General features: G+C 43.8%; 2 protein-coding genes across 3 annotated transcripts; both read left to right on the top strand.

Moving 5' to 3' along the window:
* Positions 1-3,011: 3,011 nt before the first annotated feature.
* Positions 3,012-11,602, top strand: LOC149322884 (3-beta-hydroxysteroid-Delta(8),Delta(7)-isomerase-like). 2 transcript variants are annotated; one of them, XM_089484236.1, is made up of 5 exons: positions 3,012-3,096; positions 3,972-4,341; positions 6,080-6,116; positions 7,921-8,051; positions 8,952-11,602. In XM_089484236.1, the coding sequence occupies exons 2-5, from the start codon at positions 4,026-4,028 to the stop codon at positions 9,161-9,163; spliced, it is 696 nt and encodes a 231-aa protein (XP_089340362.1). In that variant the 5' UTR covers positions 3,012-3,096; positions 3,972-4,025; the 3' UTR covers positions 9,164-11,602. The 2 variants fall into 2 exon arrangements, with proteins under 2 accessions (XP_089340362.1, XP_089340369.1); XM_089484243.1 differs by lacking the exon at positions 3,012-3,096 and adding an exon at positions 3,148-3,219.
* Positions 11,603-13,234: 1,632 nt separating this feature from the next.
* On the top strand, positions 13,235-32,212 carry LOC149322883 (TBC1 domain family member 25-like). The gene is made up of 6 exons (XM_089484226.1): positions 13,235-13,811; positions 17,887-17,996; positions 20,898-21,052; positions 22,391-22,515; positions 22,890-23,078; positions 23,328-32,212. The coding sequence occupies exons 1-6, from the start codon at positions 13,680-13,682 to the stop codon at positions 24,699-24,701; spliced, it is 2,085 nt and encodes a 694-aa protein (XP_089340352.1). The 5' UTR covers positions 13,235-13,679; the 3' UTR covers positions 24,702-32,212.
* Positions 32,213-56,700: the final 24,488 nt, after the last annotated feature.

Here is a 56,700-nt window from a genome sequence, read left to right as displayed (position 1 = left end):
CAAAATCTGCATGGATCCTCCAAATCTGTATGATTTTACCTTTTTGGACAACATAAAATAATTACCACTTTATTCTTGTTGATGGACTACATTATGAAGTTCACTGAACCCTTCCTTGATTAATGTGGAATTTATTCTCCTTTCCCTTATATATATCAGCTTTATTGTTGGGTGCCTTTAAGTCATTTCTGACATGGCAACCGTAAGGGTGGAAACGATCACAGGGTTTTCTTAGCATGATTTGTTTCGGGAGAGTAGATGCGCCTTTGCCTTCCTCTGTGGCTGAGAGAGTGTGACTTGCCCAAGGTCACCCAGGGGATTTACATGGCCAAGCTGCAAATCGAATTCTGTTCTCCAGAGTCCTAGTCCAAAGCTCACATCACTATGCCATGCTGGTTCTCCTTACATTAGTTACCTGTTGGGAAATGAAAGGGAAAGGAACCTTGATTTTTGTGATCATAAGTGTTTTGTCTCTCTATAATGTATTTGATCCCTGTATTGAGGATTGAAGGGATTAAGAAATTACTAGCTAAACCAGAGCAGGGGTGGGATTTAGCATTACCACCGTGAGCACAAAAGAGAGGTACTTTCTGCTTGGATGCACCAAATATGAGGAAGAGTTTGAAAATATTTTTCCTCTTCTTGTAGCAGATATAATGCAGTTTATAGCTAGTATGAGTAACTAGATGTAACAAAGAACCTGCTTCCTTGGCATGCTTATTCAGGAAGAACACGGGGGGACAAAGAGAATGGCTGGTAGTAGCCTTGCAATATTAACTAATTGTTAATATTAAAGGATTAGAGAGGTGTGATGGTTCTGAAAAGCCTGCAGCGGGGGAAAGGAAATGTTGGTCCTGAGGATGTTTTGGCTTAGAACTCCTATCAGTTAACTCGCAATAATTATGTGGAGAGATCTTGTAGCGTTTTTGAGACTTAGGCCCCATAACAGGCCAAAATAAAGCTGCTTCGGGTCACTTTGGAGGTATGCTGTTTAAATGATGCATGCATCCTAAGAGTCTGGAAGCCATGCCAAAGCCACGATCCAGTTCTAGAGACTGGAGCACAGCTTTGGCGCAGCTTCCGGACTCTTAGGATGCATGCATCATTTAAGTGGTATACCTCCAAAGTGACCCGAAGCAGCTTTATTTTGGCAGTCTGTAAGAGGCCTAACTGAAAGAAATAACTTGGCAGCATGAGCTTTTGTAATCTGCTTGTCTATGAAAACTCATGCTGCCAATTTATTTCTTTCAGTTAGTCTCAAAGACGCTGCAAAATCTCTCCACATTCTGCTTCTACAAACTATGGCTATGTCTTTGAATTCTTGCATTACTAAATGCATTGTGGAGGCTGTAGTCCTACACTGAAGGGCCAACAGTTCCTCAGCCCTGGTTTGGAGGAGCCATGCAATGCAATTTCGTGTTAACACACCTGTTGGGAGCTGAAAGTGTGCACAACACCCCTGTAGTGTAGTCCATGTGTGTTTGACTGCTGCAGCAATAGTGAGGAAAGGCCTTTCCCTGCATGCCATTCTGGAGATACTAATTCGTCTCCCTCTTTTCTCCAGTGGATGGGAAATCATAGAAGTTACAATTGTGAGGAAGAAACCTGTGAAGAAAAGGCAGGTTGCCTCCCATACTTTGAGTTAGCTACTGTCTCTCAGCCTAACCTACCTAACAGGTCAATTGCGAAGATAAAGTGGGGAGGAGGAGAACCACATATGATACTTTCAATTCACTGGAAGACATTGTAATGTAAATGTACATACAGTATTTAATGGTCAGTCATATATTGTATTTTAACTTATGTTGTACACTGCCTGGAGCCTTGGGAAAAGGAAGGTAATAAATAAATTAGCAGAATTATTATTATTAACCAACTGAAAAGAGTAACAGCTTCAAAACTTTCCCCTCTGCTCCATGTTCAGGGTTGTCATCAGGTTTAGGTTTCTTTCTTTGACTCCCCCACAAAGTTCTATTTACCATGGGTGGCAAAAACACCTCCTGCCTAAGAAAACCTAACGACATTCAGGCGACTTGAAGGCAAACACCCATTGCCCTCTAGGATGCATCTGCATTTGCAGAAATTACATAGTTTGACACCACTTTAACTTCCATAGCTGTTATGCTATGGCACCAGAGCCAGTGTGGTGTACTGGTTTGAGTGTTGGACTAGGACACTGGGAACCAAGGTTCGAATCATTTGCTATTGTCTTCTCCTGAGGCCCAAGGCCACCCAATGCTCTCCATGCCTGAGCCAGGATTCAAACCCGTCTCCAGAGAGTCCTAGTCCCAAAACCATGCTGGTCTCAGGCAGTTAAATCGGTATCAAACTGCATTATTTCTATGGTGCAGATGCATCCCTACAAAAGACAACTTTACAGCCATTTTGACTGCACTCAAAATGACAGAAACAAATCAAATTGTTCCTTGCCAGTCCAAATCCAGTACACAGGCTGCATCTGCATTGCAGAAATAATCCAGTTTGAGATCACTTTAACTGCCCTGGCTCAATGCTGTGGAATTCTGGGAATTGTACCTTAATGAGACTTCTCTGTCAGAGAGAGCTCTGGTGCCACAACAAGCTACAGTTCCCAGGATTCCCTAGCACTCAGCCAGGGCAGTTAAAGAGATCTCAAACTGGGTTATTTCTGCAGAGTATTTTGGACCAAAGTGGTGTCAAACTGGATAATTTATGCTCTATGGATGGAGCCATGCACTCAGATACGTTTTTGTCCCTCAGGAGCGCCTTAAGTGGAAAGTAACGTCAGAACACGCTGACACGCGTCAAGCCTCGTTATACAGTACATTGTTCTCAGTGGAACCCGGAAGGAACGCGCGGGGATTACCATATGAACCCACATCGCCTCAGCTCCTCCTCAGCCAATCGTTTTGGCGGATGCTCGGTGACGTCAGAGTTTGAGTGCCTCGTGGGAAGGAGGGTGCAAGAGAAAGCCCTTGGGGTCATCTGATTGGCGCAGAGGCCTGCCTGTCATGCTGCCCTATTGGCTAGGATGGTAGGATTAAGATAAGAGAGGTGAGTTTGGCGGCGAAGAGAAACAGTCGCTGCTGTGGAAGCTTTGGAAGACGGACTGGGCAGGTGAGGTCTGCGCATGCGCCTACCACTAATACAGTGAAAGTGGGTTCTGTGCATGGTGCCATAGTTCCAGATTAAGGGACTGGGAAGGCATTTTGCACATGCTCAGCCCCACTCTTCTTTTGGGTTATCTTTGCATAATTGTTATTGTCTGTAATCAAGGAATGCCTGATTTGTTGCATGTCTGACTTGCTTGATCCTGAGGGGCTTTCTTGGCAAGTGTCTTAAAGGAGTGTTTGCCATGGCCATCCTTTGAGGCTGAGAGAGTGTGATTTATGGCTAAGGCAGGATTCGAACCCTGGTCTCCAGAGTCCTAGGCCCAGAACACAGGGGCTCAATGCTAGGGCATCCTAGGAACTGTAGTTTCATGAGGCATTTAGCCTTCTCTGTCAGAGAGCTCTGGTGTCACAGTAAAACTACAATTCCCAGGATTCCCTAACACTGAATCATAGTCAAAGCGGTCTCAAAGTGGATTATTTTTGCCGTGTGTTTTGGACCCTAGTCCAATGCTCAGATCACTATGCCATCCTGGCTAATGTTTTTAGAGACTTATCTGAGGAGGCAGACCAAGGCTGCATCCACACTGCAGAAATAATCTAGTTTGACAGCGCTATAAGTGCCACAGTTCAGTGTTGTGAGATCCAGGTGGTACCAGAGCTCTCTGACAGCGAAGGTCAGACATCTCACAAAACTACAAATCCCAGGATTCCATGGCACTGAGCCGTGGCAATTAAAACAGTGTCAAGCTGCATTGTTTCATCAGTACATATATGCCACTTTTGAGTCTGTTGGCAGGAGAAAGGTGGGATATAAATGGAACGAATAAATAGAATAATTAAATAACATGGCTCTTTGCTTTCTTTCTTTCTTTTTTCCAGGAGGAATTGCACTTGCCACTCTTGGCCATTTGGCTTGCTTCTTCCTTGGCTGCCATGGGACTGGAAGCCAAGCCCCATGTCGTCTCCCACCCGTACTGGCCTCGAAATTTGGAGCTCCCGCACTACGTCCCAAATGACCGACCCATGTGGCAGATCTTGGCTTTCCTCTTCTCAGTCTCAGGGGCCCTCCTGGTAGTGACTTGGTTGGCAGCCGGCTGGCGTTGCAAGACGGCGGCTTCTTGGGGAACCTGGCGCTCCTTGGCGGTCTGCTGGTTTGCCATCTGTGGCTTTATTCACGGTGTCATTGAAGGATGGTTTAGCCTCTACTACATGGAAATCCCTGGGGACCAATCCTTCCTCTCCCAGCTATGTAAGATGTAGTTGGATGTGTGTGCATGCATGCATGCAGAATCTGTGCCTTCTGCCTTTGGCCCTGGGAAATGGCGATAGACAGTGGTGCAATTGGGAACAGGTGTTTGTGTTGTGGGCACAGGGAGTTTGTTGGGCGTGCCCGTTTGGAATGGGGCCCTTAGACTCATGCAATAGGAGGGAGGGGATGTGTGAATTATTTGTGTCACAATAGAATGCTGTATGATTTGTGTTGCAATAGAATTCTGTCCCTTCAGAGGTGTGAACCTGGTCTTGTTAGATTGCTATCAGGACAGTCCTGGCTGTCACTGGTAAACAACTTGTGTTATAGCTTGGGGAGATTGGCAATTTGGGCTGGTTATTGTAGCCAGAAAAAAGTTACTTTCTCAAGCTTTTCCATGTGTATAGCATTCATAATGCTCATCTGTGTTTACACAGGGTTGCATTAGAGGGCCTTCTTGGTGGCTGCTCCCAGGGTTTGGAATTCCTTTCCAAGAGAGATTAGACTGGCACCCTCCCTGCTATCCTGACAGCAGGCCTTTGATAGCTCATTGCTCAGGTGGAAAGGGGCTTTTCAGAATGTCCTGTACATATGGGTTTGCCATTTTTAAAGCTCTCCCTTTTAAACTAATTTTAATTATATTGTTAGTTTAATTATATATTAAACTCCTTGCCCCATTAAACTTTTGCTTCATAGCTTAGCTTCTATTTACCTTTTTAAAAAAATTGAAGCCTACACTCTGGGCCAAATGATGGTCCAATGGGCAGTGGTTGGCATGGCTAGAATCCAGATAAAACCAGCTTTAGACCCAAGTCTAAACAAGAAACTGATTTATAATTCATATATACTTTATACACATAGCCTGAAAGTCATTTTATACACAATATTTTTAATAATTTTGTACATGAAACAAAGTTTGTGTGCATTAAACCATCAGAAAGCAAAGGTAGTCCCTATCGCAGCCACCCATGTGAACAATTTTGGAGTCTTTTGGATTTTAGAATTCTGGATAAGAGAGACTTAAGCTGTGACAGTATTGTATATAGAACGGTCCAAAGGTTGTTTCAATACTGTGAGTCTGTGCTATGTTCTTTTCCACCTCATGCTCAAGATAGTTCGGTCTTCACCAAATCAGCATGTGACATTGTTCACTAATATCTGACTTGCTGCAGATTTTAGAGAACCTTAATTTTTTTTAAGAAATGAAGGTTTTTAGCCCTTGTGGTTTAAGCTGCATGTACCAAAGTTCATTGTGATAAGAGAGTGGAGTTTTCGCTGGCTTTATGGTATACCTTAGTGGAGAATGGAGCCTTTTCTGGCTTTATGGCATATCTTGTATACCTCTATACTTTGGGTATCATTACTTACACCTGTTCCTCTGACCACGATGTCACTAGCTGCCCTGCAAAGGAGATACTCTTTGTCTGTATGTTTGAAATGTACTGTATTATTTGAAGAAGGTAACAAGTACATTGAGAGCAATAATGACTTCTGCAGAGATGTAATTTGCTTAATTGGTTTTCTTGGTGCTGATCTAGGATTTTTGGAGTTCACAATATGAACAGTTATCGTTAGTTGTTGTTTTCTTTCTTGGAAGTAAAATGTATGTTTAAATTGGTACTGGTTAATATTCATTACTAATGAAGCAAAAAAGTAGATCAATTAACAAACTGCTGTGTATCCCAGTTTACTGCAACCAATGCTTCAACCTTGTTTTTCTTCTCTCATTATATTATAGGGAAAGAATATGCCAAAGGTGACAGCAGATATGTCATGTAAGTTTTGACTTTGAAGTGGTGGAGTGAGGGCTTACTTTTATCTTTGTCTCATGATGGAACAAGTTTTACTGTAGTCCTCAGCAGTCCAGCCCAGTAGTGTGTGTGCAGGCCGTATGGGGTGACACCAGGTCAACTCCCCACTTCCTGCTTATGCTACTCCAGTCTGCGCAGGGGCTTTTGGGGCCTGACCGGCTTCCCTCAGCTCCGTGCCAGCTTCCCTGCGGCCCACCCGGCTGCTTTCAAGGCCACGCTGGTTCTCCCCAGCCCCAGGCCAGCTCCCCTTGGCACCATCCAGCCACTTTCGGGGCCCTGCAAGCTTCTTTGGACCCTGCCCAGCTGTTTTCGGAGCTGTGCTAGCTCTCCCCAGCTCCATGCCGGCTTCCCTTGGCCCCACCTGGCTGCTTTGGGGCCGCACTGGCTCTCTCCAGCCCCGCAATGGGCCACAAGGGGCCCGCTCCGGCCCTCACAGGTACTCCCATGCACCCCCATCCTGGAAACCCTACCGGAAGTCCAGGACCGGAAACCCCACCTCTCCTGAAGCCCTGCCCCACGCACCGGGTTTTACCCAGTGTGGGAAAGCCACTGGTCCAGCCCTGAATATTTTTAAAATGAAAGATGTAGCAGTTTAACAGTAATATAAATACATTACAGAGCCATTCTTAATATCTGTAGTTAATGTTAATTCCTCTCTTGTTTCACTATTTTTCAAAATGATTCAATATGAGCATAGATAAAACACAGACCTTATATTCCCTCCTTTTTTTACTATTTCTCAAGAGAATCTTGATAATTGTTGCACTAGTAACTCTGGGGGATTGGAAACTTTTAAAACATTTGTTATAGCATAAATGTTCGCAGACTCATTTCGAGTTCATGAAATGCACTGAAGTGATATCCTGAGTTGTCAGGTATGTATAAGTGCACAGGTATCAAGGAGGAGTTAGAAAGATAACAGTAAGTCATAAACGGAGCTTGGAAAAGTTGGTTTTGAACTATATCTCCTCAGACCCCAGAAGTGAATAGTTAACAGCTATTTAAATTTACAGCGCTTTATAAATAAAGGTTAATAATAATAATAATTAACATTTCCAAGGTCTGGAAAGCAAAGGTTGTGCCTGTTCCTTGAGATGTCAGATTTGGCTGCGGTGACACATGCCTCGATTATATTCTGTTTGGATTACTGTAACAAACTCTTCTTGGGGCTACCTTTGGAAACTATTCAGAAACTTCAGCAGATCCAAAGTGCTCTGACCAGAATGTTGACCAGGGCAAGTTACAGAGAGCATGTAACTCCCATATTAAAACAGCTTATTTGGCCACCAGTTCATTTCCGGGCACAATTCATAGTACTGATCATGACTTGTGAAGCCCTATGTGTCATAGGTCCAGGCCATCTGAAAGACTGTTTTCTCCCCATATGAACCTGCCAGAGCTCTAAGATCTACAGGGGAAGGCTTTCTCTCAGGCCTGCCACCATCGCAGGCTCACTTGGTGAGAACACAAGAGAGGGCCTTCTCAGTGGCTGCTCCCACCCTCTGAAATGCTAGGCTGGGTCCCACCTATTTTCCTTTCACCAGCTGGTAAATACTTTTCTGTTTAAGCAGGGTTTGCATGTCTTTTAAATTATTTTATACTGTTTTATGTGGTGATTTTAATTGTTTTTTTTTTAATTATTGTGAATATTTTTTAACTGACTCATTCTTTGACAGAGGTGGCCTACAAATGAAATGAAATGAAATAAAAGCATTTCAGATACTTCTGAGTCCTTAAGTGATTTCCATTCCACCTTTTTTCTCCACAGAGCGGACAATTTCACAGTTTGCATGGAAACAATCACAGCCTTTGCTTGGGGCCCTCTCAGCCTCTGGACAGTGCTAGCTTTTCTTTCAGGCCAGTCTCACCGATTTGTGCTGCAGCTGGTGGTGTCATTAGGTATGTACATGAGGCAAATACAAGGGCAAATCTTTACATTCCCCAACTTGTTAGACTCATCTAAATGGCCTCTTAAAACATAGAATTTTAAGCATGTGTTCTGCTCAAGTAGAATATTAAAATGTGGCTATATGTCCCATATATTTCTGGCAGCCATAACCCCAGCCCTTCGTTTCTTTTTAAGTTCTATCCTTAATCTTCCTCCTCTATAAAATTCCCCATTGTCTTACTCCCCTATTTGTTCCTCATCAGAAAACTTGATTTTTAACACCTTCCCTCCCATATTGTCTGCTTGCTCGCCTCCCCTCCTTTCATAGCAGATTTGTGAATTGTTGCATAAGACAGAGAGATAAGAACCATGAGTGGATTGTGCTTCCTGTTCTTCACTGTTGGTTCAAATGCTCAAACTGCTGCACAATGAACTTTGCAAATGAGTGGAAAAAATCTAATCCATAATTTCCCAGGTGGCTCCATTTGTTGTTTGTATGCACTGAAGGCAAAGTGAGGACTTTCCTATTAATTGTAGAGGGCATTACAACTCAGTGGAGGCAATGCTAGCTGGGTGTTTCTGGAGGTTTTAATCCCCCAAATAACTTCTCTAAACTTTGCTTTTTTTCTTGCATGTGTGCTTATTCTTGTATGAATGTAATTCATTAGTGTTTGTGTTACAGATTCCTTACAGAAAGGGATTCTGTGATATCTGTATTTTAGGAGAAATGGAGTTGAGCTACTTTCTTACATGTGCTCACAAAGTCTTTTGAAAACACTTTTTAAAATTATTTTTACACCCTGCCCCTCACCAACACGTACCTCATTGCAGTTCTTTCTTGCTTTAGACTCATAGTCTATCCTTTTTGTTCAACTCTTAAGTGATGATTTTTTTTCCTATTCTTATCACAGGCCAGCTGTATGGAGATATTCTCTATTTCTACACTGAGTATCGGGATGGTTTCAGCCACAGCGAGATGTGGCACCCAATTTATTTCTGGTTTTATTTTGTCTTCATGAATTCACTGTGGATTGTCATTCCCTCTGTTCTCATTTTGGATGCCTGGAAACATCTTAGCGCTTCCCAGAGGATAATGGATGCTGGCAAGTTCAAGAAGCACTGACCACCCTCCACAATGGGGTCAGAACAGACCATTAGTCCATTTGGGCAGTATTGTATTCTTTCAGAGGGTTGGATAGCTGCTTCCTGTTCCATGTCTAGGTTTGTCTCCTTCCTTTCCCTCCTCAGCTTGAGGGTCCTTTGCCAACTTCTAAATAGACCCAGTTGTGGGGAACAGCACCATCCATGGCCATTATTCGCCACTGATGTCTTAAGAGGTAGTCCAAACACAGGGATGGGCAACCATGGCTCTCCAGATAATTGTTGGATTACAGTACCTTTCCAGATTACATTGTGGGTTGATCAGACATGTTTTTGAGCCATATCATGCCATGATGTTATAGAATCTTAGTCCTGCTATTGCCTCAGTCTACTCTCTTCTGTTGCTGATCTCCTGTGGAAGATCATTTGGAAACTGTTTCTTTTTATTAACACAGGCGGGATACATACCGCCATATAGTACGTATAGGATACGTATTAGGGTTAGGAAGGGGCGGTGCTTCCGCACCCCCCTAACCCTAGTACGTATCCTATACGTACAAGATGGCGGCGCCCCTTCCACATGGGCGCCGCCATCTTTACGTATCGGACGCTGAGAGTCCGTACGTGTCGCAGCCTTTATGACGTAGCGAGTGCGCCCCTGGCGCCTCGCTACGTCACAAACGCGACTGAAAAAGAAGCTCCATTTTGGAGCTTCTTTTTCGGTCCGCGCGGGACCCGCGCCGTCTGAAGGCTCCGGCTCCCCCACGGACCTACCGGCGGCGGCGGCAGACCGCCGCAAAGCGGCGGTTTGTACCCCGCCACAGAAATAAGCATTGATGACCTCCTTTCCTGCTTATGCTGTGCTATGATTTCCTGTGCAAAAGTTCACTTGTGCTTTTATGCTGATTTTGGGTGTGCTATGGGTATGTTTTAGGCGCCCTTTGCTTACCAGTGATCAGAGAGAAGACGGGGTGGAAACCAAGGCTCACTGTCTCCTCCACCTTGCCTCCTTTTTCCAGCAGAATAGTCTAGTTCTTAAGTCTTTTTGTCTTTCTCCAACACACACACAGGTTCAGACTTGATTAAATAATTGATGGCAGGTTAATTGCTGCTTTAGATGATGGCTGTCATCTTCCAGTGATAAATCTATCCCAAATCATGAAGTTCTTTCCCTCCACAAGGAAAAAAAAAAGGCTTTTAAATGTAAGACTGCTTTTATTTTATATTTGGGTGTATGTGTGCATGTGAACACACACACACACACACGTCTGTGCGCGTGCGTGCCAATCTAGAAAAAGGGATGGTACTAGGGGGGCAGTTCTAAATGCTGTGTCTGATAAAGTTTAGTACAAATCACAGCTATGGTGCTGGAAAGATTACAAAGGTGTGATAGGGAAGAGTAGACTCCCAACTGCATAGTGCTTTTGAAAACAATGTTATTTTAGTAGGAGAAGAGACTAGTGCAATAAGGACCTTTGTTGCCTCACTAGAAAGGTTGAACAAATACGAAACCTCAAACCTATTCTTAATACCTCAAACCCAGGATCAATAAAACAACATTTTTAGGTCATGGCGGCCCTCCAGATGTTGTTGGACTGAAACTGACATCAGCTCTGTCCCACAGAGCTAACAGAGAAGGCTCATGGAGGTTAACAGTCCAATATCACTTGGACACACACCCATTGACCCCACTCCAAGGGTGCAATCCTGGGAGTAAGCCCCTTTGGACTTCCTAGGTCTTCTGAGTAAAGCATACAGTATGATTGTCTTTGTGAAACAACCCTTGCAGTCCAATCCTGAGCTCAAAAAGTGGTGATTTGTAGGCTGCATATGAGGTCCTGTTTCTTTCCTAGTTCTAGAGCTATGACTTTAAGATGGGTTGGGGTATGTTGTATATAATCTTCATAGCACTATTGTTTAACAGAGACCTGTGCTATGGACTTAACATAGGAAGCATTCCCTATACCTCCTCCTCCCAGATTTAAACTCAAATCAGGAGACAGAACACCACTCCATCATCTCAGTGGATGTGTGCATTACTCTAGCCTTCTGTCAATGGAAGTTCAGTCTTGCAGCCGTTTCTTTCACTCCAAGGAAGAAATCTGTCATCTGCTTGGGGCCAAGACTCTTTGGCAGTTGAACTCAGCATATGCTTTTCAGGAATGGAAATAGCTGAGATGAGCAACAAAAATGGCACAGCAGACCTGGATGGCTCAATTCTACTCACCAGGAACTGTGAGGGCCCCTTAGATAATGGTGTGGTCAAGGTGCTTAGCCACAAAATGTTTTATTGGCAACACAAAATCTGCCATCAAAAATATCGAGCTGAAGTATGTTTCTATATCTCTTCCCATTCTCCAGTAGTGCAGTTCAGTCCCACAAATCATCACTCACAATTTCAAAATAAGTGACTTGAATATTTCTTTATGTGGAAATTAAATCATTTTTTTACAAAAATAAACCATGTCCAACTGCTTATTTGTCTGTTTGTGTGTACATGTTGGGTTGAGAAACATGTTTATGTAGTGGCCCACTTCACCCAGAGTTCCCTGGGATACTGCTCCCACTAATAGTTTAGTGTTTCCACAACTGCTTTGAATGGTTAGTATAACTATTGGAAAAAATGTACAGCGCGCCTGTGGTATCCGCTGAGATTTAAATCCAGGATCCTCCATGGACGCCAGAATCTGTGGATGTTCAATTCCTATTATATACAATGGCATAATAAAATAGGATCCCTTATATATAAAATGGCAAAATCAAGGTTTCCTTATGAGATTTTGTTTTGGGGGAGAAGGGGGGATTTTCAAGCCATGGATGATGGAGACCATGTATGGAGAATCTGGATACTGAGGGCTGACTACCCAAGCTTTTGTTCTGGTTGTATAACATATCTAGCTCTGTGAGGCAGAGAGCCCCAATAATACTTATGTATAATAATAATCCATGGTTAAAAAAGTGTCAGGAAATAGCCCTGCCCACAAAATTGATGTACAAATTTACAAAGGAAGCCCTGGCTGCATTTTGTTGTTTGATGTCAAGTTGGCATTGGCTTATGTGAGTGAGAAACCTTGAAGATTGCCCTGCTGTGAACTTTTCAGACTTGTGGTCATGGCTTCCTTGAGTGATGCTGCTGCCACAATGCAGAATTAATGCAGCTTGACACTGCTTTAACTGCCATAGCTCCCTCCTATGGGATTCTGGGATTTGTAGTTTGTATGGCACCAGAAGGCTTTGAAAACAACAGATCCTAGAGATCCATGGCATTGAGCCATGGCAGTTAAAGTGGTGTCAAACTACATTAATTCTGTAGTGTAGATGCAGCCTGTGTCTGTCCTGGTGGCTTTTAGCATACACTTATTAAAAGCATCCCTTCCTCATTTAAATAAAGGAAACCCTGAAATAGATCCATGGGTCCAACACACACTGCAGAAATAATCCAGATTGTGACTGCTTTAACTATCCTGGCTCAGTGCTAGGGAATCCTGGGAATTGTAGTTTGTTGTGTTTACAGAGCTCTTGACAAAATGTCCCACATAACTACAGTTCCCAGAATTCCCTAGCATTGAGCCAGCAGGCAGTTAGAGCGGTCTCAGACTGGATTGTTTCTGCAGTGTGTTTTGGACCAGGGGCACCATAAACCGGACCAACAACAAAGCTACTACAGTGAATGTGTTTAAAGTGATCATTTTAAGAGGAAATTAGTGAGATAATTCAAGCGTGGCCAAGATGATGATTTCAACACTGTGCAAAGTGTGTCCTGCTGCTGCACTCATCCAGGGCTCCATGGGGGTGAGGAGGCCATCTCCTTCATTAGGGCAGTTAGACTTCCCCCTTCCCATTTCTATGGTGGTTTTGCACTCAATTAGTCATTCTCTTGAAAGCGTCCAGCAAGTAACCAAGTCAAAGGAGCCTACTCCAGTGCGGATGGAAGCTGGGCCCCGCTGGCTGCCAGGCTTTCTCAGCGGAGGGAGAGAGGGCCCTTGCTTCTGGTGGGGCTTGTCACCAGGCATTGTGACGTCAGAGAGTGACGTCAGCGACGCGGCCTCTTCTTTTCCTACTCCAAGGGCGCCTTTGCGCGCGCGGCGTTGTGACGTCACTGCGAGGGCCGCCGCAGTGATTCAAAGCAGGGGCAAAGCGCAATCAATGAAAGTTTCTCTTCCGTTTCCGTATAATAACCCGGATGTGATTGTTCCCCTTCCCCAAACAATAAACTCCTTTCCTGATTGGCGGGGCCTTTCGTCTTCCTTTGATTATCGCCTTTTGTCTCCTCATCCTTTCCCGCTTCAAACCCCGGAAACGTTATTTTTTTAAAATCTCGTTGAACGACGACGGTCGAACAACGGATTCACTTGGGGATGACGTCATAGACAAGCGACGCGCCGGCCGGAGATCACGTGACTCCCCCTGAACTGAGGCCGTGACACCACAGCGAGCGCGCTTGTGTGTGGGCGTGGTCTGGTGACGTAGTGGTGGGCGGGGCCTACAACGGCCTCCCGGCCTGAGGCTCCTGAGAGCGAAGCTGGAGGGGGGCAGGGATGGCGGCGGCCGTGGCCCCCGCGGCAGCAACACCGACCGCAGCGTCTCCAGGAGGGAGCGGGGCTGGCCTTGGGACCGGAGCAGGGAGCCAGGAGGAAGAAGAGCACGAAGTGGTCCGCGTGAGGGTCAAGGTGAGCCCCGGGCCCAAGCGGGGAGGTCAGAGGTCAAGGGGCGGCCATGTTCTCCTGCAGGGTCAAAGGTCAGGGCGGGGTGGGTGGCAAAGAGTTCATAGAACCCTAGGGTTGGAAGAGACCCCCAAAGGAAAGGCCTTCCTTCCAGTCCAACCCCCTTCTGCCATGCAGGAACTCACAATCAAAGCACCCCGACAGATGGCCCTCCAGCCTCTGCTTAAAGACCTCCAAAGGTGATGGGTCCAGGGAAGGAGGGATGGTGCCTCAGGGGCAGCCTCACTCTCAAAAGCCCCCCTCTGGCAATGGGAAATGGGCAGGCATTTGTGAGTGGCTAGGTTTTTGTGGGAGGAGAGTGCTGAGGATCCCACCGACAACCAAAAGGACAAATAATAATAATAACAATAATAATGATTTATTTATAGCCTGCCTGATCACAAGGAATCTGGGCAGGTTACAGCATTAAAATACAGAGAATACAATAAAGTAAAAGAGAGTGACATCAGTCACAGGATTCACAGCCAGAACAGGTCCCAGAGCAGGTCAAGCCAGAGACCTCCCTGCAAGGAGCCAAGATGACCAAACTGAGGCTGCCCTGCTTCAGACACATCATGAGAAGGGAGGACTCCTTGGGAAAGAGAGTAATGCTGGGGAAGGTGGAGGAAGAGAGGGAGGCCACTGCCCAGATGGAGGATGGACTCTATTAAAAAGACCACCAATATGAGTTTGCAGGAGCTGGGAAGAGGAGTAGAGGACAGGGGGCCTGGAGATGTTTCATCCATAGGGTTGCCATGCATCGAGATCAACTCAAGGGCAGTTAACAACAACATCAAGGTTTCTTTTAGCACATTTCCCAGTGGAAGAGGGGCACTTTTGACTTCCGGCGACCCTAAGGCAAACCTGTCACTGGCAAGTTTCTTGGTAGCCTTCCCCTGAGGCTGAGAGAGCGTGACTTGCCCAGGGTCACCCAGTGGGTTTCCATGGCTGAGCTGGGATTACAACCCTTTGCTTCAGCACTCAGACGACAGGCCCTTATTATCTGCTGGGGTTTGGTTCCAGGACTCCCCCTGTGGATACCAAAATCTGTGTGTGGTCAAGTCCCACTAAATATAATGGCATAGTAAAATTGTGCCCTGTATATAAAATGGAAAGATCAAAGTTTGATATTTGGGATTTATACTTTTTTTAAAAAAAAATATTTCAAGTCTTGGATGCTTGAATCTTTGGATTAAAAATATCTGTGGATAAGGAGGGCTGACTGTATTTTAGCCAGAGTTTTTGATTTAGGTCCAAAATACACTACATAAATAATCCAGTTTAAGACCACTTTAACTACCATGGCTGAGCATTAGGGAATCCTGAGAATTGTAGTTTATTGTGCCCCCTGATCTGCCAGAGAAGGCTGAATGTTTCACAAAACTACAGTTCCCAGAATTCCCTAGCATTGAGGCAGGACAACTAAAGCAGTCTCAAACTGGATTATTTCTGCAGTGTGTTTTGGACCGTAGATACACAGAATTACCGTTATGCTTTGCTGCAGTTCTGTGCTCCTGTCTAAATAAGTTTCAGTCAATTAAGGACCATATTCCCAGGTAAATGCAGACAGAATTCCAGCCTCTTTTGAAGAGAGTAATAGCAACAGTGAATTGCAATGAGTATAATCTGTCTCGGCAAGTTCTCTTCAGATTTTCAAGTATGGGTCAACAGTGCTGTCCAGAGTCCAGTCCTATTAGTTGTTGGGCCGGTTGGTGGCAGCGTTGCCCTCAAAATGGGAATGGGGGGGGACTCTCTGGGCTTTTGGCCTTAGTTGAAGACCATGGCAGATTTACCACCCTGAATGAATCTTACCAAGGAAACCTTGTGATAGGGTTGCCAGAAATCAGACATTAACTGAATGCAAGGAAGACAGTCAATGAATGGGTCAGGGTGAGTAGAGGGAAAGTGGTGGGCCACTTGATGTAAACCTCTCTCCATTCTGGTCACATGTTCTCAGCCTCAACAATAACAAACATTAACCTATTGTAGATGGGTTAGGGTGTTTTCCTAGAATTTCAAGGCTCATCATGTCAGTGTATTTTTTACATATGCCATGATTGGAAGACCGCTTCTCTTAGTTTGTAGTTGTTATCTGCCTCCAAGTCGACCTCAACTCATACCAACTCTGTGGATGAGACACCTCCAAAAATCCCTATCCTCCACTTCCTTGCCCAGGTCCTGTAAGCCCTTGCCCATAACCCCTCTGACTGAGTCAATCCATCTGACATATCGTAATAATAATAATAATAATAATAATAATTTGTTTTATTTATATACCGCTATTCCAAAGATCATAGCGGTGAACAGCAAGTAAGCTAATTAGCAAGTAAGCTAATTTGCCCCCAACAGTCTGGGTACTCATTTTAGCTCCCTCCTCGGAAGGATGCAAGCCTGAGTCGAGCTTGGGCCCTTTTGCTGGTCTTGAACTCGCAACCTTGTGGTTTTGAGTGAATGGCTGCAGTACAGGCATTTAACCACTGCGCCACTCCTCCTTTTTGTGAGAGAAATCACAATAGACAATGTTTGTTAGAGAGCCATCTTTGGGTAGTGATTTGAGTGTTGTACTGTGACTCTGGAGAACAGGATTTGAATCCTCACTAGGCCATGGAAACCTACTTGGGCAAATCACACTCCTTCAGCCTCAGATAAAGACAAAGACAAACCCCCTCTGAATAAATCTTGCCAAGAAAATCCCATGATATGTTGGCCATGAAGTGCCATAAGTTGGAAATGATTTGAAGACCCACAACAACAACCATGTTCCTATTTTGTATCAGACCAATTTGATGGCTTTGCTCTACTCAACAGTGTTGGTCCAGCAGTCTGATCTAAAACTGTTAAGAACTACATTAATCTAAATTTGGATGGTGCCTCTTTCCTAATAAAGCATGCTTAGAGCTGCAACAAGCTGGGATCCTTCCTTGAAAGTATTGATCCAAACAGCTAGGCCAAAATAAAGCTGCTTCAGGTCACTTTGGAAGTGTGTTGTTTAAATGACACACACATCTTAAGAGGCCACAAGCTGTGCCAAAGCCACACTTTAGCGCAGCTTCTGGCCTTTTAGGACGCATTCATCATTTAAACAGCATACCTCCAAAGTGATCCTTAGCAGCTTTATTTTGGCCTGTCTTTTCAGGCCCTGCATCCATTGACATTATGGGATTTCCAATCATGTTTAGGAGTTTAGGTAGTACTGTCAGTTTTGGAACTGTTTCATGCCAATGCTTATGATAAGGCGGCAGCTGTTTTATTTGTTCCTCTTCATTATTGACATGTCTCCTTTATGTATTATTGCAATAACCAATAGAGCCATTGATTATTCCACTCTATAGGTTAAATATGAAACTGTGAATTTTCTTTAACTACATGGAACCCATTTCTGAAGGCATGAACTGTAGTCTGTAAAGTGGTGGTTCTCAAATATGGTTCTCCAGATATTTTGGACTTCGGTTTCCACAATTCCTGACCATTGACCTTGTTGTCTGAGAGTTAAAGTCCAAAATGTGGACAGCGAGAGTTTGGGAGCCACTACTATAAAGCAGTAATGTATCTTTGCTATACGCATAGTATTTTAAAGAGGCATTGGGAATGTGCAGCCATCTAGTTGCTGCTAGAGTGCAAATTTCATCAGCACTAATCAACATAGCCAAGTTGTATTGTTAACCACAACAATACAACACAACAATCTGCCATCACAGCAATACAACCCAACTGCCACCACAACAATACAATTCAACTGTCTGGAGAATTGCATATTCCTTATCTTTTATTTTAAGGATTGTTTTCATTAAGGGCAGCGTAATTTCTAGGTGCTGGTATCTGCCATGCTCGAAAAGCAGTTCAGGGTAAGTTGCATGTGTTGGGAGTCTAGCCTTTGCCCTCCATTTTTTTCCAATAGGAAAATGAAGATGCAAGTGTTGGAAAAGGATTCTCTGCCTGTTCAGCATAAGGAGTGTGGTGTATCTATTGTTTGCAGGCTATGGGGACTGCTTGGATGGAGTTGGTTCTCTAATCCTGCTTATTCTCTGTGTAATTTTTGCAGAAATGCGAAGGCTTCTTGCAGCCTGAATTTCGTACTTTTGCTGTGGATCCACAGATCACCTCGCTGGACGTTTTGCAGCACATCCTTATCAGGGCCTTTGACCTCAATGGGTATGTCCTGGAATGATAATGCACTGATGTGGGGAGGATGGAAACTGGCAGAAGTGATTTTTAGCACCCATGCTCTTTTTTTCATCTACAGAAAGTAAGCCTCACCACTGCAGGTCAGTGATGGTGGTGCTGAGAGCCAGGTGCCCTGTTTTAATGTATGGGCAGGGAATGAAAACTCATAGCAGGCAAAGACCTTTTTACCCAGCTTTGCCTTCAGGTTACTAAGTGGGTAAATGGAGATGCTGGACTTTCAGTCTTGCAATGTTTTTATGAATCTGGCATTTTAAAATTGTTGTCATAAATGCATGTTTTATTGTATTTTATTTTAATTTACCATGTTTTACTGAAACACTACCTTGCACCCCAGTTGTGAGAGAAAAGTGGTTGATATCTACTGCCGATACTCGAATATAAATTGACCTCATGTATATACTGAGGGCAGATTTAGGGGCCAGATTTATGGATTTGAATATGATCCGAGGTTAAGTCAAAGGTAACACTTAGAGGCATGTATTAAAGGATGTAAAGGACAAAACAAAGGGAAACAATGCCAACAAACTTATAAAATTCTGGCAGGCTTAACTATTTGTTTTCACCCTAAAGGCAAGACGGATGAGGCGAGAACAGTGGTATATTGTGGCTGTGCAATGTGTGTGGGAGATGGCCAGATATTTAAGAATATTTTTTAATTTATTTTGTTTCTGTCCTGCCTTTCTCCCAGGAAGCGATCCAAGGCAGCTTACAAGATAATGGTGACTACGTTAACAGTGATTATAGCCTTTAATGTGCTAACTTTGCCTGATTTTAACCCAGAAAAGCTGACAAAGATACACAAATACCTTATTGAGATCCTCAAAAGCCCAATTCCTCTCAGTTCTCCTTTCAAGGAAAGTGCCAAAGAGCTGCCAGAGCCAATATTTTCCCTCCCAGGCATTCAAAAAGGCCAGAGGTGGCACCACAATGTAGAGTAGAAGGGATTGGTGCTCTTTTAGGTGCTCCCAGGATGGACTAAGCTTTTGCCTTTTACCACTCTATTCAGTGAAGGAGGTGGTTCCTTTTTTGATAAGAGTTAAAGTACAGTACAGTACTTATGTTGACCTTAGTTTTTTGGGTCAATTTTTGGACTAAAATGTATAGACTTATATACAAAGACATAACCATGGTAGTTTGAAAAATTAGTATGCAAAAGGATCTTGCAGCACTTTTGAGCCTAACTGAAAGACAGAAGTTGGTAGCATGAGCTTTCTTGACTTGAGCGTACTTCCTCAGATGCATTTGATCATTTGATGCATCGGAGGAAGTAGGTTTAAGTCAGGAAAGCTCATGCTACCCACTTCTATGTTTCAGTTAGTCTCAAAGGTGTTGCAAGATCCCTATTCATAATGAGTACATACAGTATATCTATATTATCTATCTTATACACACACATATATGGAAGTATCTTGCGTTCTATTCCTGGTTGTAATATCACAACTTATGTCAGCTATCAGTTGCTCCCATCTTCAAATGAGAGTGTACCATACTGAGAGGGTGTATCACTGTCATTGATAAGGAAGGCCTTCTGGAATTGGAAAGTATAACATGGGTCATTACCTTTTTATCACCTTCCAGTACTTGAGCAGTCTATTTTAACAATTTATAAACAGTTTTTCTTTCCTTGTCCAAGTCATAATTGTAAATGTGGATATCTTATTGTGATAAGAGGGTGACTAAGATGGAACTCGGAATATTATAATAAAGTGCATCACTAGTCTGGTTAGGATTATGCCCAGTTAAGTCATACTTGGAGTTATGTAGCCTCCCACGTCATATAGCTCTTTGTAGGCAGCAGAGGGCTGTTAACCCTGACCACCACTTCTACCTAACAGATCTGCTTTTGGTGTGGGCAGCAACATGCATATTTCATGTACGGTTTTGGATGGCAAAGGCATTGTTTCTTCCAGAGGAATTCACTTGCCACATGTGCTGAAAGAAGCTTGTATTCAACACATGTATTTGCATAATGTGGTTTTTACACCAAAGGAATGACCATGTAGTTTCCATGCCGCAAAAGAGGGCTGTTCTAGAACAGTGCGGTTGGAGTATAAAGGTAGAGGAACAAAGTCCCATCGTAGAGGTTCTGTGTGGACAGCTACTAAGTGTGAGACTTGTTTCTTTTTATTTAAAGAAGTAAAAAAATGTAGCAGTTAGTATCCACTAGTTTGTTTCCTTCCTTTCCTGCTTAGAGCCCTCCATGCTGCCCCAAAACCTGCTCCAAAGCCTTTTGGTCCACAGAGGATTACTGGGGGCAGAGGATCTTCCAGCACTACTTTCTTGGTTCCAGTAACAGAAAGCAAAGAGGACTAGTTACATCCACTAGAAGGGATCTCGAGAAGAGACAAAGTCTTGGGATGTTAAGAAATATTATTTTATTCTTGCAATTAGCCCAATGTGTTTTGGCCTAGTAATAGTTAATACCTTCCTTCAGAAGTTGATAAAAGAAAGAAAGGGGACAATATACATAAACAGGAAAAGTTACAACTAGCTACAATTTACAATATCAATTTTGTATATGTATAGGTCAACAGGAATTTTAAAAATTGAGAAATTTTGTAAAATTACATGCATCTTGGTGCAAGATATATGTACACAAAATTGATATTGCATCTTGTCTCCTGTTACAATTTTTGTTGTTTATGTGTTGTCCCTTTTGTTTCTTTTATATTTTATCAGCCTTTGAAAAAGACCATTAAATACCATTAGGCTGAAACACATTAGGTTAATTGCTAGAAGGAAATCATATTTTTCAATGCCCTGAAACTTACATCCCTTCTCTTTACATCCCTTCCAGTGACAGAAGCAGCTTCATTGGTGGAATGAGCTCACCCATAATGCAAGCATGTCTCTTTTTGCCTACCTCAGGAAGAAGAATTTTGCCATCAGCTATCTGGGCCGAGATAAGCAGGGCCAAGAAGCCTACTTATCATTGCTGTCAGACTGGGACCTGGGCATGGCCTTTGCTGGAGCCTCCAAGCCTTACTTGCAGCTCAAGATAGACATCAAGCCTTCAGAGGACAGTGAGTAATCTATAGTTTGAGCAAGAGAGCCAAGAGTCCTAATTCCAGTTGCACCTCTTGTTCCCCTCTTATATGATTAATAAATTCTCTCTTGGTTCCTTTTGCTGGGGACATAGGCAAGGAATCAATTTCTTTGTCTTCTTCACTGTATTCCTTTTCTTATGAGGAGGCTGGTTGGTGCTGTCAAAATGGGAAAGCATGAGTCACTTGAAGACTCATGGCTATAACATGAATGTTAATTTGACTGAAGATTTGGGGGAAGAGGTCCTAATAATAATAATAATAGGATTTATTTATATATCGCCCAATCACTGGGAATCCGAGCGGTTTACAACAGAGGGGATAATAGACGGTTGCCTGCCTGCAGGCTTTGAAGAGGAATTAAGTGTGTTTTGTCTGTGCATCCTGTCCACTTTTTTTTTAATGGCTGCCCTTTGCTGGTAACATACAGAGCCACAACTCTGATTAAAACTTCATGGATTTCCATTTTTGTGTGTCTGTGCTTTCAAGTCAGCTATTGACTTATGGTGACCCTACAAATTTCATAGTAGTAAGGATTACTACTAGTACTCAGAGGTGGCTTGGCCAGTTCCTTCCACGGAAATATAGGCTACAGCACCTGGCGTTCATTGGGGTCTCCCATCCGAGTACTAACCAGAGCTGACCTTGCTTAGCTTCCAAGATCAGATGGGATGTGGTGACTTTGGAATAGTTAAGGCCTGGATTACTGCAGCACAAATTTAGAATTTGGGTAATGAGTATAGAGAATTAAACCTTCTAGAACAGCTTACAGTACTTTAAAAGTTTGACACCACTTTAACTGCCATGGCTAAGTGCTGTGGAATTCTGGGAAATATAGTTTCATGAGACAGAGTACTCTGGTGCCACAACAAACTACAATTCCAAGAATTCCATAGCACTGAGCCATGGCAATTAAAGTGGTGTCAAATTAGATTATTTCTGCCGTGCCTGTGTCTCTAGGCTATAAACATAAGCATGAAAACTGACAAGATCTCTGGTAGAAAAAACTATGTTTATTTTTTTCCTGTTGTAGAAGAATTATGCAACATCAGAAAATACACTTAAAAGCATAATTTACAGGATTTACAAGATTTAGACATATTACAGAATTTGGGTTCCCTTGGTGCCAAATAAAAATGGGATGAGTGAAGGAGTATTACAAAGGCTTGATTTCCATATTTTTATCCTTTCTATTCCCACTTACTAAGGTGTAGTGGGATTTGACCCAATGAAAACATGGATTGGGGGGGGGGGAGTTTTGAGGGATTTCCAGATGCTGGTTTTAAGAAATTGGCTCACATTACCATGTTCTCTTAGGCCCCCTGCTAGAAGACTGGGACATAATCAGCCCCAAGGATGTAATCAGTACCGACCTTCTGCTGGTGGAGAAGCGGTCCCTGGCAGCAGCTGCCCTGCCTTTTACTCAGTCCATCATATCTCAGGTAGGAGTTCAAGGGATGAATTAATTCTGCTACCTTAGACTTTCTTGATATGCTACCACATAAACAAAAATCTAGTAAATACGGAACCCCTTGGGTAGAAATAGGTAGTGGGACACCAGCAGATCTGGCTATCATTTTTTCCAGATTAACCGTACAGATCCCATTTCTCTTTGGTACATCATTTTAGATTCAAAATGCTCTGCCTCTTAAGCAATTGTAGCTAGTAGCTAGCTATGCTAGCAGACTTCAAGCCATGATGGAACCAGACAGACAAAACATGGAACTTTCTGAGAAGAGGTGCATGGTGTCTTATGTTCTTGCCTTTAATTGGCTCAGCACAGGTTGACCTTGGCCTTCCTGTTGTTTCTTGCCAGGTGGGCAGGACATTGTCAAAGGTCCAGCAAGCTCTCAGCTGGTCCTATGGTGAGGACGTCAAGCCTTTCAAGCCCCCACTGAGCGATTCAGAGTTCCACACATTTCTGAACCATGAAGGGCAGCTGACTAGGCCTGCAGAACTGCGTCTCCGGATCTTCCATGGGGGTGTTGAGCCCTCACTGCGCAAGGTGAGAAGGGGAGCTCTGGAAGCCAGTGTTGTGTGATAGGTGGGGGATTTAGTGGGCAAGAGCAAGCCTTCTCCCCTGTTTCCACTCATCCTTTGCTTCTGCTTTGAGGTCTTTATAGTCTCCTGGTGGACTCCTTCCAGGCAGTGGTCTGAAATCTTTTGATTTAAGCAGTAGGGCTTTTTTCTTTAGCATGTCACGGTGGAGAAACCCCTTGCCAAAGTTGAATCTTTTTTCTTTCTCCTGCTGCAGGTGGTGTGGCGATACCTGCTCAATGTCTATCCTGATGGCTTGACAGGTCAGGAGCGCATGGATTACATGAAGCGGAAGACGCGGGAGTATGAGCAGCTGAAGGGGGAGTGGGAAGCCCGGGCCAGCCCCGAGGACCTGGATTTCATCCGTAGCAATGTACTGAAGGATGTGCTGCGAACGGATCGCACTCATCCCTATTATGCTGGCTCTGACGATAATCCCCACCTGACAGCCTTACATGACCTTCTGACCACCTATGCTGTGACACACCCACAGATCTCCTACTGTCAGGGCATGAGTGACATTGCCTCCCCCATCTTGGCTGTCATGGACAACGAGGCTCATGCCTTTATCTGCTTCTGTGGTATCATGAAGCGCCTGGAGGGCAACTTCCAGGTAGACGGGGAAGTCATGTCTGTCAAGTTCTCCCACCTCAAGCTTCTCCTCCGCCACTCCGACCCTGAGTTTTACTCCTACCTCCTCTCTCGTGGGGCTGATGACCTCTTCTTCTGCTACCGCTGGCTGCTGCTGGAGCTCAAGCGGGAGTTTGCCTTTGAGGATGCCTTACGCATGCTGGAGGTCACCTGGAGCTCCTTTCCTCCTGATCCCCCTGAAAAGGAAGTGGAGTTGTTGGGCCCACCAGCCAGGCCTGGAGACAGCAGCCAGCCAGTTCGAAGGAGGCACATGTTACGTCCTGCCTGCAGCTTTGAGGCAGCTGGGGATCAGCCCTCTCAGGGACCAGTTCCTGAAGAGAAAACACTAATGAAGCAGTCCAGCTTTGGTGAGTTCAAATATTACAGCGCTCGAAATGAGGATAGTTCAGAGGACGACCCCTCGCCCAGATCTCAGCGCTCTGTGGAAGAGGATGATGACTGCAGTGGTGAGCATGACCCACTAATCCAGACAACAAATGTGGCCAAATCCTTTTCTGCTCCATCCCTCCGGGCCTTGACGCCCCCCTCTCGAGACTTGGCATCCTCCTCGACCGATGGCAATGAGGAAAGCCAGTTGGAGGAGGAGAAGGGGGACTCAGTGGTTCACGCCCCTTTGTCTCTCTCCTGTGGACCTCCTGCTCCTGCTGCCCCTACCCCTCCAGCAGCAGTCAGCCTTCCACCCCCCCAGGAGTTTGGCAAAGGCAACCCCTTTGTGCTCTTCCTGTGCCTTGCCATCCTCTTGGAGCATCGGGACCATATCATCAAGAACAATATGGACTACAATGAGCTGGCCATGCATTTTGATCGCTTGGTCCGTCGGCACAACCTGAACAAGATCCTTCACCGTGCCAAGGCCCTTTTTGCCAATTACTTGCAATCTGAAGTATGGGACTCTGAGGAGGGCGACGAAGCAGCCGCTGAATCTCCAGCCACATCATGACACACCTTCCTTCTTTTCTCTCAGCATGTGGGGACTGGCTCCCTGCTGCCACTGTGGTGCAGACATCGATGTGGAAGTGTGACTGGCTGATGAGTAATCAGATTTAGTCTCTGCTCTTCAGTAAACTTTTGAGAAGGCAGTTGGACTGATGCACTCAATATACCATCTGAGTCCAACGTGCCCTGTTTCTAAACTATCTCTTTGTGCAAATACCTTGGCACAGATGTCCCATCTATCTTCTGTGCCTCCTAACCTTCCAAGTGCTGATGATCTTCCTGGGAAGATCTCTCTTGGAGAAACCAGGTTCTGCCCTTTGGTAGTCATTCTCCCCCTCTGTCCCTTGCTCTCCTATGCATTTTTCCTGTGTCTTCATTTACTTTATTTCAACAGTCCTGTTAGAACAACCTTCACCGACCCAGTGCCTTTCAGTAGTGTTGGACTTAGCTGCTATCCTAGCGATAGTGGGAGTTGTTTTCAACACATCTGGAGGGCTCCTGGTTGGAGACTGTTGCCACAGGATACTGGTTTGCTAAGTGACCAAGACTGATCCTTGACCGATTGGAAACCTTGGGTCTTTGGTTCTAGGTGGGTTCTCCAAAATCATTTTTAATTCTGAAACTTGATGTGACTTTGTTTCTTGCATAGAGTGATACTTGGCGAAAGCCAGGCACTTATGCCCTTTATCAAAAAGTTGCCTTTTATGCTGAGTTATTCAAATATTTTGATCTATGTTTGAGGGTTGGTTTGTTTTTTGAAAAAGCACTTTATTTTCTGTATTTGTTGTTTTTGTTCTATTACTGCCTTTCTGTTTCTCTTTAAATTCACTTTTTAAAGAATGAAGCCACAGCCTTGGGAGGGAAGAACACACTGGATGTGTTTAAAAGCAGATTGGCAACACCCTAATGCCCTTACGGTGACTTGAGTTTTAAGCTGAATAGTTTTTCCTTTTATACAGGGCCATTTCTGGGGTCTTTTATAAACTGCTCAAGGGAAGTCAACTGTAGTAAAAAGGGGGTAAGGAGAATGGATGGATCTTAATGCCATAGTGCCCTTGTAGATCAGTTTGTGGGTAGGTAAACTGCTTGTGTCTGGCTTACATGCTTATTTCTAATTGGTGGTTTTCCCCTGCTCCCGCAGCTGGCATACTGTTCAAGATGTGTTTGCTGTAGGATAGCCATCACCTGGCCAAGAGTGCCCTTTTCCCTTTAACTGGTCATTTCCTTTAGCGGGCCTCCCCTTTCAATTGTAGGTGCTTGGGCAGCTTGCCAAGTCTTAACAATGGCTTCTCTATGCGTTATTAGCTTACAGGGCAAGATCTCACTAGAAAGTATAGCAAGACTTTTCATATAGGGAGAAGGAACTCACCTCCTGTCTACAGTTATGTGTTAATCTGATATCCAGCAGTAGCACTTGAAGATAGTGCATGGTAGTCAGCCCATTGACAGAAGAAAAAAAAAAGAACTTTGGCGGGTTACAGACCGCCATAAGGGACGTCCTCAGGACGTCCTAGGTTTAAAAGGGGCATCACTTCTTGACGCCCCCAAGCCTAATACGTCCTGAGGACGTACAAGATGGCGGCGCCCCATCTACATGGGGGCCATCATGATGGCGTCACGAACGCACCGCACAAGGGCGCTCAGTGCGCCCTTTCGTGGGTGCAGGAAGGAGCTCAGAAACGGAGCTCCTTCCTGGTCTTGCGTTGCTGGCGCAGCCTTTAGATGGCTGCACCCAGTGACGCAGAGGAGAAAGGGGCCAAGCGGCCCCTTTCTCCTCCTCCCCACCACTGCGGGGTGTCCTTGGGGCTTCAAGCCCCAAGGACACCCCTTTCCAGGCCTTGGGGAAGTGGCCTTTTGCCGCTTCCCCGCGGCCTGGAAAGCGGCGGATCGGGGCCTCAGTGGCTGCCGCTCTGGCCGCTGAGGCCCTGATCCGGCGGGGAAAGGGGCGGGTGCAGGCCGCCGCTTTTCGGTGGTCTGTAACACGCCTTTGATTCCTTGTACCTTCATTCCACCTGTTTTTGGCTTATACTGGAAGCCAAGTTGCATGCTGACCCAGTATTAGAGCAGCTTAAATAGGTAGTTTTCCATTTTTGCTACATGGCAAAGGCAGAGAGAGAGGTATTCTATGATTCTGTGTACAGGAGCAGAAAACAGATGTGTAGAATGGTATCAAATCTGAGGTGAGCAGGTTGCACCACTTCTTTTTGTGTTAGAAACTGCATTGCTCAGGTAACTCGTTATGCTTATTCTAGCACTTAGAACAGCTGAGCCAATGTAGGGGATTCTCTGGCATTGCCAACCTATCTCTCTTATTGTCAGTATTCTGCTTGAAATCCTCATCTTTTTTGTATTGAATCCAAGTGTTCGGGTTCATCTTCTATTTAATGTAAAGCATTCCCTAGGTTCTGTGACGAGCAATTTTGAACGATGGGGAAAAGGCATTATTTTTTGCTCAGCTCCCCAGATTCATTTGGAGAATGCCACTGCACAGTCCTGTTCATTCTCTCTCCTCCATTCCTTTTGCCCTCATAAGCACACATCAGCCTTTGCTCATAGCTGGCATAAAATCCCCAGTGGGAGAAAAGAGTTTAGAAAAAGTATATACAGCAATCTGCAGATTTGACCATTTGCGTATCGCCACACCCCATGTTATCCACTGGCAGTGCACAGGCGTGCTGATGTGTGAGTGCATATGACCATCCAATGAATTATATGGGCTTGAGCATCTGTGTTGTTTCCTATTCCCCCGGGTGGGGAGGCGGAAACCAAATCCCCATGGACAGGAAGAGTCCCTTGTATTAAAAAGTACCCGAGTTTCATCAGCCTGGTCACATCTTTTCCCCAGACCCATTTTTGTTGACCTAGTCAAATATTAGTCTCTACAGGCCAAAGACATTTCATAGGAAGCTTCCTATCAGCATGTGGTCTCATGACAGTGGTTTCCTATGTTGAGAGGTAGCCCAGGGAGCCAACAGCCACAGTCTGTGCAAGAGGGGTCAAAGCACAATAAGATGAAGATGCCTTCAAATTAAAAGTGGTTCTCCCAGTTGCCATCTATGATGAATTTGCATAAATAGACAACCATAAGTCTTGCAAAAATTAAATGTTGAGATGAGCCTGTTCTTCTAAGGAAGTGGCCACCAGAAGGAGCTCTAGCTTAGCTTAAGCTGAACTAGGTAGTAAGGGTGGAGTAGGGTTACTGAGTCCTCTGTTCCTTTTTTCTGGCTATCTGGTGGAAGAATGGGCTCATTCTGTAGGTGATGAAAAATTAACCAAAGGAATGAAGATGCATCACCAAGGATGGGACTTGGTGTACATTTAGTGGTAGTTAATTAGATCCTGATAGGTTACCTTCATGTGGACTGTAAATGGCAGTTGTTGGTTAAGAGCTCTGAAGCTGGCTGATGTTTTTGCTGATGAGACATATTGTTGAAAAGAACAGCTCTAACAATGTCTCATGTCCACTAGAATATCATGATCTTGGAGCCATCTGCTAAATGGTTGGGGAAACCTTTGCTCTTCTACATCTCTTATAGTTTCTTATTGTTTCCCATGCTGCTTGAGGTTCTGAGTGTTGTTGTCCATGACACCTAGAGGACCAGTAGTCTCTACTCTTAATGATCTGACTTCTTGACACAGAATGAGGAGGTAATAAGAACTGGGTTGAGATTTCTTGGTTGAAGAAAATCACCACCACCACCGTTGGTGTGGAGGTGGATATTGGAAAGCTCTGGTGGGGTCCATAAGGTGCACTTTGGCTAACCTTGGTGCATTCCCCAAAAATGATGAATCCTCCATAAGATTGTGGAAATATTATCTACCTTCTAGAGAGGGTTCGTGATTTAGCCTGAGATTGCATCTGTATGGTATGTCCATCCCTGCGATGTGTGTAATGCAGGCTCTTAATAGTGAAAGAATTCATGGTCTGCTGTCAGGCAGGCAGAAAGGAGAAAAATTTAGAGATTTTTTTAAAAAAATATTTATTTATTTATTTTGAAACTATAATTCAGAATCCCATAACCCTGCTTGGGGCATTCTGGGAGCTGTATTTTTAAAGACGAATTTTTCCAAACTTTGGAGAAGAACGGCTTATGATCACTTTGAATGACCGTTGCATAAAATAGAGTGTAACTGTCTGATGCTGCGATTTAAACTAGCATAGTGCCCGCCTTGTGTCAACACTTGGGGACAGAAGGCAGGCTTTGGGCCTAAAAGAGTTGGTGGTTATGAGGGCAGTGATGTCTGGAGAGAGTGACTGGATGGACTTTTTCTCCAAGTCAGAGTGATTAGCCTTCTGTGACCCACTGGTCCTTGGCTGGCCTGACATATTGCTAGGTATGTGGAATGCAGCCTTGTTGACCTACATGCCCCAATAAATGGAGCTTTTGTTCCACTGCAGGATTCTATCTTCTGCCTTCCATGAAGGAAAAAATGCATAAAGAAAAAAACAATATCTTTTTTGGTCTTAAGGAACATTTAATTTCAATTCATCCTGTTGAAAACTGGGGAACACTGAGAAGCTATGTCAGTGGCCGAACAAAGGTTGTAGGTTTGCTGAAAAGGCCCCAGCCCCCCCCCCCCCCCTTTTGGAGGCCTACATTTTGGGTGGAGGGCTGGTGCCACTGTTCTCAGGTCTGCTCCTGACCCTACCCCATTCTGGATTGCCCGGTTGAGATTACTTATGTGGTTGCCTGAGTAGAATAATAACCACTGGAACAACAACTGTTACATGTGTCTTACTGTTTAACAATAAGTTAAAACCAGGCCTGGCTTAGGAAGGGTGGATCACAGACTCCCCTTGGTGGCTTGCTTCCTGTGTGGTGCTATTAATGTTGCTGTATCTTAGCCAGGTTCCCTTGGATATTTGTTTAGCTTCCTGATAGCTTCTACTTTAAAATCTGGATAGGTTTATTTTTGGAAATAGTTGCCATTTGTATGAGCATAGGATGGACTTGGACTTCTTTTTCCCCCAAACTCAGTAAGCATCCCTTAAGTTAGGATTTCCTTCCTAGGCTGGAGACAGAGAATGGATGAGTGGCCATAAGGATGCCACTTACACTTCCTTTGTCCCCATAATTCAATATGGCCTGACCAATTGCTTACTCTGGCTGCTATGTTCTTTGTGGTATATTGAATTAATTCTCTGAAACAGGTAGTATCTTTTAATGACAAAAAGTTTGTTATTCTCTACATGGGCAGTGGAGGTAACAGAAGCCATGGAATTGGTGCTACCTATAGTGTTGAAGGGTGCCTGGATATTATTTGCCTTGTGAGGTAGTGACTGGCTACATTTGCCTCCATCATTTCTTCCTGTTCACCACTTCATCAGCTATCAAAACTAAATCACTCCTGTTCCTTCTGTGTGCCTCAGGCAGAGGAATCTGGTAGAAAGACTGCTTCCTCTTAGGATACATGGGTAAGCCATTGTGCTTCAGTTTACCAGGAAGGTCTGTGGCAGAAGTACCAATGCAGAAAATAGGATCTTGATATTTTTTTTTTGTACAATGCATGCTGGTTTCAGTGAGTTACATGAAGAAAAACATCTTAGTAGATGTTCAGTAGCAAAAACGGTGGTTTAGTATGAAGACAATGCACATGACTGTATCCCTGCTTCTGGGCATCTTCCAGTGGTCCCACTTGGCATGGATGAGTCATACCTTACAGGACTAGGTCTGTAGTTCTTCTTTTGCCTACCAAATTTCAGCTTTCATATTGCCTCACTTCTATCCTGGTAGTTCGGAGCTCTACACTACAGCTGGTGTCAGAAGCCTAATAACAGTCCATCTCACCATAGCTTTACCATGCGCTGTGACATCAGCTCTATTTTCTATGATTCCATCTTTGGAGCCCTCCAGCTGACACCCAAATTCCATTACATTTCTCTCCTCATCCTCTCCCTGCAATGAGATGTTTAACTTATACAAACTTGTTGCTCTGTGATCTATTTATAAGTGCATATTTTTATTCTGCCTTGATGTTAATTTTTTGTGCTGCTTATTTATTTTTATAAGCCATTCTTTATTGTTTGTGGTGCTGTACATTTCAGGCCATGACTTGCAGACAGCCTAAAAGACTTCAAAGGAAGGTTGTGCTAGCTTTAGTGATGGGTTATGGTACAGTCATGCTTGGACTGATTTTCTGTCCTGTAGCCTTATTGGCTTCAGCTTCTCATGAGTGCTATACAACAGGTGAGTTTGTTTGAACATCTGAGGCTGAAGAAACAATTAAGGCTTCAGGTAATGTGTCCTTGCTATGGTCACCTTAGACAGTAGATTTTGAGTGACATTAAGCAGGGGTAGGAACAGTGTGACCTTCCAGATGTTTTTGGATTGCAACTCACTATTGGTTGTGCTGGCTAGGCTTGCCAGGAGTTACAGTCTAACAGCACAAAGGGCCATTTGATTCCCACCTATGCCATTAAGACTCACAGAACTGGGCAAGCATCTTACCCATGGAGCATGGGTAGGTCTCCTGGATAAACCTCATTGGGATAAAGAGTTGGCATCTTGAGCTCTACTCATTTTGGTCCAGCAAGCATTAGAAAACACCCCAGTGGATTGTGGCTCCCATTAAGTCGGAGGGAATTTGATTTGAGGTTTCTACCATGGGGATCCAAGTGTGTGGGATTTGCCTTGTATATAGCCCTGGGTTTTTAAAAGTGAACATGGTGGGTTAAAGTTTGTGTTCAACTGCTGAGAAAATGGAAACCTGTGGCCTGTTTTTGTTTTTTCTTCATAGTCAAGGTTTTCTTTTGTTAACCTTGAAGCCTTGTCACTTTGAAATCCCGCTAGGATCATGGTCCTGGGACAAGATAGCTTCATTCTTTGTCCTAGGGTTCAGTGGGTCACAGAATGACCCTTAGCTAGCCCAACATTATAAAGGAACCATTCAAGAGCAGCAAATTGGGATTTGGGGAAGACTGAACTCCAGAGTCCACAGCCTTGACCCTTGGAGTTCAGTCTTCCCCCAAACCTCCTTCTCACTGTACATGGCAGTCTGATTTTCAGTGCTGCAAGCTTGAAGGTCTTTCTCCATTGAAACAGTTCTGGCTTGTGTATGTATGTAACCTCTTTCTGTTTTGACTCCCACTTAATGTATTGTTTGAATGACATGGTCATTTTTCTTCCAGGCCTCAGGCACTTTTGTCTGTCTTTGTTTTAAAGCTAATATGGTAAAGGAATGAAAGTCTAAATAAAGCGGTGCTGCTTGTTGACTTGGCTCAGAGCTGTTTGGATGGCATGGTGAGTTAACAGGGCTTTGTCAGGACAGATAAAATGGTATCCAGTATGAAAGCAAGCACAGACATTTCCTGTACTAAAGCAGATGTGGGGGGCTTGTGGCCCTCCAAATATCATTGGTTTTCAACTTCTTGGACCCATCCACCGTGACCAGTCTTGCATGATTCACATCTGGAGGGCCCTTTGTTCTTTGGCCTTCTTTAGACCACATGTCATAAGCGCAAAAGAAGACAGGCACCACAGAAATTAGGACATTCAAGAAAAAAATGCAGGACATTACAAAATAAAAGCTAAAAACACTAATATAAATATAAATTCATTTCATGAGTTTTATATACAGCTATATTACATATACTGTATTATGTACTCAACTGTATTTTTTTATTATCTTATCTTTGCTCAAGTGCCCTTGTTGGCTTGCAGTATACTTACAGAACTCTAAGAAAGACAAATACTTAAAATTGTACTTTATTAGCAACAAACCTTGGACTGACTCTACATTGTTATTTCTTTAATTTGTCCATTGTGCTGAAATTAAGGGAAAAAACCCTTTCAACATTTTCACTGTGTCCTCAAGCAGCCCATTGCCTAACATGTTTGCTGTCCTTTCCCCTATGAAAAACAAACACATCCTGAGCTCTGGGGGCAAGTCCTGTCTGCTGCTGCTCCTAAGAAAAAAAATCATCCTATCCTATTTGCAGTGAGGCCAGGCTGACAAATAGACAGGTTTCTCAAAAAGGAACAGCAAATGTGGTTTTACTCAATGTGCTTCTTAGCTGTGCTCAAAATGGAGGACATTTTGGAATTCTTTCTGGACAGAAGGTTGAAATGTAGGACAAGTCCTAGAAAGGGTAGACATCTGGTCACCCTAAGGGGTAGGAGACTTGTGGTCCTCCAAATGTTGCTGTTAAAACTCCCATCATTCTTTGCCATTGGCTATGCTGGCTCAGGCTGATGGGAATTACAACATTTGGAAGGACACATGGTTCCTACCCTTGCAATAGAGGTTCACACATATCAGTAGGAAGAGATGAGCGTTTGGCTAAAAGGCAAAATGTAAATCAGTATTCACGTAAATGGCACAGCTCTAGATGTAAGTTTGTGTTAAAATTATGATTGGAAATGTGCTGTTTCTATGTGCCTTCAAGTAGTTCTTGGCTGACAGTGACCCTAAGGCAAAACTATCATGGGATTTTCCTGCAAGACTGATTTAGAGGGGGTTTGTCATTGCCCCTCTTTAAAGCTTAGAGAGTATAAGTGGCCCAAGGACTCCCAGTGACTTTACATGGCCGAGAAGGGAGTCAAACCCTGGTCTCTCCAAGTCTGGGTCCAACACTGAAACTATTGTACACACTGGTTCTTAATGGGGAATGCTCAATTTATCAAACTAAGTCTACCAAGATAAGCTGAATTCTGTGACTCTGCCAATACAGAGATTCTGTTGCGTGGCAAGCAGGTTTCTCCCAAGTATTTCTATCACACCTTTAGATGGTTGAATTTCAATTTGTCATGGTGCAGTTCAGGAACAACCATGCTAAACCTGTTTGGATGGGATGAGTTCAGATAGAAATGCAAACGGGGTTGGCATCTGACTGGTACAGACCTCTAAAGTATTGTCAGTGAGAAGGGTGGGTAGATAGATTCGATCTGCCTTTTATGAAGGGAAAATGCATAAAGAAAAAAGCATCTTTTTTGGCGTTAAAGAACATTTAATTTCTATTTCATCCTGTTGAAAACTGAGCAGATGGGAGAATTTCTTGTTTTGTCCCACTGAAAAGGACAAAAAACACTTGATTCTAATAAGCTTGTTCAATGAGAGAATGGGTTGCCTCTCATTAAATGATCTTTGGTAGAGTATAATCAGTTCTAATAGGACAGGCAATATTTGGCTAATTTATAGGGTTGCTGAAAAGAATATCAAAAACTACAGCAAGTAACTGGCTGGGTCACGATCCTAAAGAACAGGAAGGTTATTGTCATTAACTGGAGCACATTTTATGTCCTGTTAATTAAATAAGCCGCTGCAGTTGACTGGGCAGTCTGCTTTGGGAAGCAAGAGTGCTTCATCCATTACTAATACAATAACGAAATATCCTGTTGGAGTTCCTGTCATCGTAATTCAAGAAGAATGCTGATAACAGAAGGTTTTAGAGCAAGGTTTTATACACACACACCTTTTTTCTTCATAGAACTGATTTTTTTTAAAAGTACACGTAAAAATCACAATGTTTTATAATAATAAAATGGAATATATATTAAAAAGTGAGTAAAGCAACTTAGAATCCCATCAATTGAGAGAATTAAAATTATTAAGGAATTCAACAGCAACCTATCAGACACCTTATCCTTTATACCCGGTAAGTTTCAGAATGCTCTCATCTGAACAGAAAGCTCTGTCCTAGTTATTATTTACATCCTGCCTTTCTCACAATATGGCAGCTATGAGGAGATTAAATCTATTCAAGGCATCTGTGAAGAGATTAAATCTAAAAGGCAAGTTCTAGATAACAAAATGTAAAAACAGAATATATGTGTTTTTGTGAAACGGAGGGGGAAATGGGTTAAAGGGATGCAGTGGGCCACTCTTGGCTTTTCCAAGTATTTCGAAAGGATGACAGAACAAAGATGGAATTATTTCACTTTTTAGAGCAACTAAAAATCTGTCTAAAAGTACTATGTAAGAGTCATAAATGTATTATAGCAATGTTTTTTTCTGCCCCTGCAAGCTGTTATGCATAGCAAATGGTTCCCTGCAGCACTTGATGTTGCATGGCTGGCTGTGCTCATGAAACTTCTGTCCTGAGATTTGCCATTGGTTCATTTTTTCCATGGACCTACTCAAGCCCTGGGAAAAGAAATCATATCTGTTCTGTAAAGAAAAGGGGTTCACATCAAGGAGGGTTTCAGGTGTGCTGATGACTGAGCATCTCAACTATTCTTGGTTGTGTTGCTACATCCCTTCTACCCTAGCTTAAAAAAATAATAAATCTTGCCAATATTGCAGAATTGCAGATGAACTGTGGGTTCATCAGGCCCACAGTCTTGGTTTCATTTTTTATTCTTCTCTCATTTATTCCTCAGATCCAGGCCACCGCCAAGGCCTGTAGATTCTTTCTCCACAACATTGCCAAGATCCATCTATTCCTCTGAGCCTCTTTTGCCAAGACTCTGGTCCATGCCCTAGTGCAGGGATAGGCAACCTGTGGCCTGCGGGCCGGATGCGGCCCAGCGAGGCCTTGGGACCGGCCCCAGCCTGGTTCTGCCGCCGATTGCCGCCGGGGCCTTTGGCCTCTCGCACGCAGGGGCAGTTGCCTATAGAAGCCTCAGAAACATGCATTTATATTAACATTTTTTAAAAAATCAGCAATTTTTTTCACATGTCCTCCACTTTTTTTAAAAAAGTGTCCACCATTTGAAAATGTCCTACATTTGTCCCAGTTTATTTATTTATTTAATTTTTTTAAAAAAATATTTAATTATTTATTTTTTGGCTTCGGCCCCCCAGTTGTCTGAGGGACAGCAACCCAGCCCCCGGCTCAAAAAGGTTGCCTACCCCTGCCCTAGTGGTTTTGCGACTAGATTATTGTAACCTTCTTCTGACAGGGCTTCCTCTTTCACACCTCCATCCTTTAATCTCTGTCCAGCATTCAGCTGCCCGCATTGTCACATCCGCTCGCCGCTTTGACCATGTTTCTCCTCTTTTCTCCTCCCTTCATTGGCTTCCCTTCCCCTTCCGCATCCGGTACAAGCTTTTGTTGTTGACTTTCAAAGCCCTCCATGGACTGGTCCCTCCTTACATATCTGAACTTCTTTCTCCTTACATTCCCACTCATACTCTTCGTTCTGGTAGTCAAGGTCTCCTGTCCCAGCCTAGGATCTCCACTGCCCCCTCCCGGATTCATCCCTTCTCACTTGCTGCCCCTTACTCCTGGAACCTTCTTTCCCCATGTGCACACTGCATCACTTTTCTAACCAGTTCCAAAACTGAGTTAAAGGCTAGATTGTTTAGCGAAGCGTTCCCAGGGGTGAGCCCCTCTCTGCCCCAGGATGCCTCATTTTAACTATCCATTAAGAAGCCAGGCCCTCCCTCCAGTCCATCTCCCTTGGTCCAGGCATCGGAGGTAGAGAAGAACTGGTGGACCTGATCCCCTTCCTTTTGTGTCGTGTCTTTGTCAGCCTGAGGGCAGGGAATTGTCTAATTAAAAAGATTGTATGTACAGCGCTGTGTAAATTTACCGCGCTTTATAAATAAAGGTTAATAATAATAATGCTTTTCCAGTGATTCATTCATTTTAATACATCCTGTAATAGATAAAAGCTCCTGTTTACTATATTCAACTACTATGTCAACAGAGGAGTTAGGATTGTCCATTGACTTGATCTGAATGACCTTGTGGCTTCCTATCTAGTGGGCAGAAACTGTGTGTAGTGAGTTATTTCCTGTTCTCAAACAAATGGATTTCATTAGCAAGGAGAAACAGAGAAAGTACATCAATGAACTCTTGGGACATGATAGAGTTGTCTTTTCATGCCTGATCACTTTGTTTTTACATTGAAGGTTTCCAGGCATGAGAGTGACATACTGGGGAAGAAGGAAATTCATTGTTTTGAACTGGGTTGGGCAATACGTGGCCCTCCAGTGTTGCTAGGTTGCAAGTCCTACCATCCTTTGCCACTGGGTACATAGCGCATTGCTCCGAGCTGCAGTCCAGCAACATCTGGAGGGCTACCTTCCCTTCTCTCCAGTTTAGCCAAGGATTGGTCTCTGATGCATAGAACTATAGAGATCCCATAGGCCATCCAATCCAAATCCATGCCATGCAAGAACACAGTATAAAAGCCACCCAACCTCTTTAAAAACCTCCAAAGAAGGAGACTCCACCACACTCTGAAGCAATGTATTCTACTGTCGAACAGCTCTTACGGCCAAGAAATTCTTCCTAATGTTTAGGGGCAATCTCTTTTCCTGTACTTTGTATCCATTGCTCCGGGTCCTAGTCTCTGGAGCAGCAGAAAACAAGCTTGCTCCCTCCTCAATATGACATCCTTTCAAATATTTAAACAGGTCTGTCATATCACCTCTTAACCTTCTCTTCTCCAGGCTAAACATACCCAACTCCCTAAGTCGTTCCACATAGTACTTCTTTGGAGATACTTTTCCTTTTTTCCTTGTCCTCCATTGGGGTGCCAGCAAAACCTAAATCAACAGTGGACCATCCCAGTGCTACTCAAACTAGTGGTCCCAATCCCTGAGCCATTGACTGCAAGTGTCTGGTGAGTTTCCAGGAAAGAAAGAAATAATTGTAGCCAGTGGGCACAATGTGTCTGGCACACTGGGAAACTATAATTGCTGTTCTCACACATGAGATAGCAGATGTGGATGCATTGAGTCATATTTCAAAAACTACACTCGGCCCCCGGGTTACGAAAATAATCCGTTCCGGCGCCATTTTCGTAACCCGGAAGTCTTCGTAAGCCGAGAAACCCATAGGCGCTAATGGAGGGAAGCCGCGATTTGGTGCGAAATAGCGCCAAAAAGCACCAAAAGGTTATTCGTAACCCGGAATAACCTTCGTAACCCGGAAATAATTTTTTTTTTTTTTCGTAACCCGAAAAGTTCGTAACCCGGCGCGTTCGTAACCCGAGGTAAGAGTGTAATTTAATATGTGGGAACAAAGTTACTTTAGCGGTGCAATGAGGAACATTTTCCAGTTATAAGTAGAAGGAGTATTTTCAGTGGCATTTTCACATCAATTATTCAGGGTTTAATGCCATTTCTCTTCTCTGCTGGTTTAAAAAAAATAAAGCAAGTGTAATTAAAAGTAACAAAAAGGTAATGAGGAAAGTCATGTGTTACATTTCTAAATTGATAGCAAACTACTGGGAAACATTTTAGCCTAAGCCAAGCCTGTACAGGAGTGATGAGTGCAATTCAGCTAACAAAGGACCTGTGCAATAGGGCAAAATCCGAAATGCAGCAATATCTTCATTGGGCCAACTGCAAAGCAAAAAATGTATCATGCAAGTTTTCAGAGGTTTGTTGAATGGCAAGGCCTACAACAGGGATAGGCAACCTTTTTGAGCCAGGGCCCGGGTTGCTGTCCCTCAGACAACTGGGGGGCCGAAGCCAGGGGGGAGCTTCCACCCTCCGGGGGTGGGGCCATGTGCCAGGGTGGAGCTTCCACCCTCCAGGGGCGGAGCCACATGCCAGGGGTGGAGCTTCCACCCTCCCAGGCCCTTCCCTTCGGCTCTTCCCTTTGGCCGAAAGGGCTCCAAGGGGCCCTTTCGGCCAAAGGGAAGGGCTTGGGCAGGCCGCCTCCTGGGCTCTTCCACAGCCCTTGCAGCCCCAGACTTCTCTCTCCGGAGGGAGGCCTTGGGCTGCATGGGCCGAGAAGGAGCCCGCAGAAGTGGCCTGCCGCCTCCTGGGCTCCTCCACGGCCCTTGCAGCCCCAGACTTCTCTCTCCGGAGGGAGGCCTTGGGCTGCATGGGCCGAGAAGGAGCCCGCAGAAGCGGCCTGCCGCCTCCTGGGCTCCTCCACGGCCCTTGCAGCCCCAGGCCTCTCTCTCTGGAGGGATGCATGGGCCAAGAAGGAACCCGCGGAAATGGCCTGCCAACTCCTGGGCTCCTCCACGGCCCTTGCAGCCCCAGGCCTCTCTCCGGAGGGAGGCCTGGGGCTGCATGGCCTCCTACAGGCCTGCTGCGGCCCCTGGAGCCCTCCTGGAGGGCTCCGGCGACCGCAGCTGGCCTCCTACAGGCCCGCTGCATGGCCGCTCGCACAAGAGGCCAAAGGCTCTGCGTGAGAGGTCCTGCCGCCGCTTGCCCTGCACTGGCGGCAATTGGCGGCAGGACCAGGCTGGGGCCGGTCCCAAGGCTTCAGCGGGCCGGATCCGGCCCATGGGCCAGGGGTTGCTGGCCCCTGGCCTACAAGGTGTCAGTTTACATTGAAATCCATAAACTTCTAGGCAACTTCAACAGGAAAGAAGAAACCCTTAAAGTAAACAAAGTTTGGCGACCAGTCCTGAAAACACCAATATCAAAACCCAGCAAATGCAAATAAAAACCACTCAGAGTGAGGGGGATTCCTAGCAGATAACGGATCATTAGGTAAATGTAGGTCTTGCCATTCGGCAACAGAACACTACACAGATTAGCATGCAAATCACCTCCTCTCAACCAACAGTATATATACTCCACTCTCTTCCATGCCAGCATTCTCTGAAGATGTCAGCCACAGATACTGGCAAAATGTCAGGAATAAACTCTTCTAGAACACGGCCTCATAGCCCAAAACACAAAAAACTAACAATTTATTTATACATTAAATAAATAAATAAGGAGCATTTCAATAAATAAATAAGGAGTAATTCAATTTAAAAATACCTCCTGTGTCAATTGGACCATGAGATTCCACCTCAACTTTAGGAAGATCTTCCTGACAGTAATTGCTGTTCAACAGTGGAACACTTCCTCTGAGTGTGTTGGACTCTCCTTCCTTGGAGGTCTTTAAACAGAGTCTGGATGGCCATCTGTCGGCAATGCTTTGATTGAGAGTTCGTGCATGGCAGAATGAGGTTGGACTGGATGATCCTTGAAGTCTCTTCCAACTCTATGATTGATCCCAATCACTTGTCATTATCTTGCTGGCCACAAGGAGGAGCCAAACATCCAGGAGGACATCATGATCAAAGGCTACACAGGTAAGAGCCACAGGGCTTATCTCTACTGAGCTCATGGCAACACTGTTTTGATTACTGTCCAAAGTAAACATAGGCCTCAGACTATCAAGTCCAGAGTTTATCACAATTCAGTATCTCAATTTCATAATCTAGATCCGGGATTCTCTTCCCCACCCCACCTTTTTGAGGAATTACAGCAGAGCATGTGCAAAGCCACCTTTCTAAAGCCACTGGCTATCTGCAGCCAAACTCTGAACATTGGGGATTGAAGAGGTTCTGTAATTTCCAAGCAGGTGTATGAGTCCTGGCGACCCCCCTTTCAGAAATAAACTACCAATAACAGGAAGATGGGATGAGAGGATCACCAAACATAAAAGAGCACGGGCCTCTCTTACTTCTGGGACTGTATGGATGCTATAATTAAACAAATAGGCAAAGTATTGTAACAGAAAGTTCAGGCAAGAACCTTCCAGAGCTGAGATTTCTATCAACAGTTGGGATGGCATTTCTTAAGATCATTGGTTTCCTCTACCTAAAAATCCCCCAGTTTAGTTCAAAAGGAAATAATCAGAATTTGCTATTTGATACTGCTGCAAATGACTGGGTTACATTCTGTGCCCATGTTTATCACCACAGCTAACAGGTACAGGAGAGTAGCTTGGGGTGTGGCGGATGAGGGTATTGCCCCTTTAAATAAGGATTCTGATCCCTGAAATGACAATTTCTTTCAGTCCCTCAAATTTCTAGCATTGCAGTAACTTAAAGCTTCAGGGGCTCTTCAGAGCAGCCATTAAGGCTGGCCTGAGGACAGAGTCGGGGTGTCATGTCCACATGATGCACACCACAACTCTGCCCCCAGGGTGCCCCTGATGCTGCGTGCAGCTCTACATGGCGCGCAGCTATATGGCATTCCTCCAGCACTGCATCCACTGCAGTGTCAAAGGAGCGCTGTATAGTGTGATTTGTCCAAGCTTACCCAGTGGGTTTCCATGGCCAAGTGAGAATCCAACTCTGATCTCCAGAGACGTAGTGCAGCTTTCAAACCACTACATCACACTGTAGTGGCCTAACCACTACACCATTTCAATAGGGGTCTAAAACAATGTTACAAAGCCAGCATGGTGTAGTGGTTTGAGTGTTGGACTACAACTCTGGGGACCAGGGTCTAAATCCCTGCTCAGTCATGTAAACTGACTGGGGGACTTCGGACAAGTCACATTCTCTCAGCCTCAGAGGATAGCAATGGCACACTCCCTCCATAGAAATTTGCCAAGAAAACTGTGATAGATTCATCATAGGGTACCCATATGTTGGAAATGACTTGAAGGCACACAACAACCACCACAACAACACAGTGTTGTTGTTGTTTTTAAACAAAGATGAAATAATCATGATTTTGTTTGGATAAAGCAAAGCTGTGCATTCATAAATGCATAGTAAGTTGTAACCCTAGCCATTTTTTTTCACTACTGAGCTGGGAATAGACCCCTGCTGTTCTAGTTCTGCCCCATTGTTTAGCATCTCTGGTCTTGCCAGAGCTGTGGCTGTAACTCGCATGTTCATCTCTCTTTCCTTGCTTTAAAAACAGTCATCAACACTTCCACCATGCCTGGAGGTGTGGTCACAGTGGTCCATAAGAATCCAAGGTGGCTCCAAAAGACTAAGGAAAGGCTATCTACCACTTCAGGGCATGGTCCTCTCTCTTGGATGGCACTCACGACAGAAGCTCTTGCAGCTGTGGGGACTTATTTTTTTACCCCTTGTGCATGGCCTTCTCTTTCAACAACAAGGCCTCCTGAGGTGGCCTTGCTTTCTCAAGATTGCAATACTGCCTTCTAGCCATTTCTGTTGGTGGTCCTCTCACTGGCTGAAAGTCAAAGGGTTGGGCAGCATTTATAAGTGGAACAATGTGACTGTCAGCGGGCAAGGAATTAATTTTAATGGATAGGGAGTGATGATGTTCTCTCTCTCTTCTCTCCTGCTGCAACAGGCCTCATGACAAGCATGAGACCCAGGACAATTTAATGCTCCCTTTTACTGGTGGATTCAGCAACACTATCAAACCACAACTCTTGGGATTCCCCGGGAACTAGGACTCCCAAGATCATCCAGGTGAGTCAGACTGAAGAGATTGCTATATGTGGCTTTTAAACTGTGATTAGAACTGGGGAAAAAGTGGTTTTGGAGAACGAATCACATGATGACGCCTCCGACCCATAGCAGCTGCATCCCCCAAGTGGGGTAGGTCGTCCCTTTTTATTGAAGAGGAAAACCCATCAATGAGCTTGCAATTGCATTAGTTGCCAGGTACAAAATGTCACTGCCAGGGCAGCTGCAATATTGGCAGTCGTGTGGGTCCAAAACACACTGCAGAAATAATCCAGTTTGAGACTGCTTTAGTTGTCCTGGTTTAATGCTAGGGAATCCTGGGAACTGTAGTTTATTGTGGCGCCAGAGCTCTGCCAGAGAAAGCTAAATGTCTCACAAAACTACAGTTCTCAGAATTCCCTCGCTTTGAGCCAGGGTAATTAAAGCGATCTCAAACTGGATGATTTCTGCAGTGTGTTTTGGACCCCAGTCTCAGTGTCTCTTCCTCTCTCACTGTCCTCCCTCCCCTCACTATTTCTAAGCAAGTTTATTCCCTTTATTTTGTTTTTTCAAATCTATTTCTATTCTTGGTTTTTTTTTAAACTTTATTCACAGTAGTAGAATTCTAGAACTGCACAAAAAAGTGAAAATTAAAATCAATGATTAAGAAAAACCTTGAAAGGCATACTGGGTAGCATAAGGCAAGGAGGAGGGGTTAAGGGGGAGTCAGGAAGAGACCGTGATGGTGGCAGCAGTCCCTCACACAATTGCAAAGACATGTCGTAATGTCTATTACAATACAAGGAGAGGCGGGATACAAATAAATATTGTTGTTGTTGTTGTTGTTGTTGTTTAAACATGGACAATTCTGTTTTCATTGACAAGTGTGACTGCAGTGAGATAGGGGCTCATGCAGTGAGGCCCCGATTCTCCTGGGGCTGGAATATTTTTCTTACTATTTGCTCTTAGAGTGGACTCTCCTGTCCAAAGCAGGAGTGAGGATCATGTAGTTTTCCTGATGTTGCTGTGCTTTAAATCCTAGAAGCCTGACTCAGGACAGCCAGGGATGAGAGTTGTGCTCCCACAAACATCTGGAGGGTGAAAACTGGAAATGGTTCCTGTGCTTTTAAAAGCTGTGTTGAGACGAGGGAAATTTAGCAAGTTTTTTCTTATTACCTAGTTGCATGACAAGCAATGCCAGCTGAAACTCTTTTTTCTACGCACAATCATTAAAATCACAGGAGTCATTTCCAGTTTTTACCCTGGCAATGACAGGAGGGCCCCTTTATTCCCAAAGAGAATTACTGCATAATCCTCCACCTATCCGCCCAAAAGGATATAAACGTATGTTACAATTTCAAGCTAAAAGACCCTGTTACAAGAGTGAGAATGGCTTTTTCCCCTGAGACAATGGAGAACCTGCTGATTACCTGCAGAAATCTGGGCTGATAAGGAGGGCTCCCCCAAACCACCCAGTGGCCTTGCTGCCTAGAGGGTTGTGGGTTGTTGTTGTTGTTGTGCACTTTGGAGTCAATTCTGATTTATGATGACCCTAAGGCCATATCATTGAGTTTTTTCGGCAAGTTTTGTGCAGATGAGGTTTGCCACTGCGTTCCCCTGAGGCTGAGAGACTGTGACTTGCCCAGGATCACCCAGTGGGTTTCATGGCCAAGTGGAGAATCGAACCCTGGTCTCCAGAGTCATAGTCCAATGCTCAAACCACTATGCCATGCCAGGGAACAGCTCCCTAGTTGCCCCTCTATAACAAACACCTGGAAAGTCTTGGTTATTGCCTTAGTTGTTTCTGTAGGTCTCTGAACTGAATTCACACCTTCGAGGATAGTAACTGGAATAGGGGAGTGAGGTCCAGGATTTGGTCCATTGGTGGCTTTCTAGAATGGAAAAGCTTAGAAAATTTACTTTTTGGGACTACAACTCCCAGATCCTGCTCACTAGGAATTCTGGAAATTTAATTCCAACCAAGTAACTGTTTTGAATTCTGTATGGGATTGCATTCGATGGAAAAGGAATGAAAATCTGTTTGGACCTTTGGTTGGTTTGTTAGAGGATGAAGAGGCCTGAGAGGAAGAGTCTACCAAGCCTGGCTTGATTCTGGCCTGGATCCCTGTTTCTTTTCACTGTGGAAAGCAGGCCCTATCAAGATCCCACACCAGAGATGGAGGTATATTTTTTTCCAGGTTTCTCCCTTGAAATTTCCACATCATAAACACCCCTGTGATCCCCCCCCCCCCCTTTCTTAGTTTCTCTAATCCTGTTCAGGACATCCCTATGCCAATATCCTACGGGTTTACTCTCAACAGAGCTGCCATTTAGGGGTTGTTTAGTAGTGGCTTCCATGTCAGTGGGGTGGTGAATCCAGGTTTTGATCTGAACACTGAGGAACTTTCCAAGGTGCTGAACCTGTTGTGGGGGAGGCTTTGGCACCTTCTTTAAAACTGAAACTGAGACCAGGAGTGGATTTGCCATCCCACTGGCATAGGAGACACCAGCACCTGCTACATTTGGGCGATTATTTCACAGACACTTCTGTGGCACTTGTTATAATGAGAGAGAAATTTCCACTTTGGATACTCCTCAGGTCCACTGCATCCTTAGCACTGAATCTGGGGAAAAATCAAAGAACAAGACACTTAGCACTGAGTCTGGGAATAATCAAAGAACAAGACAGATCTTCTGCTTTAGATGTTGGCTGAATCCAGAGAGCTTGACAAGCTGCTTTTAAAAATTCTTTCTTTCTTTCTTGTATTTATTTATATCCTGATTTCCCCCCCACAAAGTTGGAATTCAAAGTGGTTTACAATTAAAAAAAAATGCAACTAAAAACATACAAAAGTGTACATGAAAATAGAATTAACCTGATACAGTATTAAAACTGATTACCCATTAAAAGAATAAAATTCATTTAAAAATATAAAAGCACTTAAGAACAATACAATTAAAATACTACAAAATCCCCAGCCCATTCTTTAAAGACTTTCTGTTTGCCAATACTTACTATTACTGATTCCTGGCCCACAGAATGTAGTCTGCTACCACTGCAGCTGCTGGGTTTTTTTTTTAATTAAGTAATTTTTGCATTTAAGTGCTTTATAAAGTAGTTATTTATTTGAAAAATCAGTGTGTTACAAGTTCCTGGCCTTTGGAACACAAGCATAGTGAAGGAGCCAGGCAACATCTCCTATAATTATAAAAGTGACTAAATGTGAATCAATGTTTTGACTAAAATTTCTAGACTTATACGTGTGTGTCTGTGTGTATAAACAGAGAGTATATATGAGAGAGTCAGGCCATCCCATACGTGGGCTTCCCTTATGCAGCTTTCAGCTTATGCTGAAGCCGCAGTACAATTAAATGAATGGTGTGTGCGCTGCACCGCACCACATGCACGCACCCCATTGTTTTCAATGAGGCATGAGCATACGCTGTTTTCCTGTTATGCAGGGGGTCCAGAACAGATCCCTGGCGTAAGGGGAGAGTTGACTACACACACACACACACACACACACACACACACACACACACACCGTGGACTTTTTATTTCTGCTAGGCCAGGCCTAGCCTTAAACATCAGGAATCTAAGGGAGTTAGAGTAGTTTGGTTTCTGGGCAAACTCCTGTCTTTTTCCTTTTTGAAATTTGCCACCTGCTGCTGCTTTTAGACACATCTGGAAGGTGGAAACTGAGAGACTGGGTTTGCGCCTCCTGCCACACTCACTCTTTAAGAGCGCACGTGTCCCGGGGAGCATGTAGGAGAACTTGTCCGCCTTCCCTGGGCCTGCGTTGTTCCTCCAAGCACCTACGTTGGAGCCCACAGCCTGCCAGGAGGAAAGAGCAGCCCAAAAGAGCAGCAGGAGGGAGTTCTCCTGCTGTGTCTTGTTTCCTCCAATGGCTTTCCAAACACATGTAGATGCTTGTGATCTGCCTGGAATCCTAGATATGCACTGAGCGGTTGGAATACTTTCACTGGAGACTTTCCATTCCCACAGGAGTGAAGTGTGCAGGATTTGAGGGGGCTCAATATCCTGCTGAGGAGCAGAGCTGCTCAGATTGGGAGAACTATGATGAGGAAAGACAGTGAGAAAGTTGGCTGGGTCCATTTTGAGGAACAGTGAGATTGAAGAGCTACTATTGCACTTTGACATGCTAGAAGTGACAAGGGAGACTTCTTGGGGGGCTTCAGGGGCCAGTTGTGGCCTGCACTTTGCTTGCCCCTGATATAAGGGAAGTCTTGTCAGAAGAAATGAATGTATACATCAGTGGTGTGTGATGTCCATACTTTCTTTCCTACCCACAAGCCATGTGGTTCACCTCTTCCCACATTCCCAGCATTGCTAGCAGTTTTTTGTTGGGTTTTTGAGTTATGATGGCCATGTTCTAGAAGAGTTTATTCCTGATGTTTCCTGACCCTACCCAGGGTCACACAGTGTGTGTGTGTGTATATGTGTGTGTGTGTGTGTGTGTGTGTGTGTGTGTGTGTGTATATATATATATATATATATATATATATCCAGCTCTCTTCTATGCCAACATTCTCTGAAGATGCCAGACACAGATGTTGGTGAAACGTCAGGAATAAACTCTTCTAGAACATGGCCACAGAGCCCGAAAAACCCACAAAAAGCTATGGATGCCGGCCATGAAAGCCTTCGACTTCACATTGCTAGGAATGCCTAATGAGGGCTTCAGCCAGATTCTCTGCAAACTGATGTAACTTGATTGATCTGAGTTAACTTTAGTCAAGAGCAGCTTTCTTGAACCCAGTACTTTCCAGATGCTTGGGAGTATGACTCCCGTCATCATTTTCAATACAATTCATGCTGGCTGCAGATTAATTGGGTCCATAATTGGTTGGAAAATGATGCTCAAAGTAGCTGTGAGAAGGTCTCAAGTGGAGTACCTCAGGGTTCTGTCCTGGGGCTGACACCCTTCAATATTTTTATCAGTGATTTATCAGCTTTGTAGGTGATACAAAATGGGAAGCAGGGGTATCTAACACACTGGAAGATAGAATCAGGACTCAAAAGTATCTTGGCAAACTAGAGACAAATGCAAAATTCTACATGCAGGCAACAAAAACCAAATGCATAGGTTTATTTGGCTCAGCAGTACTGTACGTGTGAAAAGGACCTTGGGTTTGTTGTTGATGAGCCAGCAGTGTGATGCTGCCACAAAGAAGGCAAATGCCATCTTAGTCTGCATTAACTGAAGCACAGTTTCCAAGTTGAGGAAAGTAATAGCCTCCCTACATTCTGTGCTAGTCAGGCCATATCTGGAGTACAGAGTTCAGTTCTCTACATCTCATTTTAAGAAGGTTATAGACAAGTTGGAGCTAGTTCACAGGAAGGCAATGCAGATGAGAAGAGGTATGGAGAACAAAGCATATATGAGAGGTTGAAGGAGCTGGGCTTGTTCAGCTTGATGAAAAGAAGAATGAAGTGTGTGTGATATGATCACACTCTTTAAGTATCTAAAGGACTGCCACAAAAAAGGAGGATTGGGGCTTGTTCTCTGTCTGCCTTAGAGAAACAACTAGACATAGTGGATTTAAACTACAGGAGAGTGCATTTGGATTGAATAAGAGAAGGAACTTCTTGACAGTGAAAGAAGTTTAGCAGTGGAGCCAATTCCCTTGTGAGGTGGTGAGGTCTTCTTCTCTGTTGTTGTAGTAAGCTTTCAAGTCATTTCCAACTTATAGTGAAGCTAAGGCAAACCTATTATAGGGTTATGTCAGCAAGTTTCTTCAGAGGCGGTTTGCCATTGCCACTTTGAGGCTGAGACAATGTGACTTACCCAAGGTCACCCAGTGGATTTCCATGGCCAAGTGGGTATTTGTGTATTTGTCCAACACCAATGCCACATTGGCTCTCCTTATGAATATTTTTAGTCTTTTTATAGGTGTGTGGTGTTGTTTGCCTTCAAGTCATGTCTGGCTTATGATGAACCTAAGACAACTCTATTACAGATGTTTCTTAGCAAGTTTCTTAAAAGATTCTTTACCATTGCCATTCTCTGAGGCTGAGAAAGTGTGACTTGCCCAAGATCACCCGAGGGTTTTCACGGCCAAACAGGGATTTGAATCCTGGTTTTCAGAGTCATAGTCCAACACTCAAACCACTACACCATGGCGGCTTCTTCTGTCTTCAAAAAGAGGCTGGACAGCTACCTGTTGGGTCCACTGTAGTGGAGATCCATAGGACCCCTTCAGACTCTTTGATTCTGTGATGGAAGGTGTAGTCCGGAAAGTTGGGCGAGTCCAAGCTTGAACATGCTCAGGTTGAGGAACACAACACAGGTAGCAGGCTACATTTAGATCTCAGGGAGTTGTGGGTCATTAGAGGTTTGTAGTATCTTCTGATCAGGCCTGAGATGCCCAATATATCTTCTTTTACAAATGCAGAAGGTTTTTAATGATGCCTTTGTGCAAATAGGTGGACTTATTAACAGCAGAAAGGGTGGATTTGCATTTCTTTTCTTTTTAACTTTTGCATCACTTTTTTTTTAGGCCTAGCACTATTGTATATATTATGATAGGTATGTTTTTAGGCTTTTACATTCACTGGCAAGTGGGAAAAAAGGCTATGATTCACTTTAAGGCAGTATTCTCTTTACAGCAGTCATCTGGAACCTCACTTACTGTATTTAGCGTGGTTATGCCTGTATGGTAAATATGGATTAAACAGGGATTAAATATATTATACTAACTGATCTGGAATAAATAGTCTTCTACAGCACTAATCAGTTTGTCAGTGCAGAGGAAAAGCAACCTAAGCTTGCCTGGAAACCTTGATCCACGATGTGGGAGTGTCCTGCAGTTTCTCAGGGCAAGAAAATACACTCTGCACATTCTCAGAGGCATTTCAACATTATTTTTCAACTTTGTTCCAATGATTCCTAAGACTATCCTTCTTCTCTATGTGTGTTGCATGCCTTCAAGTTGTTTTCAATTTATGACGACCCTATCATGAGGTTTTCTTGGCAAGATGTGTTCAAAGGTTTGCTGTTGCCTTCCCCCGACCCTGACTTGTCCAAGGTTACCCAGTGGGTTTCATGGCCAAGCAGGGAATTGAACCCTGGTCTCCAGAGTTGTGGTCCGGCACTCAAACCACTGTGCCACGCTGGCTCTCATGTATAATATTTAAACACCATTTGGGATCAAAAGTACATGGTTATAGTTGAAGGTTTTATGAAGCCAAATGAGTGTAGTTTCTTCAGGCACTGAAAGGGATGAGATTTCCAACAGGTCTCAGAAAATCTACCCTTTTTTGGAAGGCAACATCCAGAACCCCCCAGCCTTTATGGCCACTGAGAGCAAAATATCTCTCCAAGGGCCTGAACAGACAGGCCAAAATAAAGCTGCTTTGGGTCACTTTGGAGGTATGCTATTTAAATGATGCATGCATCCTAAGAGTCCGGAAGCCACGCCAAAGTCATGCTCCAGTCCTAAGGATTGGAGCACAGCTTTGGCACAGCTTCTGGCCTCTTAAGATGCATGTGTCATTTAAACAGCATACCTCCAAAGTGACCCAAAGCAGCTTTATTTTGTCCTATCTGTTCAGGCCCCAAGTTCTGATTCCCACTCCTCCTACATTGGACATATACACTTGCCAATGTTCTCATCAGAATGTCAAGGCAGGCATGGCCTTGTTACCTGCAGGGCTCAACTGTGCAAGGCAAACTTGATCAGCGAAGGGCCAGATGCTCTGGGTTTGTCAACTGCATCCTGGGAGGCCTGGCATTTCGAGTGTGGAAATTGCTCCGTGTGCAGCAGGAGCAACGGAGAGGAGGAAGTGGGAGTGGAGTGCCCGCAGGGCAGGGACAGGCCTGTGGTTGGCTGATTTGATATCTCTCTCCTCTCCTCCTTGGGAAAGGCCCCATGGGCAGCAGCTGCAAAGGGAAGGGAACCTTGGTTTGCCAAATATTAACTGCCGCGCAGTCAGGGCTTAGTTGAAATAAGGATTTATGAAGAGAGATCTTGTAGCACCTTTGAGACTAACTGAAAGAAAGATGTTGGCAGCATCAGCTTTTGTAGACTTGATTCTACTTCTTCAGATGCATTTGCAGACTTAAGTCCAGGGCTGATTTTGACATTAAAGAAAGATTAAAGTACATTTAAAGCATCCTGCAAATGAAGCGGAAATGGCGAGTAATTGCGTGAATGATTATCACACGCAATTGTGTAAATAAAGTGATATCGGAAATGCATTGTCGCTGAAATCCCGAAAGTAAAAAGATGCACATTAATGCTTCTTTGTAACCACTTTAATGGCAGGTTTTGTGCAACATCATGTAAAATTGTTCCACGTAATTACATGCTTTTTCCAGGATGTTCATGGGATAAACTCCCAATCTCCTTAGTGAGAAAGCTCATGCTGCTAACTTCTTTCTTTTGGTTAGTCTCAAAGGTACTACAAGATCTGTCTATGTGCTGATTCTTCAGACTAACATAGCTATATCTTTGAGTTCTACCATTAATGAGGTTGCACAGCAGCTGCTGCCTCAGCATCTAGCCTCTTGGGGCAAGTGCACCCAAGACTATGTACAGAATGCTTCTTACTCAGTTTCTGCAGATTAACTATACCTCTCCTCCACACATTTAGGATAAGGGATAAATGACCTCTATCTCCACTTGGATCATGTTATAGAGCAGATTAGTGCTCAGAAGTATCAAGTTGCCTGTGTAACAAATCACCTTTTTTAATCAAACGAAGAGGCAATGCAGTTATGTTTGAAACATAATGCATCAAGTACAAAATAATGCTAATGTGCTGATGTAATATGGAATGTTCCCTAGTGAGTTTTAAATGCTATTTTGAGGGTATTTATAAGCATTCTTACAACATTTTCCAGGTTTTAGACTGTACTGTCCTCAGTCTTTTTCTTTTTTAAGACACAAAAGAGCAAAAAAGTAAGAAGCAATACAACTACACTGGGACTTTGGTATTCACTGGAGTTTGGTTCTAGGACACACACATTCCCCCCATATTACCTCTACATTCATCTATATCATATAAATCATATTTACCTTTTACATATAGTTCAAATATTTATTCTAAAACAAAAGATTTACGTTGATTATAATTGTATATCAAACTTCCATACAATTTTTTCAGTGTTCACTTTCTTTAAAACAAACTAACTAACTAACTAACTAACTAACTAACTAACTATCAATGGCTCCCATTCTTTTTTCTGGTTTTCTGAAGATCTTTCCCTTAAAAGTGATGTACGCAGCACTTATCTGCCACCATACAATCTAACAGTTTACAAAGCCAGTCCCTGCTCCCTGGGCATTGTCTCTTTTTCCATTTGGCTCCATAGACCACTATAACATGATAAGGAGAATAAGAATTGATGAAATTATAATCTGGATATAAGCACAAGGATTCAAAAGCAGAAGAGAGAGTTATAAATTAGAATGAATTAACCTGTACTGGGCTCAGGAAGTTTAACTGTCGTCTTTGTTTTGATGTGCTTTGTCTTTGTTTTGATGTGTTTTGTATTTGTGTATGTGTTAATGTGTTTTTTAATGTTCATATTACAGAATAGATAAATAGAAATAAACAGTTTTAAAAAAAAACATACCAAAACAAATAAATAAAACAAACAATACTCCCACCTCCCATTAAAAGCTCGGTCTGCCACATCATATTATAAACCAAAAGCAGTGGCATCACTACGGTTGGTGTCAGCCAGTGTAGCAACTCATGGCATCATCCCCCCACTGACCTCTTCCCATTTCACACCATACAGAATCCTTAGTCATGGGTTTTTGTTTTTTTTTGCACTAATGCTACTTGGAACTTGTAATTCCCACATACCACTGAATGGGATGCTAATAGTTGTGACATAAACAACTAGCAAAATTAAAAATTATACCTTCAAAATACAATATCATATGCACAATCTAAACGTATTTTCATACACATAGTGAAGATTTGGTTTAAACTGTGATGTTTAAACTGTAAAAAATTCTGAGGTCTCTTCTTTCTTCTCCCACTGAGCTTCATCCCACTCCCATCATCTCTCAAAGCATTTTAAAGGGAAGCAGGTGAATGCCACAGCCCATTTCTGCCAAAAGGTAGGCGTTTGAGGAGCAGTGGTGTCACCCTCCCTTTATGGTGTGGTACGGTCCGCACCCCACAAATGACACCACTGACCAAAGCCTCCTTAAATTAAAGGTCTACTTACTTGCAGAAAGACAGCAGGGAGGTCTCCCGTGGGAACATGGGAACCCCTGCCCAGCACATTTGACCAGATGACAGCAACACAGCATGGGTAATATGAATAACTTTAAGTCTCTAGGAAATAGAATGCCCTCCAGAAGTAACCAAAAAGAAATACAGTTGGCCCTTGGCATCTGCTGGGATTCGGTTCCAGGATACCAAAATCCGTGGATGCTCAAGTCCCATTAAATACAATGGCCTAGTAAAATGCTGTCCCTTATATAAAAAGGCAAAATCAAAGTTTGCTTATTGGAATTAATATATTTTTAAAATATTTTCAAATCGTGGATGCTTGAATCTGTGGACAAAAAATCCGTGGATATGGAGGGCTCACTGTAAGAGGATATCATCTCCTCATCTCTTCTTTCTAACCTGGGCTCAGACATTGCTAGTCTGTTAAATTAAGGCTACTGGAGATAGCTTTCTGTGAATTGCGTTCATATTCTTATGTCTCTTCTTCCCCCAGTATTAGGCATATATATTATGATGACCCTTTCCATATAGCCAGTTATTTAGTGAACCTGTCTGTCTCTTTGCAAATACCGCCAAAAGGCAGCAAAATTTTTAAGGGAAGGAGAATAGAGTAAATGTGAGAGTTCTAGGTGTGACTGGTTTTCGGTGGCTCACTCTCTGCATTGCTAGAAGTCTGGGGACTGAAGGAAAAAATAATTTGAATAGGTAGATTTCTTATTGGGGGGGGGGCGGCCCTAATTTTTGCCCCCTTGTACCTACACTCCTGCTGTGGAACTAGATCCTATGTAGTTTTGCAAGGCATTGCAGTGCTCTGTCAGAGAAGTCTAAATACTACATAAAATTATACATCCCAGAGTTCCATAGGACGGAACCATAGCAGTTAAAGTGGTTTCAAAGTGCTATAACTGTGTAATGTGAAAGGGCCCCTCAAAAGTAAACCTTAATGAAGTAAAATAAAATAAATAGTTGATTCCTCTGCTTTTCTGAGTAAAAAGGTAATTGGCCCTGGATGGAGATGTTTCATTTGTGGGGTCCCAGTAGTCAGTGGAGAAGCTGCCAGGTTTCATTACAAAGGAGACAGTCATAAAACCGTGCTTTTTGCCAAATGGATTTTCCAGTGTGACAAAAGACACACTTTTATGATCATGGAAGTGCTACGATGTAATGCGGTGTGGCACAGAAAAAACAACACGATACTCTCCTGTTCTCTTTCAGATTTGTCTTCTCATGCGATAAGGCTCCTAGACTTTTACACTCCACCCACTAGTATCGGGTTTAGATGTCAGTGTAAAATATATGACTTCATTTATTTAAAATGTGGTAACTCCTGTCTTTGGGAGCACTCCTGCTCATTCTGCTACCTGCCTCCCCAACTTGTGTCCCAGAAGTCCTGCCTTCATGGCATCACTAACAGTTGATGGTCTCATAGGGTGGCAGCATGCCCTGTCCTCTCCTGGATAGCCGCCCCTTGCCAGTTGGCAGATGTGATAGACAGTCATTGAGACGTGAGCTATCAAACGTGGGATCAAAATGAAGTTGAGATGATGCTCTCCCAATCATTCTTTCAATCAGAATTCTTTATATGAGTCAAATGTTAAATCCCAAGTTAGGGCATGAAAAGGTCATAATTATGCATTTATGCATAACTTTCTGACATTTATGGTCACAATTATGCATTTATGAGCACCTTTATAACAATTATGGCTTCTAACATTCTTGAAAACATGTAGGGAACAATGCCTGCTGACACTGCACAAATCAGGAGGGTGGTGGAATGTGGCTCCTGCTTATTGGCAAAGATATTTTGTTGAACTACAACTCCCAGAATCCATGACCATTGTTCATAGTCGATGAGGTTCATGGATTTTTAGTCCCAACTCCACCTCTCTTCCCGCTGCAACATTTGCAGAAATATGATAGAGTTGGCCTTCTCATAGACCAACAACCCCTCCATGTAATTAGAAACACTTGATATCAGGTTTTGTGAGCCAGAGAAGCAGTGTCCTCCATTGGCTAGAGCCAGGGCCCACGGATCCCAGAGCGTTCCTGCCCTTCAGATCTCTTTGGCTTTCTTCATGGGTTACGTTCCTAATCCGTTGCCCTTTGGAATCCCAAGCTGCTTTAACAAACAGTTTATAATTAAACCTAATTAGTGAGGGGGCATAATTATATCCATTGTCAGGCACAAGCCTGTTTTAAGGCTGGGCAACCAGAGGAATATGGAAATTCAAGGGAAGGGTTTCTCTGAGGGCTGGCTTCAGCCGCCAAGCTGAGAAACAGGCCCTTATACAGACAAGGAGATTCTGGATGTGTGTATAAACATTCTGCAGAGAGCGTAAACAGCACAGAAACTGGCTGAACTTAAGCTCTGCAGCACAGGGGCTAAAGCAGCCAGGGCCAGTCCAATACCTTTTGCTGCCTGAGGTGAAGGGTATGCTCCTCCTCAAGAACTGTCAAACAACACTCTTCCCTGGCCCTGAGGACTGAAGACCAGTGTAGTCAATTGCAAGATGGGCAGTAGACCACAAGAAGCCCACCATTAACTCTCTGCCATCCCACTTTTCCAGCTGCTTTCAAAATCTCTTGGCTTCTCTCTCCTCCTCCCATTTTTTCCCTTACTCCTTAGTAATTTTTGCTATCCTGACCCCACTCTGATGTTGCTTGGCCACATGAGTCCCAGTGTTCAACTGGGAAATTTTAAATGGTAGAGTCAGCATGGCGTCGTGATTTGAGTGTTGGACTACGACTTTGGAGACTAGGGTTCAATTCCTAGCTTGGCCGTGAAACCCACTGAGTGACCTTGAGCAAGTAACACTTTCTCAGCCTCAGGGGAAGGCAATGGCAAACCTCCCCTGAACAAATCGTGCCAAGAAAGTCAACACACACATAGGGGGTAGCTTAGGTGGCATGCTTGGTTGACACCATGGCACAGAGATCTTTCCTCCAACACCTTGCTGATACTCCTAGAACCTGCTGCCTGTGGTGACTGCTTTACTCTGCCTGATAGTAAGGTTGCCCCTGACCATGTTGTTTTTGTTGTGTGACTTCAAGTCATTTCCAACTTATGGCAACCCTAAGGCAGCCCTATCATGGGGTTTTCTTGTTCTGAGGCTGAGAGCATGTGACTTGCCCAAGGTCACCCAGTGGGTTTCATGGATGAGCAGGGAATCGAACCCAGGTCTCCAGAGTTGTAGTCCAATACTCAAACCATTATGCCATGCTGGCTCTGATCATAGCTTTCCTGATATTCTGGTCCCTATTTATAGGATGTTAGAAACTGGAGCTATTCTAGCAGGTCGAACTTATGGAAAGGTCTGCAGAGCAGGTTTCCCCACGTGGTCTGTTGAGGAATGTGTAAGAGAAAATGTTGCAGGGCTCTTTGACACTATAAAGTGATAGCTCTTTGATTCCATTATAGCTGTCATGGCGGCATTCTATGGAATCCTGGGGTTTGCAATTTGGGGAGGGGCACTTATAATTCTCAGCCTAAGAGCTCCTCTGATGCCGTTGAACAAACTACACTCCCTGCACAGGATTTCATAAGATATTGCAATGGTAGTTAAAGTGGAACTAAAGTGGGAAGGAAAAGTGACACATGATGAAATGGTGGAAAAACTTGGGAAGGTTACAAAGAGAAGACAATAATGTTGAGGGACTCCTCATAATATCCTGTGAATGAGTGAGGTCAATTGCACAATAAAATGGCAAAATAAAAACAGCTCTTAAAGCAGGGATAAGAATTTCATGAACTTCCAGATGTTACTCAACTGGGACTCCCAGCAGCCCTAGCTAAGCTAATCAATGGTAAGAGATGCTTAGAGGTGCAGTACAACAACATCTGGAAGGCCTACTATTTTTACCCTCCTTCTGGAGCAATCACTTATTCAGAAGACACACTACATGTATTCTGCTTTTTCTTACAAAGTAATAGGTATTTTGTGAAAAGGCAGAAGATGGGGACAAAGGTTAGGAAATCATAGAAGGATTACAAGTAGAAGACAATATTTTCTGGACCCCCTACCAGTCTGCCTCTCCTAATTTTTTGTGAATGAGGCTGGGTGACTGCACAATAAAAATCTCATCCAGTAGTACCTTCAACGTATTTAATGAATAAATTAATTAAGTAATTAATATCCTGTCTTTCTCCCATCATGAGATTCAAGGAGGTATACAGCATCTAAAAACACAGTATAATTTTAAAAGTTCTTAATGCAAAAGTTAAAACACAAACTAATTTGGACATGCTCCAGCTTGTTAACACCCTTCTTGAATTGTGGTACTGGACATAGTATTTCAGGTGAGGTCTTACCAAAGCAGAATAGTGTAGTACTGTTACATCCCTTAAGACACTACACTCCTATTGATGTAGCCTAGTATCATATTGGCTTTTTTAGCTGCTGCATCACACTATTGACTCATGTTCAGCTTGTGGTTGAACTAATGTTTTTAACACAAGTTAAAAACATTAAAACAGAATGAAATAAAAAAACACTACACCCCTACATTAAAGGCTTTGACTGTTCCACCATACTAAAAAAAGAATGTTTCCTTAAATAAAAAGATCTTTACTGCTAGCGGAAAGGCCACAGCCTTTGTATAACAGTCCTTTGATTTCAGACATTGATGTCTGAGTATCTTGATACCTTTATGAATAGTGAGAAACAGCAGGATTGTTCCTGTAACTCTTAAGGTATTTGTTTAACCATGTGATGCTGGGTGGAGGACTTGTCTTGACTGTGTCAGATTAACTTATAAATTTGGCTCCTGAAAAAATAGGGAATAGT

Source organism: Sceloporus occidentalis, unplaced genomic scaffold (genome assembly GCF_023333645.1).
Source record: "Sceloporus occidentalis isolate IW3139 unplaced genomic scaffold, rSceOcc1.0.p SCAF_1, whole genome shotgun sequence".
Taxonomy (NCBI): domain Eukaryota; kingdom Metazoa; phylum Chordata; class Lepidosauria; order Squamata; family Phrynosomatidae; genus Sceloporus; species Sceloporus occidentalis.
This window is presented reverse-complemented; position numbering and strand designations above follow the sequence as displayed.

Coding starts and splice junctions, on each gene's coding strand:
- LOC149322883 (XM_089484226.1), top strand. CDS start 13,680: ATGGCGGCGGCCGTGGCCCCCGCGGCAGCAACACCGACCGCAGCGTCT. Junction 17,997..20,897: donor AGGGCCTTTGACCTCAATGG/GTATGTCCTGGA, acceptor TGCCTACCTCAG/GAAGAAGAATTTTGCCATCA. Junction 22,516..22,889: donor CTCAGTCCATCATATCTCAG/GTAGGAGTTCAA, acceptor GTTTCTTGCCAG/GTGGGCAGGACATTGTCAAA.
- LOC149322884 (XM_089484236.1), top strand. CDS start 4,026: ATGGGACTGGAAGCCAAGCCCCATGTCGTCTCCCACCCGTACTGGCCT. Junction 4,342..6,079: donor ATCCTTCCTCTCCCAGCTAT/GTAAGATGTAGT, acceptor ATTATATTATAG/GGAAAGAATATGCCAAAGGT. Junction 6,117..7,920: donor GGTGACAGCAGATATGTCAT/GTAAGTTTTGAC, acceptor TTTTCTCCACAG/AGCGGACAATTTCACAGTTT.